This window comes from Physella acuta, unplaced genomic scaffold (genome assembly GCF_028476545.2).
Source record: "Physella acuta isolate Inbredline_101_S28 unplaced genomic scaffold, ASM2847654v3 ptg001836l, whole genome shotgun sequence".
Taxonomy (NCBI): Eukaryota; Metazoa; Mollusca; class Gastropoda; family Physidae; genus Physella; species Physella acuta.
The window spans coordinates 29,201-100,000 of NW_026733345.1; the positions used below are offsets into that span (position 1 = coordinate 29,201).

At 36.5% G+C, this 70,800-nt stretch overlaps 1 protein-coding gene and 1 long non-coding RNA gene across 2 annotated transcripts; both read right to left on the bottom strand.

Moving 5' to 3' along the window:
• Window positions 1-30,270: 30,270 nt before the first annotated feature.
• On the bottom strand, window positions 30,271-46,162 carry LOC131930750 (putative acyl--CoA ligase YdaB). Its single transcript, XM_059287353.1, has 9 exons — window positions 46,124-46,162; window positions 45,075-45,249; window positions 43,992-44,196; window positions 42,962-43,073; window positions 38,230-38,387; window positions 37,407-37,539; window positions 36,720-36,886; window positions 31,795-31,847; window positions 30,271-30,581 (listed from the first exon to the last, which is right to left on the bottom strand). Exons 1-9 carry the CDS (start codon window positions 46,160-46,162, stop codon window positions 30,271-30,273), a joined length of 1,353 nt encoding a protein of 450 aa, XP_059143336.1.
• Window positions 46,163-56,024: 9,862 nt separating this feature from the next.
• On the bottom strand, window positions 56,025-59,943 carry LOC131930749 (uncharacterized). The gene is made up of 5 exons (XR_009384166.1): window positions 59,823-59,943; window positions 59,106-59,124; window positions 58,623-58,691; window positions 57,237-57,291; window positions 56,025-56,155 (listed from the first exon to the last, which is right to left on the bottom strand). It is a non-coding gene; the product is annotated as an uncharacterized LOC131930749 (long non-coding RNA).
• Window positions 59,944-70,800: the final 10,857 nt, after the last annotated feature.

Genomic DNA, 70,800 nt, shown 5'->3' on the forward strand with positions numbered 1-70,800 from the left:
ATATATATATATATGTATATATATAAGAGAATCATTTTATTTTCTTCTTTTTAACGCATAATTAAAAGTCTGTTGTAATAAACGTTTTCTTCTAAAAATACATTTTAAATTGTTCTACAGTAAGTGCACGATCCTCTATCACCAGTAAACGGATCAGACAACATCCCACCTCTTGCTGATGAGTGTATGAGGGACCCATGTGTGGATTTTAATGCTACCGTTTTTCCCGTGTTAAGCGACGTGTATGGTGTAAGGTTGCTGAGTGTATGAGGGACCCAGGTTTTGAGTGGGTGAATTGTTGCTGAGTGTATGAGGGACCTATGTATGAGTGGGTGAATTGTTGCTGAGTGTATGAGAGATCCATGTATGAGTGGGTGAATTGTTGCTGAGTGTATGAGGGACCCATGTATGGGTTTCAGTGCTACCGTCCTTCCCGTGTTTAGTGAGGTGTATGGTGTAAGGGCCGTGTGTTGTCGTGACACTGCATGGTTGTGACATCGAAACTATCCGATGATAAGCAGTGTTTCTTTCAGACTTTTAACCAGGGGGGGGGGGCGGACACTGGTTAAAGTATATATTTTCTATATAAATTCTATTTAGTTGGGGGGAAGGGCGGTAGACTGTCTTCGGGGGTGTGGGGAAGAGATGCCTGAAAGAAACTAATGATAAGAAGCACATGTTTGCTATGCCGTAATTTACAAGCAGAAGATGTTGACTGCTAATAATTTGTCTAATGAACTCCTCTCAACGAATTCGGCACATAGGTACCAATATTAAGTGTGCCAACTCACGTCAAAATCTAGATCAGGGGTCGGCAACCTTTTGAGACAGAAGAGCCAAAAGTCACAATTTACAAAATTTCCCACCTTTTAAAGAGCCACTAACATTTAATTTCAATATTACTATTACGGCCTTTGATTAGGATAAGGTGTATATATATATATATATATATATATATATATATATATATATATATATATATATATATATATATATATATATATATATATATGTAGGTGTGTGTGTGTGTCTGATTGTCTTTTATTCATTACTACACCTTTCAATACATGGTTTGGCGCCCATAGTTCCAGAGCGGATATGTTAGCACTCGGCATCCTTTAATCGGGCGTCTTACATAGTGGGTAAGGGGTACTACTATATTCAGCGGCAAAACTGCAACAGGCGCAGCCGCCGGCACCTCGTCGATAGCGCGACCCAAAGAGCCCCAGGCTCACCTGCGAACCCTATGGCGTCTACATTCGTTAAAAAAAAAAACTATACAGTAAAGACACGATGAGCAACAATTATCGAATCAGGCTCCCCAGGTTTACCCATGAACACCATGTCGCCTAGGTTTATATTCGATACGCGTCCTCCGGCGTCTCTGCAGGCTGTAATTTGGAGCCCAGTGCTATCCCGCGATCACTACATGCTTACGTAAGTTTTAAGGAGACCCTACAATATTGATAATGCGGCACACGACATTCGATCATTAAACCGATGTAGGAGCTGAACGTGGCATCCCTGCGATTGTGTAATCGGGTTCACAAGAGCGCCACTCTCTGTCCCCGACACTTAGGCGGTGAGTGATTTAACTCAAGGCTTTCATACAGCACGCCCTATGGCGCGCTGGGCCGTAGTGAAGGTAAACCCGTGCCCCGATAAATATATCCAAGCACAGGCTATGTTTAAATTGTAATAACTCAGTTTTAGAAAAGAATGAAGTACATTGAAAAATGGAGAAAGTAAATATTCTAATAGAATAGCGAGTGTTTATTGTTTATATTTATTATTATATTGTTCATTACCGAGTGTTGCAGACTAATAATTTTATGAGTTATAAAATAAAATAATTTTTAATATTTGTGCATGGAGCTGAAGAGCCGCACCTTGACATCAAAAGAGCCGCATGCGGCTCGCTAGCCGCAGGTTGCCGACCCCTGCTGGAACCATCAAAGTTTTTTTTTTTTTTTTTTTTTTTTTTTTTTTTGCTTCTGGATCCATTTAAAAGTAATATCTGTAACACAATATTAGCAGTATTGAAGTGAGAGAAGATTAGAATGTCTCGCATGTCTTAAAAATATTGTCAAATAAACACTATTCCTTTAGTCCTTATAATACATTTAAGTTATAATAAATATTAAGTTTATAAAAAAAAATGTTCCACTTATATTAATACAATCTCTACAACGTGTTTGTGAATAATGTAAAATATTGAAATATTTCTTGTTTTTGTTTTGTTTTTATGAATATATGAATGCCTTAGACAAAAATTGGACTATGTTTTCGGTTATATCCCTTTACAATATTAAAAAATATTCAGCACAAGCAATATTACGAGGAAAACAGTAACACCATATGATATATACATTTTGGTGGTGAAAAATAAATTACAATGTAGGCTATACTAAGAGATTTTCTTCTTCTAAACTTTTACGTAGGAAGACATTAAACAATAAGCCAAAGCTTTAAAACAGATATCCCTCACAAGATTATCTTGCTTTAATGTATACAAATTAGCCATAAATGGGTATGAATCAGAGGCTTAGCAAAGGGGGGGGGGGGGTGCGGACAGCACCAAGTCAAAAAATAGCAAAACATATACAGAAAAATGATAATTCCACTTAATTAAGTGATTAATTAGTGTGTTAAATAGTGTTTTAAGAGGTGCAAATCGAAAGTTTGAGGGGAGAGGGGTGGGGGCGGAGTGGGTGCAAATCGAAAATTGAAAGGGGGGGGGGTGATTAAGTGCCGCACTGGGTGACACCCGACCTCGCTACGCCACTGGAATTAATGCTACATCATTTTTACAGTATTTGAACACAGACATTATCTCCATGGGGTGGGGGGGGGGGGTTATTTTGTTCGTCTGGAGGAAATTGTGAGTGAGGGGGGGGGGGGGGTGTGTGGCGTTGGATGTGCTTCGGGGGTTGGGGAAAGAGAGAAATGCCTGAAAGAAACTCTGTTGGAGTTCCGGTGCATATCTATACAAGTAGACCCCTATACTTTATTACTCTATGTAGCATATTTATCTTTCAAGATGTGCCTAGTAATTTCCATTTTAATGTGGCGACCAAATATATATATATACACATATATATATATATATATATATATATATATATATATATATATATATATATATATATATATATATATGTAGGCTATATATATATATATATATATATATGTATATATATATAATGTGCTTTTATTTAATTACTTGAGGAACCACATCACTATAGTTACCTAAGTAAACAACATAACTATAGTTACCTGAGGAACCACCTCACTATAGTTACCCGAGGAACCACATCACTATAGTTACCTGAGGAACAACATCACTATAGTTACCTGAGGAACCACATCACTATAGTTACCTGAGGAACCACATCACTATAGTTACCTGAGGAACCACATCACTATAGTTACCTGAGGAAATAAATCACACTATAGTTACCTGAGGAACCACATCACTATAGTTACCTGAGGAACCACATCACTATAGTTACCTGAGGAACCACATCACTATAGTGTCCTGAGGAACCACATCACACTATAGTTACCTGAGGAACCACATCACTATAGTGTCCTGAGGAACCACATCACACTATAGTTACCTGAGGAACCACATCACTTTAGTTACCTGAGGAACCACATCACTATAGTTACCTGAGGAGCCACATCACAATAGTTACCTGAGGAACCACATCACTTTTTGCTACCTGTGGAACCACATCACTATATTTACATGAGGAACCACATCACACTATAGTTACCTGAGGAACCACATCACTATAGTTACCTGAGGAACCACATCACACTATAGTTACCTGAGGAACCACATCACCATAGTTACCTGAGGAACCATATCACTATAGTTACCTGAGGAACCACATCACTATAGTTACCTGAGGAAATAAATCACACTATAGTTACCTGAGGAACCACATCACTATAGTTACCTGAGGAACCACATCACTATAGTTACCTGAGGAACCACATCACTATAGTGTCCTGAGGAACCACATCACACTATAGTTACCTGAGGAACCACATCACTAAAGTTACATGAGGAACCATATCACTATATTTACCTGAGGAACCATATCACTATAGTTATCTGGGTAACCACCCATCCAGTGACTGGTGGTGGTGGTGGGGGAAGGTGACACTAGAAAGAAAATCACTAACCTTAATAAAAAAAAACATGCTTTTTGAGTTAATTTAATTTAATAGATTCTTTAGATTATGTAAACCTTGATACAGATCTTTTATATTTCAGATGGCTAATAATCTGATGGACAACAATCACATGGCCAACAATCAGATGGCCAACAATCAGATGGCCAACAATCAGATGGCCAACAAGCCAAGTCGAACAGCGGCCAACTGGCCAAGTTTTTTCCTGGACAGTTTGGGGAGGGCCTCATCGAAGAACATCACGTGATCGACGGTGATGTAATAGGAGCCGTCTGACGTCATGCTGTCCTTGACCAGCTGCTTCACGGCCGTCTCCGTCAGAACGCTTCCGGGTTTTTTGACCACGCATGCGCAGATGTTCTCCACGTTTATGTCGTCTGGGACCGGAACCGCCATGATCTCGAGTACTTCCGGGTGAGAGCTGATTGGTTTCTCGACCCACGCTGGGTAAGTTAGTACAATGCCTAAAATATAATGGGATGTTAGTACAATGCCTAAAATATTATGGGATGCTAGTACAATGCCTAAAATATTATGGGATGTTAGTACAATGCCTAAAATATTATGGGATGTTAGTACAATGCCTAAAATATTATGGGATGTTAGTACAATTCCTAAAATATTATGGGATGTTAGTACAATGCCTAAAATATTAGGGGATGTTAGTACAATGCCTAAAATATTATGGGATGTTAGTACAATGCCTAAAATATTATGAGATGTTAGTACAATGCCTAAAATATTATGGGATATAGTACAATGCCTAAAATATTATGGGATGTTAGTACAATGCCTAAAATATTATGGGATGTTAGTACAATGCCTAAAATATTATGGGATGTTAGTACAAAGCCTAAAATATTATGGGATGTTAGTACAATGCCTAAAATATTATGGGATGTTAGTACAATGCCTAAAATATTATGGGATGGTAGTTCAATGTCTAAAATATTATGGGGTGGTAGTTCAATGTCTAAAATATTATGGGATGGTAGTACAATACCTACAGTATTATGGGATATTAGTACAATGCCTAAAATATTAGTGGATATTAGTACAATGCCTAAAATATTATGGGATGTTAGTACAATGTCTTAAATATTAGGTTAGGTTAGTTCGATGTCTAAAATGTTATGGGATGTTAGTGAAATGTCTAAAATATAAGGGTAAGTACAATTCCTAAAATATTAAGGTAAATTAGTTCATTTAGGGTAGGTTAGTCAAATGCCTAAAATATATGTCTGAGATAAATGCATCAATCTTTAGCGGGGCATAATACACACTTTTGTGGACATTCCCATTTAACATGTTTTACCTCTAGAAATGACGTCACCACTTCGACCAAACTCAAAAACACGACCCTCGGGGCTGCAAAAAAAAAAAAAAAAAAAAAAAAAAAAAAAAAAAAAACCCCATGAAATAAACCCATTGTCAGCTTACATTCATTTCCCAAAAAGTTTCATAAACCGTATACCCTATAATGGCCTATATGATTTTAATAATCAACGATCAAAATATTGCAATGTTGAAGATGAAAATGGAATCGGAGTGGTGTTACTACTGTTACTGTTTGCCTATAATATTTCTTGTGCGGAATTTTTTTTTTACTAGTGTAAAGGGATACAACCTAAAATATAGTGCAATTTTTGTCTAAGACATTCACGAATGCATAAAAACAAAATAAAAACAGGAATTATTTCAGTAATTAACATTTTTGACAAACACTTTATAAAGATTGTATTAACATATGCCTTAACAGTATTTTTATAAACTTTATATTAATTATAACTTAAATGTATTTTTTAGACAAAAACAACAGTTTTATTTGACAATATTTTTAAGAAGTGCGAGACATCCTTTCAACGATCGTTTCATCAGAGGCATTTACAATAATGCATTTTGGTTTTATATGTTTTCTGAGTACAGTTCCAATTATGAGGTCAGCACTATATGCCCAGCATGGTTGCTAAGCCGAAGAGTCCCGAGTTCAAACCCACGTGCAGGTGAAGCTCGATAGCTGGGGACAGCAACCCAGCTAGGAGAAAATTCTCCAAAATCAAACAACTTGTAGTTCTTTCCTGGATGGAAAAAAGGCTATGGAAGCAAATCCAACAAGAAAAGCTGGCTAAATTCGGAATCAATGGCCTACATGGCGCATAACAGGTTGATACGCAATACTTAATAGTGTTGGAGAAAATCTTAAAGGGAAATAATACCTATGTCCTAGTGTGACTAAAGACCTATGTCCTAGTGTGACTAAAGACCTATGTCCTAGTGTGACTAAAGACCTATGTCCTAGTGTGGCTAAAGACCTATGTCCTAGTGTGACTAAAGACCTATGTCCTAGTGTGACTAAAGACCTATGTCCTATTGTGACTAAAGACCTATGTCCTAGTGTGACTAAAGACCTATGTCCTAGTAGAACGACATACCTATGTCCTAGAGTGACTAAAGACCTATGTCAAGGCCTACTAAGACAACAGGCCTTTGTTAGAGAACATGCAGATGGATCGACAATAACCTCAGCCGATCACTAACATAGTTTTAAATGGACCTTACGCTAAGGGCAGAGAAAGATATAGACCAAGAACAACGCGGAGAGCGACACAAGATATGTTTATACTGGGACCAATTGGAGAAACTAGCCTGGAGAAACTGGGACGTTAGGATGGGATATGTCCTTGAGAGACGACAGGACTATGTCCTAGTAAGACAGCAGGACTATGTCCAAGTGAATTAGTAGGACGACAGACCTATGTTCTTGTAAGACGACAGGTCTATTTTCTAGTGAGACAGTAGGTCTATGATCGAGTGTGATAGTAGGTCTATGTACAAGTGAGAAAGTAGGTCTATGTTGTAGTGAGCAGTAGGTCTATGTTCTAGTGAGACAGTAGGTCTATGTTCTAGTGAGACAGTAGGTCTATGTTCTAGTGAGACAGTAGGTCTAACTTTTCTAGTGAGACAGTAGGTCTTTGTTCTAGTGAGACAGTAGGTCTATGTTCTAGTGAGACAGTAGGTCTATGTTCTAGTGAGACAGTAGGTCTATGTTCTAGTGAGACAGTAGGTCTATGTTCTAGTGAGACAGTAGGTCTATGTTCTAGTGAGACAGTAGGTCTAACTTTTCTAGTGAGACAGTAGGTCTTTGTTCTAGTGAGACAGTAGGTCTATGTTCTAGTGAGACAGTAGGTCTATGTTCTAGTGGGACGACAGGACTATGTCCTAGTGAATAAGTTGGACGACAGGACTATGTCCTAGTGGGACAGTAGGACTATGTGACAGCAGTCCGATTTCATCTGTTACGTCAGGTTGTGAGGTTGTGTGTGGTTGCTGTGGGTTGTTGCTGTGAGTGGTTGCTGTGGGTGATTGCTGTTGGTGGTTGCTGTGGGTGATTGCTGTGGTTGTATGGAAGGAACTGTGTTGGCGTGCTTGCTTTCTATCTGGATTGGCCATGAGGATGTTTTATTGCTGTGTCTTAACAATTTAGTGTGGGTACACCCAGCTCTAATGGGTACCTAGCTCACGTTAGTGAAAGTATAGGCTATTGGGCATAGAGTTCTGACCACACAAACTCTTCATATGCCGAGGTCACACAAACACGTGAACTCTACTTCACTAGCTCCATAGACTCTCCGGTTAAAAAATAAGATGGTTGACGTCTTGTCTGTCTAAATGATGCTGCTGCGATTGTAGGTGTGAGGGATGGTGTTGATGGTTGGCTGTTTTTTGTTTGTTAAATATTCCTCGTGCTTGTATGAGTGGGTGAATTGTTGCTGAGTGTATGAGGGACCCATGTATGGGTGTGTAAATCGTTTCTGAGTGTATGAGGGACCCATGTATGAGTGGGTGAATTGTTGCTGAGTGTATGAGGGACCCATGTGTGGGTCTCAGTGCTACCGTCCTTCCCGTGTTTAGTGAGGTGTATGGTGTAAGGACACTCTGCATGGTTGTGACATTGAAACTATCCGATGATTGATTCTTTGGGACTTTTTTTCCCGGGGGGGGGGGGGCGGACACTTGTTAAAGTATATATTATTTTCTATATAAATTCTATTTAGTGGGGGGGGGGGGATGGGGGGGGGGGAAGGGGGGGGTAGGCTGTCTTTTGGGGTGTAGGGAAGAGATGCCTGAAAGAAACTGCAATGATAAGAAGCACATGTTTGCTATGCCGTAATTTACATGCAGGAGATGTTGACTGCTAATAATTTGTCTAATGAACTCATCTCAACGGCTTTGACACACAGGTGCCAATATCAAGCGTGCAAACTCACGTCAAAATTAATGGTAGATAGACGCACCAAGGTTAAAGGAAAATTGGTAAACAGTACACGATCCACACGTTGAGAATGCATTAGTTTTGAATGTCTCGCAAATCTTAAAAGTATTGTCAAATAAAATCTATTCCTTAAGTCTTTAAAATACATTTAAGTTATAATTAATGCAAAGTTTATAAAAAAAAAATTAAGGCATATTTTAATACAATCTTTTCATAGTGTATGTTAAAAATGTTAAATATTGAAATTTTTCTTGGTTTTGTTTTGTTTTTATGAATTTATGAATGCCTTAGACAAAAATTGGACTATATTTTTGGTTATATCCCTTTACAATAGTAAAACATATTCAGCACAACCAATATTACGAGGAAAACAGTAACACCAGCGTAATGATATATACATTTTGGTGGAAAAATAAATTACAATGTAGGCTATATTAAGAGATTTTTTTTTCACTTTCACGTAGGAAGACATTAAACAATAAGCCAAATTTTTAAAACAGATAATTCGCAAAGGATTATCTTGCTTTTAGGTATAAAAATTAGCCCTCAATGCTACCCTATTTTTATTATAAACGTTTTCTTTTAAAAATACATTTTATATTGTTATACAGTAAGTGTACGCTCAGAGAACACCCCCCTTCTCCGGACAAAATATAAGAAAAATTATAAAGTATCCTTGAGAAAATACATACTTTAACCAGTTACGCCTAGTTTTACCCCCCCCCCCCCCCCTCCCCGGAAATTTTAGACCCACCCCCAAAAAATTAATTTACACAGTCCCTCCCCCGGAGAGAAAAAAGGCTAGAAGAAACACTGGTCGCCCACCCCCCTAAAGTTTCAAGCCTCCCCTCCCACCTCCGGAGATAAAAGTCTGAAAGAGACACAGATAGTGACACACCTCAAATACCCAGCATCCGCGGATATGAACCATCCGTCCTTCCACCAGACGGCGTCCGTCCGGTCCGGCTCTCCGACGTAGCGCGTGAAAAGGGTCGGTGACCTGATGACTATGGTTCCTGACACTCCGGCACCGACCTCTCGGAGTTCCTCGTCCAGGATGCGGATCTGACGTCACACATACCATGATGACAGAGATATAATTACGGGTTAATGAGTTCATTTTCTAAGGGTTGATTTCATAAAACGTATCATATGGCTTTGAAAAAAAAAACAACGTCTGCATTCGTCGAGAAAATACTACGGTTGGGTAACCATTACAATCACAATGATATTTTAAGCCCAAACAAAAACCAATAAAAAAAACTAGACCCACTCATAATATCAAATTAACCACCTCTGCTAACCCCCAACCTAGCTCGACACTATACAAATAAATCCTTCTAAAATATCCCGTAAAAATATCACCATAAAATTTAGCAAAAATGAGCGAAACTAGATGGCGTACTGAACGAAACGCAACTCACCTCAACACCTTCTACGGGAAATCCCGCATCAAATGGTGCGAAATCGTCTCCCTCGTTTATTTCATTGACAGACACACACAAAGGTTCGGAACCAAAGTACATGATGTAGAGCTTAGAACTGAAGGCTCGGATCCTTTAGGAGATTAAAAAAAACACATTTAGGAATCATTTTGGAAAAAAATAAATTTTGGGGAATTTTTAGGGGTCTTAAATTTAGTATTTTTAAAGGATACAGGAACCACATCATACTATAGCTACCTGAGATACCATTTCACTATAGTTACCTGAGGAACCACATCACTATAGTTACATGAGGAACCACATCACCATAGTTACCTGAGGAACCATATCACTATAGTTACCTGAGGAACCACATCACTATAGTTACCTGAGGAACCATATCACTATAGTTACCTGAGGAACCACATCACTAAAGTTACCTGAGGAACCACATCACTATGGTTACCAGAGTAACCACCGATCCAGTGACTGGTGGTGGCGGTGGGGGAAGGTGACACTAGAAAGAAAAACACTAACCTTAATAAAAAAAAACATGCTTTTTGAGTTAATTTAATTTAATAGTTTCTTTACATTATGTAAACCTTGATACAGATCTTTTATATTTCAGATGGCCAACAATCAACTGGCCAACAATCAGATGGCCAACAATCAGATGGCAAAACCAAGTCGAACAGCGGCCAGCTGGCCAAGTTTTTTCCTGGACAGTTTGGCTAGGGCCTCATCGAAGAACAGCACGTGATCAACGGTGATGTAATAGGAGCCGTCTGACGTCATGCTGTCCTTGACCAGCTGCTTCACGGCCGTCTCCGTCAGATCACTTCCGGGTTTTTTGACAACGCATGCGCAGATGTTATCCACGTTGATGTCGTCTGGGACCGGAACCGCCATGATCTCGAGTACTTCCGGGTGAGAGCTGATTGGTTTCTCGACCCACGCTGGGTAAGTTAGTACAATGCCTAAAATATTATGGGATGTTAGTACAATGCCTAAAATATTATGGGATGTTAGTACAATGCCTAAAATATTATGGGATGTTAGTACAATGCCTAAAATATTATGGGATGTTAGTACAATGCCTAAAATATTAAGGGATGTTAATACAATGCCTAAAATATTATGGGATGTTAGTACAATGCCTAAAATATTATGGGATGTTAGTACAATGCCTAAAATATTATGGGATGTTAGTACAATGCCTAAAATATTATGGGATGTTAGTACAATGACTAAAATATTATGGGATGTTAATACAATGCCTAAATATTATGGGATGTTAGTACAATGCCTAAAATATTATGGGATGTTAGTACAATGCCTAAAATATTATGGGATGTTAGTACAATGCCTAAAATATTATGGGATGTTAGTACAATGCCTAAAATATTATGGAATGTTAGTAGAATGCCTAAAATATTATGGGATGTTAGTATAATGCCTAAAATTTTACGGGATGTTTGTATTATGCCTAAAATATTATGGGAGGTTAGTACAATGCCTAAAATATTATGGGATGTTAGTACAATGCCTAAAATACTATGGGATGTTAGTACAATGCCTACAATATTATGGGATGTTAGTACAATGCCTAAAATATTATGGGATGTTAGTACAATGCCTTAAACATTATGAGATGTTAGTACAATGCCTAAAATATTATGGGTTGTTAGTACAATGCCTAAAATATTATGGGATGTTAGTACAATGCCTAAAATATTATGGGATGTTAGTACAATGCCTAAAATATTATGGGATAGTACAATGCCTATAATATTATGGGATGTTAGTACAATGCCTAAAATATTATGGGATGTTAGTACAATGCCTAAAATATTATGGGATGTTAGTACAATGCCTAAAATATTATGGGATATTAGAACAATGCCTAAAATATTATGGGATAGTACAATGCCTAAAATATTATGGGATGTTAGTACAATGCCTAAAATATTATGGGATGTTAGTACAATGCCTAAAATATTATGGGATGTTAGTACAATGCCTAAAATATTTTGGGATGTTAGTACAATGCCTAAAATATTATGGGATGTTAGTACAATGCCTAAAATATTATGGGATGTTAGTACAATGCCTAAAATATTATGGGATGTTAGTACAATGCCTAAAATATTATGGGATGTCAGTACAATGCCTAAAATATTATGGAATGTTAGTACAATGCCTAAAATATTATGGGATGTTAGTACAATGCCTAAAATATTATGGGATGGTAGTACAATGCCTAAAATATTATGGGATGTTAGTACAATGCCTACAATATTATGGGATGTTAGTACAATGCCTATAACAATTATGGGATGTTAGTACAATGTCTAAAATATTATGGGATGTTAGTACAATGCCTAAAATAATATGGGATGTTAGTACAATGCCTAAAATATTATGGGATGTTAGTACAATGCCTAAAATATTATGGGATATAAGTACAATGCCTAAAATATTATGAGATGTTAGTTCAATGCCTAAAATATTAGGTTAGTACAATGCCTAAAATATTAGGTTAGTACAATGCCTAAACTATTATGGGATGTTAGTACAATGCCTAGAATATTATGGGATGTTAGTACAATGCCTAAAATATTATGGGATGTTAGTACAATGCCTAAAATATTATGGAATGTTAGTACAATGCCTAAAATATTATGGGATGTCAGTACAATGCCTAAAATATTATGGGATGGTAGTACAATGTCTAAAATATTATGGGATGTTAGTACAATCCCTAAAATATTATGGGATGTTAGTACAATACCTAAAATATTATGGGATGTTAGTACAATACCTAAAATATTATGGGATGTTAGTACAATGCTTAAAATATTATGGGATGTTAGTACAATGTCTAAAATATTATGGGGTGGTAGTGCAATGCCTAAAATATTATGGGATGTTAGTACAATGCCTAAATATTAGGTTAGTACAATGCCTAAAATATTATGGGATGTTAGTACAATGCCTAAAATATTATGGGGTGGTAGTGCAATGCCTAAAATATTATGGGATGTTAGTACAATGCCTAAAATATTATGGGATGGTAGTACAATGCCTAAAATATTTTGCGATATTAGTACAATGCCTAAAATATTGTGTGATGTTAGTGAAATGTCTAAAATATAAGGGTAAGTACAATTCCTAAAATATTAAGGTAAATTAGTACATTTAAGGTAGGTTTGTCAAATGCCTATAATATATGTCTAAGATAAATGCATCAATCTCTAACGGTGCATAATACACACTTTTGTGGACATTCCCATTTAACATGTTTTTACCTCTAGAAATGACGTCACCACTTCGACCAAACACAAAGACACGACCCTCGGGGCTGCAAAACAAAAAAAAAAAATTCAATAAACCCATTGTCAGCTTACTTAGTTACAATACATTCATTTTTTTTTCGAAAAGTTTCATAAACCGTATACCCGATATGATTTTAATAATCAACGATCAAAATATTGCAATGTTGAGAATAAAAATAGAATCAAAGTGATGTTACTAACTGTTTTCCTCGTTATATTGCTTGTGCTGATTTTTTTTACTAGTGTAAAGGGATATAACTTAAAATATAGCCCAATTTTTGTCTAAGGCATACACGAATGCATAAAAACAAAAAAAAAAACAGGAAATATTTCAATAATTAACATTTTTAACAAACTTTTTATAGAGATTGTATTAATATATGCCTTAACAAGTTTTTTATAAAGTTAATATTAATTATAACTTAAATGTATTTTGATGACAAAACTGATAGTTTTTATTTGACAATATTTTCAAGACGTGCGAGACATCCATTTAATGATTTGTTGCTATGGTCTCGTTTTAAGCTTTCAGTTTTTAAAAAAAATAAAAATAGATGTCTTCTGAGTAAAGTTCCCTTTGAGAGGTCAGCACAATATGCCCAGCATGGTTGTCAAACCGAAAAGTCCCGAGTTCGAACCCACGGGCAGGTGAAGCTCGATAGCTGGGGACAGAAACCCAGCTAGGAGAAAATTCTCCAAAATCAAGCAACTTGTAGTATTTCTTACAGATGCCAAATCAGTCCTGCAATCCCTACAAAATCCGGAGTCCTATATTCAAACACTTATGACAGCCCTAGAGAGGCTAAAAAATACCTGCAGCAGAATTGTGCTGCAGTGGATCCCGGGCCACTGCCAGATCCAGGGTAACGAGATCGCAGACCAGCTGGCAAAAATTGGGGGAAAGAAACCACAACCGGAAATTTCGCTACACCCAAAAGAAATAAAAAGAATAATTAAAAACAAACAAACGCAAATGTGGTCTGTCACACACCCTCACTACATTAAAGACGACGGCTATTACAATTTAACACGAAAACAACAATACATAATCTTTCGACTCAGAACAGGCCACAACAGACTAAATCAACACATGCACAAAAAACTGAAGGTTGGGTGTAGCGAAATGTGCCCTTGTGGCAAGGCCCCGGAAAACACAGAGCACGTACTCCAGGAATGTTCTCTGTATAGCCAGGCAAGAGGCAGACACTGGCCCCAGCCCACCCCACTCAGGGAAAAATTATATGGGACACCTGACAAACTGGAAACCACAGTCCGGTTTGTCCACGAAGTTGGACTTGTTGTCTGAATCCTCCACCATATTCAAAAATTAAGAACGAAGAAGAAGAAGAAGAAGAAGCAACTTGTAGTTCTTTCCTGGATGGAAAAAAGGCTATGGAAGCAAATCCAACAAGAAAAGCTGGCTAAATTCGGAATCAATGGCCTACATGGCGCATAACAGGTTGACACGCAATACTTAATAGTGTTGGAGAAAGTCTTAAAGGGAAATAATCTCTGTTTATGCAAACAAAAAACTGAAAAATTAAATAGTAATGTAACAGAAATTGAGATTGATTGCATTTAATTTTAAAAATAAATACTAAAATAAAATAGGGTCCTTAGTTAGTTTAGGCAAAGTTTATAGTGAATCATCATTTAATTACACATTTGCATTTTCAGGTTTTTGAAAATAAAACAAAATTCTAAAGACGTTTTGTATTAGATCTATATATAAGTAAAATATCTTAATTGAATGAAAGTAGGCTACATGTTAGAAAGAAGTATTACTATTGAAATCTGTATCAGTCCTCAGAAGCCGATGATGAAAACTGTAATACTAAGCGAACATGCATGGCAAACTGACGCTGTAAATTACATGTCTGAGGCGAAAAAACAAAACAAAAGACGACCCAATGGCAATGGGAACAGGGCATTACCCCCCCCCCCGTCATTACGCAGATCAATTACCTCCCGCCCAGTATTATATTACCCCGCCCCCCCCCCCCCCCCTAGGGTGAGGGTTAGGGCTAGTTAGGGTTAGGGCTAGGGTAAGGGCTTGATATAGTGTTATGCTCAAGGTTAGGCTAAAACCAATGTCTAGAGTTGGTTTTGGTTTTGTGTTAAGTTTTAGGCTGTGGTGAATGCTTAGCTTTTGGTAATTTTTTGTATGGTTAGGATTGAGGAAATATATAGGTATAGAGTTTGAGTTAGAATTAGGATCATAACTTGAGGGGAAGGGGGGGGGGGGTAAATCCCTAGGGGGGTAATTGACATGGGGTAATTGTTCCGGGGGTGGGGGGTGTCTGGGGGTAATTGAGGGGGGGGGGGGTAATGTCCTGTAGCCATCCCCATGGCAATAGGGGAAAAAATTCTGGAGAGCGACACTAGAAAGATGGGTTACCGCTCGGTACAGTTGGAGAAATTAACGGGGCCAGGAAAGCTCTTATCGGTAGCCTATGGTCGATTTTGATGACATGCATATATCATAGTGTGATTCGATGCACGTCGTAATGGGATGCTGTGACTTTGTCCTTGTAGGTCCCCAGGCTAATGAGACTAAAGACCTAAGTCCTAGTAGAACGACATACCTATGTCCTAGTGTGACTAAAGACCTATGTCCTAGTACAGGGGTCTCCAAACTTTTCAGTCCGAGGGCCGCATTAACTATTAAAGTTCAGTTCGGGGGCCAGTTTCTTCCGGGCATGTCTTTGATTTTTCTGGGCAAAGTTCCTCAGCCATCACCAACAAACGTTTTTACCGTGGACAAAAAGATCTCCGCGGGCCGGATTAGAGGACCTCGCGGGTCCGTAGTTTGGAGACCCTGCTCTAAGCTAACTACTCAAACTACCTTCACGATTAGCTGTCAAATCCAGACTTTGGGCACACGTAACTGTCTAATCTAGACTTTGTGCACATGTAACTGTAAGTGTTAGTCCCGAGAGTGCACCAAGGTGTAACACAGTTTACAGCGGTTTGCTCTCGTCTTTTGTTTGTTGGAAAGTATCTCGCGCGTGGGATTTTTTTGTCAGGGGAAAAAACAAATAATGTTTTTTTCCAAGGGAGGTAATTATAAAAATTAAAAGAGAAAAGAGAAAAAAAAAGTATTAATAAATTTTTAAACAAAAGCAAGTAAACAGACATTAGTATTAATTATAGAAAAATAAATTTTAAAAATATCTTTAAAACATTTGGTGACTTATCACACAATGTTAATTACAACTCCCAGTAATTGTTTTTGCTAATCCAACAATCAAATGCAACCTATTTGCATTCAGCTGTAATATTTATACCAAGAAGATATATTTAACTGTTAATCGAGAATCTCATTACTCCAGTGATCTTATGTAGGCGTATTTTTTTAAAGGATCATTTCTATAGTTGTTCTTGCCGGGTTGAGCAAAACCTAAATGCATAGAGTCCTCATTTCCATGCACTAGAAATGGACTATGCAAGCATAACGAAAGTCAACAATGGGGTTGCGCCCATTTTCGTTCCCTCTAGGTCAGAGGTCTCCAAACTTTTCAGTCCGAGGGCCACATTAACTATCAAATTTCAGTTCGGGGGCCAGTTTCTTCCAGAAATGTCTTTGAATTCTCTGGGCAAAGTTCCTCCGCCATCACCAACAAACGTTTTTTCCGTGGACAAAATGATCTCCGCGGGCCGGATGAGAGGACATCGCGGGCCGCATTCGGCCCGCGGGCCGTAGTTTGGAGACCCCTGTCCTAGTAGAACGACATACCTATGTCCTAGTGTGATTAAAGACCTATGTCCTAGTGTGACTAAAGACCTATGTCCTAGTGAGACTTTAAGCCTATGTTTTAGTAGGACGTCAGAGGTCTATGTCCTACTGGACTGTACTATGTCCGAGGGGACGAAAGGACTATGTCCTAGTGAGACAGCAGTCCGATGTCACGTGCTATATGCTTTAAATAGCTGATGAGTGTTTACGTTCACAGTTTCTGTAGATGTTTAGGGTTTCCCCTGAGGTTGGTGTAGAGCCTGTGGTGTCTGTTGGTTTATTTTCTGCTGTGTTTTAGTCTCGTTTAGTTGTCTTTCTTTTTCTATGGTAGGACTGAACTCTTTTTTAATGGTTGCTGTTTCTGTTTCCATTGCTGTCTGTGGTAGTGTGGTTTTGGTTGTCGCTGTGGTTGTTAGCGTTGCTATACCAGTGGTGACATTAAGGCTGGAGGTGTATGACTGTGTTGTATTTACGTTCGAAACAGCGGATGTAAGTGTTGTGGTGGTGGTGGTTGTGAGGTTGTATCAGGTGTGGGTGGTTGCTGTGGTTGTCTGGAGGAACTGTGTTTGCGTGCTTGTTTTCTGTATGGATTGGCTACCAGGATGTTTTATTGCTTTGTCTTAACAATTTATGTGAGTCCACCCAGTTCTAATGGGTACCTAGCTCACGTTGGGGAAAGTAAAGGCTGTTGGGCGTATAGTTCTGACCACAAAAACTCTTCATATGTGCTAGTGGGTGAATTGTTGCTGAGTGTATGAGAGACCCATGTATGAGTGGGTGAATTGTTGCTGAGTGTATGAGGGACCCATGTATGGGTGGGTGAATTGTTGCTGATTGTATGAGGGACCCATGTATGAGTGGGTGAATTGTTGGTGAGTGTATGAGGGACCCATGTATGAGTGGGTAAATTGTTGCTGAGTGTATGAGGGACCCATGTATGGGTTTCAGTGCTACCGTCCTTCCCGTGTTTAGTGAGGTGTATGGTGTAAGGGCCGTGTGTTGTCGTGACACTGCATGGTAGTGACATTGAAACTATCCGATGATAAGCAGTGTTTCTTTCAGACTTTTTTCTGGCGGTGGGGGGAGGTTGACACTGGTTAAAGTATATATTTTCTATATAAATTCTATTTAGTTTGGGGGGGGGGGGGCGGTATGCTGTCTTCGGGGGTGTGGGGAAGAGATGCCTTAAAGAAACTCTAATGATAATAAACACATGTTTGCTATGCCGTAATTTACATGCAGGAGATGTTGACTGCTAATAATTTGTCTAATGAACTCCTCTCAACGGCTTTGGCACACAGGTGCCTTTATCATGCGTGCAAACTCACGTCAAAACTTATGGTAGATAGATCCACTTTTTTTTTTGGTAGATAGATTCACCAAGGCTAAAGTAATAATGGTAAACACACAAATAGCTTCAGTTCAATGCTTAAGACAAGTATAATTCGCAAGTCTTAAAAATATTGTCAAATAAAAACTATTCCTTTAGTCTTTAAAATAAATTTAAGTTATAATTAATACAAAGTTTATAAAAATTTTTTAAGGCATATGCTAATACAATCTCTGTATGGTGTATGTTAAAAATGAAATATTGAAATATTTCTTGTTTTTGTTTTGTTTTTATGACTTTTAGACAAAAATTGGACTATATTTTAGGTTACATCCCTTTACAATACTAAAAAAAATCCTCACAAGCAATATTACGAGGAAAACAAAGTAACATCAGCGTAATGATATATACATTTTAGTAGTGACAAATAAAATACAATGTAGGCTATATTAAGAGACATTTTTTTTCTAAACTTTCACGTAGGAAGAAATTAAACAATAAGCCAAAGTTTTAAAACAGATAATTTGCACATGATTATCTTGCTTAAAGGTATAAAAATTACCCCTAAATGGGTATTAATGCTACCTCATTTTTACAGTATTTCAACACAAACATTTTTCTCCATGGGGGTGGGGGTTCGTCTGGAGGAAAAGGTGAGGGGGCTGTTGCGTTTGACGAGCTTCGGGGGTTGGGGAAAGAGAGAAATGCCTGAAAGAAACTCTGTTGCAGTTCCGGTGTAGACCCCTATACTTTATTACACTATGTAACATATTTATCTTTGAAGATGTGCCTAGTAATTTTCATTTAATATATATATATATATATATATATATATATATATATATATATATATATATGTATATATATATATATATATGAGTGGGTGAATTGTTGCTGAATGTATGAGGGACCCATGTATGAGTGTGTGAATTGTTGCTGAGTGTATGAGGAACCCATGTATGAGTGGGTGAATTGTTGCTGAATGTATGAGGGACCCATGTATGAGTGGGTGAATTGTTGCTGAGTGTATGAGGGATCCATGTATGAGTGGGTGAATTGTTGCTGAGTGTATGAGGGACCCATGTATGAGTGTGTGAATTGTCGCTGAGTGTATGAGGGACCCATTGTGGGTTTCCTTACTACCGTCCTTCCCTTGTTTAGTGAGGTGTATGGTGTAAGGGCCGTATGTTGTCGTGACACTGCATGGTTGTGACATCGAAACTATCCGATGATAAGCAGCGTTTCTTTCAGACTTTTTTTTCGTGGGGCAAAAAAGGGGGCGGGGTGGATACTGTAAAAAATATATATTTTCTGTATAAATTCTATTTAGTTGAGGGGAAGGGCGGTAGGCTGTCTTCGGGGATGTGGGGAAGAGATGCCTGAAAGAAACTGCAATGATAAGAAGCACATGATTGCTATGCTGTAATCTACATGCAGAAGATGTTGACTGCTATTAATATGTCTAACCCTGCTCTGGTACCATGGGGTCAATATGACCCCAAGCCCTTTTTGGACCGATTTATTTTAAAAACTACCACGATTAATGACCTCGCCTGCCATGTATTTTTGTGTAAGGCCTTCCTAAGTACGTTACACATGTTTGATAATTTTAAAGTATTACCAATTATTTGTTATGTTGTTTTTTTTTTTCGCTTGGGGTCATATTGACCCCATGGTACCGACAATGTGACGAAGGTATTTCCCACTTATTGACATATTCTACAATGGGCGCAGCTTAACAACATGGTCACATGAAAAATATGTTATGATAATGCTTGTCTTAAATGATTTAAGTGACATCAATAGTGAAAACGAGGACATTGTAACTGATGTGAGCTTGGGATGAAAGTGACAATGAACCAAGTAGAGAAGACCCGGGCGGCACTTGTAAAGTTACTGCTAATGAATCATATTTGGAAGATGATTCAGAAGACGAAGGCGCAGCGAAGAGCCAATTGCAACTTGGTGTCTGTTCGCGACATATTCGACAAATTTGTAACAACATGTGAAGTAAGCTACACCCCAGCAACTGGGTGCGCAATGAATGAATCTCTTCTTGTATTCAGAGAAAGATGTAGCTTCACGTTCTATAAACCAAAGAAATATGGCATCAAGATATGCGTATTTGCTGGTAGCAAAACATTCTACCCGGCTTCTTCAAAAAATTATGTGGGAGCTGGTACTCATGCACCTGGGCTGCAAGTTCCAACCCAAACATTTTTAGATTTGGTCCCAACAATTTCTGGAAGAAACCGAACCATTACCACCGATAGCTATTACGCATCAATTGGTTTGGCCAAGGAAATAAAATACAGGAATACAGGTACGATGAAAAGGAAACAAAGCCCGCATTCCGCTGTAGATTAAAAAATGTTCAATACGCCTTTGATCTTGCAAATGATTACATTCTCTTCTCCATTTTTCCAAACAAGAACACAAGTGTCGTATATCTGTCCACCATGCATTACCAAAAAAAAGATTGATGCAGGTACTGGGAAATAAAAATTAATCAATGTATTTTACAACCAAGAAAAAGGTGGCGTAGACAGCCATGATCAAATGTGCAGCGTTTATACCACGGCAAGAAAAGCAAATCGTTGGCCAATGAGTGTATTTTATGGAAATATTGAAAGTGATGCCTTGAGCGCTTGTGTTATATTTACTCTAAAGATGTCCAACGTTGGGGAACGTAAGAAACACAAAAGACACACGTTCTTGAAGAAACTGATCCTTGCTTTGGTTACTCCACATGCATATCAAAGATTGGAAATGAATCAGACGCCAAACGATGTCAAATAGAACATCGTACCTGCGGCATTGTGGATGCACTAACACAAACAGCAAGCACCACACAAACTCATTCAGGACAACGCAAAAGATGTTGTATTTTGTCCCAGATCATGTGACAAGCAAACCTAATTAGTCTGTAATGAGTACAATCAGTTTGTCAGCGAAGTGTGCAACCAATGCCAGCAATGACATTTGGGTCTACTTCTGCTTGAAATATCCTAAATATAGCCTACAAAACATGAATACATAATTAACCCAGGATGTATTAACACATTGTAATCTCATATTATGCCAAATACACAGATAAATTATAATTTTTTGTCATTATTCTGATTATACAGTTTATTTTTTGCCATGGGGTCAAATTGACCCCATGGTACCAAACAAGTGATTTTTTCTAAGGTACCAGAGCAGGGCTAATGAACTCCTCTCAACGGCTTTGGCACACAGGTGCCAATATCAAGCGAGCAAACTCACGTCAGAATTTATGGTAGATAGATCCACCAAGGTTAAAGCAATATTGGTAAACATCCTTATTAGAAGCAATGGAAAACCTAGATTAGTAGATTTCGCAAGTCTTAAAAATATTGTCAAATAAAAACTATTCCTTTAGTCTTTAAAATACATTGAAGTTATAATTAATACAAAGTTTATAAAAAAAAAATTAAGGCATATTTTAATACAATCTCTTCTAAGTGTATGTTAAAAATGTTAAATATTGAAATATTTCTTGCTTTTGTTTTGTTTTTATGAATTTATGAATGCCTTAGACAAAAATTGGACTATATTTTCGGTTATATCCCTTTACAATATTAAAAAATATTCAGCACAAGCAATATTACGAGGAAAACAGTAACACCAGCGTAATGATATATACATTTTTGTGGAAAAATAAATTACAATGTAGGCTATATTGAGAGATTTTTTTTTTAACTTTCACGTAGGAAGACATTAAACAATAAGCCACATTTTTAAAACAGATAATTCGCAAAAGATTATCTTGCTTTTAGGTATAAAAATTAGCCCTAAATGGGTATTAATGCTACCTCATTTATATTATAAACATTTTCTTTGAGAAATACATTTTATAATGTTATACAGTAAGTGCACGATCATCTATCACCAGTTAACGGATCAGAGATCACCCCCCCCCCCCCCGAAAATTAATTTACACAGTCCATCCCCCGGAGAAAAAAAAGGCTAGAAGAAACACTGGTCGCCCACCCACTTAAAGTTTCAAGCCCCCCCCCCCCCCACCTCCGGAGATAAAAGTCTGAAAGAAGCACTGATAGTGACACACACCTAAAATACCCAGCATCCGCGGATATGAACCATCCGTCCTTCCACCAGACGGCGTCCGTCCGGTCCGGCTCTCCGACGTAGCGCGTGAAAAGGGTCGGTGACCTGATGACTATGGTTCCTGACACTCCGGCACCGACCTCTCGGAGTTCCTCGTCCAGGATGCGGATCTGACGTCACACATGCCATGATGACAGAGATATAATTACGGGTTAATGAGTTCATTTTCTTAGGGTTGGTTATATAAAACGTATCATCTGGCTTTGAAAAAAAAGTCTCCGTGCTATGAGAAAATAAAACGGTTGTGTAAGCAGAGTTTCTTTCAGGCATTTATATTGAAAATGTATACTTTAACCAGTGACAACCCTACCACATCCCCTGAAATTTTAATTACTACTCCCCCCCCTCCCCTCGATGGGTAAAAATGACTGAAAAAAACCTGCGGGTAGCAACGTGCAGAGGTTGACTTGAAGTATGGGGGTTCGAGCACAGGCTAGACCGGATATACGCCCACTAAATCATACTCAGTGTTACTTTCAGGCATTTATTTCACTTCAAATATCCAGGGGAAGGGAGTGGGGGTGGACTTTGGAAAAGGTAGGTTAGTATAGGCAACAGCTAAGTTTGAATTAGGGTAGGTTAATACCATACTACTAAAGGCAACAGTTAAGTTTGGATTAGGGTAGGTTAGCACAATAACGAAAGGAAGGAGTTAAGTTCGAATTTTTCACTACTAGATGGGTTGCAGTCACCAGCTAACAAGCCTCATAATTATGCCCGGGGTTCGAACTCTGAACGTCTGGAATAATCAACCACACGCTCTCCTGTCCGACCACGAAACATTTGTGGAGCGGTAAGTTCACAGATCTCAAGAGCAAGTTAGATGATTTGGAGATCCAGTAAAACATGCACGTTTCACTGTACAACTTGACATCTCTAACAGAAATGCCGCGACTTGAGGCCCTACCATGTGAAGCATGTAATAGTCTTCCAGGATGCTACAGTAAAGTAAAAAAGTTGGCATTTGGAGTCCTGACGATCTTCGGGTCAGCATAATCATGCGAGCAGAGTTTCTTCCAGGCATCTCTTCGGGGGGGCGAGGACCCCCCCGAAAAATTTTTACCGCCCCCCCCCCCCCCCCCGATAAATGAAATTTATAAAATTTATATAGAAAATATATACTTTTAACAGTGTCCGCCCCCCCCCCCCGAAGAAAGTCTACCGCCCCCCCCCGAAAATTTCAAGTGCCCCCCCCCCCCCCCCCCGGAGAAAAAAGTCTGGAAGAAACACTGCATGCGAGCAAGCGTTTTCTTGCATGAATATAATACAAAGTATAGAAGCCAAATAACAAATAAAATCTAAAAGCCTGCTTTTAATATGATAATATTGAAGTTAAAATGTTAGTGGCTCTTTAAACACTGGGATATTTGGTAAATTGTAACTTTTGGCTCTTCCGTCACAAAAAGTTGCCGACCCCTGACCTAGGTTAAATTTTTTTTTTTTTGAAATAAGTTTTTAATTACTTTTTTTTTTTTCAAATAGAAATAATTACATCAGCATATACACATGTGTGTGAGTGTTAGTCTGTAACATAATTCAAACATTTACAAAAATTATCATTACACGAAGAAAATGGTGAACATTACTTTTTTTTTTTTTTTCTAAAGTATTTATAAATTTTTAAAAGAATTTATAATCACCCCTTTTTTTTTTTTTTGCCTCAGACATGTAATTTACAGCGTCAGTTGTGTGTTCGTTTTAGTATTACAGTTTTCATCACCTGCTTGTGAGGACTGATACAGATTTACGATAGTAATATTTCTTTCTTACTTGTAGCCTGCTTTCATTCATTTAAGATGGTTTACTTATACATAGATCTAATACAAAACGTCTAAATATAAAGAAAAAAATTTAAAAAGTTATAAAAAAAAAAAACAACCTGAAACTGAAAATGCAAATGTGTAATTAAATGATGATTCAATCGATTTTTTTCTCGGCATGGTGGGCTGAGGGTACGGGGGAAGGGGGGGGGGGGGGAGGAAGGGGGGTTTAGGTAGAGCTGAAAAAATTGGGATTACCGAGAAATAAATGATACAAATTAGTAAAATTCCCAAAACTTCTTCAGAAAGCAACGGATATTTTTATTTAATGACTCGCAAGTCTAAAAATCATTGTCAAATAAAAACTACTATTTTTTTCTTTAAAATACATTTAAGTTATAATTAACACAAAGTTTATAAAAAATTTGTTAAGATACATTTTAATACAATCTTTACAATATGTTTGTTAAAATTTTTAAATATTGCAATATTTTATGTTTTTATTTTGTTTTTATGAACTTATGAATGCCTTAGACAAAAATTGGACTATATTTTCGGTTATATCCCTTTAAAATAGTAAAAAAAAATTCAGCACAAGCAATGTTACGAGGAAAACAAAGTAACACCAGCGTAATGATATATACATTTTAGTTGTGAAAAATAAATTACAATGTAGGCTATACTAAGATATTTTTTTCTTCTAAACTTTTACGTAGGAAGACATTAAACAATAAGCCAAAGCTTTAAAACAGAAAATTCTCACAAGATTATCTTGCTTTAAGGTATACAAATTAGCCCTAAATGGGTATGAATCAGAGGCTTAGCGAGGGTGGGGGGGGGGGGTGCGGACAGCACCAAGTCAAAAAATAGCAAAACATAAACAGAAAAATGATAATTCCACTTAATTAAGTGATTAATTAGTGTGTTAAATAGTGTTTTAAGAGGTGCAAATCAAAAGTTTGAGTGGAGAGTGGTGGGGGGGGGGGGGGGGGGGGGGGGAGTGGGTTCAAATCGAATTTGAACACAGACATTATCTCCATGGGGGTGGGGGAGGGGGTTATTTTGTTCGTCTGGAGGAAATGGTGAGTGAGGGTGGGGGTGTGGCGTTGGATGTGCTTCGGGGGTTGGGGAAAGAGAGAAATGCCTGAAAGAAACTCTGTTGGAGTTCCGGTGCATATCTATACAAGTAGACCCCTTTACTTTATTACTCTATGTAAGATATTTGTCTTTGATGTGCCTAGTAATTTCAATTTTAATGTGGCGAACAAATATATATATATATATATATATATATATAAGATATATATATATATATATATATATATATATATATATATATATATATAATGTGCTTTTATTTAATTACTTGAGGAACCACATCACTATAGTTACCTGAGGAACCACATCACACTATAGTCACCTGAGGAACCTATTCACTGTAGTTACCTGAGGAACCACATCACTATAGTTACCGGAGGAACCACATCACTATAGTTACCTGAGGAACCTAATCACTTTAGTTACCCGAGGAACCTATTCACTGTAGTTACCTGAGGAACCACATCACTATTGTTACCTGAGGAACCACATCACTATAGTTAACTGAGGAACCACATCACTATAGTTACCTGAGGAACCACATCACTATAGTTACCTGAGGAACCACATCACTATAGTTACCTGAGGAACCACATCACTGTAGTTACCTGAGGAACCACATCACTATAGTTACCTGAGGAACCTAATCACTTTAGTTACCCGAGGAACCTATTCACTATAGTTACCTGAGGAACCACATCACTATAGTTACCTGAGGAACCACATCACTATAGTTACCTGAGGAACCACATCACTATAGTTACCTGAGGAACCACATCACTATAGTTACCTGAGGAACCACATCACTATAGTTACATGAGGAACCACATCACTATAGTTACCTGAGGAACCTAATCACTTTAGTTACCCGAGGAACCTATTCACTATAGTTACCTGAGGAACCACATCACTATAGTTACCTGAGGAACCACATCACTATAGTTACCTGAGGAACCACATCACTATAGTTACCTGAGGAACCACATCACTATAGTTACATGAGGAACCACATCACTATAGTTACCTGAGGAACCACATCGCTATATTTACCTGAGGAGCCACATCACTATAGTTACCTGAGGAACCACATCACACTATAGTTACCTGAGGAACCACATCACTATAGTTACCTGAGGAACCACATCACTATAGTTACATGAGGAACCACATCACTATAGTTACCTGAGGAACCACATCGCTATATTTACCTGAGGAGCCACATCACTATAGTTACCTGAGGAACCACATCACACTATAGTTACCTGAGGAACCACATCACTATAGTTACCTGAGGAACCACATCACACTATAGTCACCTGAGGAACCTATTCACTGTAGTTACCTGAGGAACCACATCACTATAGTTACCGGAGGAACCACATCACTATAGTTACCTGAGGAACCTAATCACTTTAGTTACCCGAAAAACCTATTCACTGTAGTTACCTGAGGAACCACATCACTATTGTTACCTGATGAACCACATCACTAAAGTTACCTGAGGAACCACATCACTATATTTACCTGAAGAACCACATCACTGTAGTTACCTGAGGAACCACATCACTATAGTTACCTGAGGAACCACATCACTATAGTTACCTGAGGAACCACATCACTATAGTTACCTGAGGAACCTAATCACTTTAGTTACCCGAGGAACATATTCACTGTAGTTACCTGAGGAACCACATCACTATTGTTACCTGAGGAACCATATCACTATAGTTAACTGAGGAACCACATCACTATAGTTACCTGAGGAACCACATCACTATAGTTACCTGAGGAACCACATCACTATAGTTACCTGAGGAACCACATCACTGTAGTTACCTGAGGAACCACATCACTATAGTTACCTGAGGAACCTAATCACTTTAGTTACCCGAGGAACCTATTCACTATAGTTACCTGAGGAACCACATCACTATAGTTACCTGAGGAACCACATCACTATAGTTACCTGAGGAACCACATCACTATAGTTACCTGAGGAACCACATCACTATAAATACCTGAGGAACCACATCACTATAGTTACATGAGGAACCACATCACTATAGTTACCTGAGGAACCTAATCACTTTAGTTACCCGAGGAACCTATTCACTATAGTTACCTGAGGAACCACATCACTATAGTTACCTGAGGAACCACATCACTATAGTTACCTGAGGAACCACATCACTATAGTTACCTGAGGAACCACATCACTATAGTTACATGAGGAACCACATCACTATAGTTACCTGAGGAACCACATCGCTATATTTACCTGAGGAGCCACATCACTATAGTTACCTGAGGAACCACATCACACTATAGTTACCTGAGGAACCACATCACTATAGTTACCTGAGGAACCACATCACACTATAGTCACCTGAGGAACCTATTCACTGTAGTTACCTGAGGAACCACATCACTATAGTTACCGGAGGAACCACATCACTATAGTTACCTGAGGAACCTAATCACTTTAGTTACCCGAAAAACCTATTCACTGTAGTTAACTGAGGAACCACATCACTATTGTTACCTGATGAACCACATCACTATAGTTACCTGAGGAACCACATCACTATATTTACCTGAAGAACCACATCACTGTAGTTACCTGAGGAACCACATCACTATAGTTACCTGAGGAACCACATCACTATAGTTACCTGAGGAACCACATCACTATAGTTACCTGAGGAACCTAATCACTTTAGTTACCCGAGGAACCTATTCACTATAGTTACCTGAGGAACCACATCACTATTGTTACCTGAGGAACCATATCACTATAGTTAACTGAGGAACCACATCACTATAGTTACCTGAGGAACCACATCACTATAGTTACCTGAGGAACCACATCACTATAGTTACCTGAGGAACCACATCACTGTAGTTACCTGAGGAACCACATCACTATAGTTACCTGAGGAACCTAATCACTTTAGTTACCCGAGGAACCTATTCACTATAGTTACCTGAGGAACCACATCACTATAGTTACCTGAGGAACCACATCACTATAGTTACCTGAGGAACCACATCACTATAGTTACCTGAGGAACCACATCACTATAGTTACATGAGGAACAACATCACTATAGTTACCTGAGGAACCACATCGCTATATTTACCTGAGGAGCCACATCACTATAGTTACCTGAGGAACCACATCACACTATAATTACCTGAGGAACCACATCACTATAGTTACCTGAGGAACCACATCACTATAGCTACCAGAGGAACCACATCACTATATTTACCTGAGGAACCACATCACTATAGTTACTTGAGGAACCACATCACTATAGCTACCAGAGGAACCACATCACTATATTTACCTGAGGAACCACATCACACTATAGTTACCTGAGGAACCACATCACTATAGTTACCTGAGGAACCACATCACTATAGTTACCTGAGGAACCACACCCACACTATAGTTACCTGAGGAACCACATCACACAATAGTTACCTGAGGAACCACATCACACTTTTGTTACCTAAGGAACCACATCAGTTACCTGAGGAACCACATCACTATAGTTACCTGAGGAACCACATCACTATAGTTACCTGAGGAGCCACATCACTATAGTTACCTGAGGAACCACATCACTATAGTTACCTGAGGAAACACATCGCTATATTTACCTGAGGAGCCACATCACTATAGTTACCTGAGGAACCACATCACACTATAGTTACCTGAGGAACCACATCACTATAGCTACCAGAGGAACCACATCACTATATTTACCTGAGGAACCACATCACTATAGTTACCCTTGGAACCACATCGCTATATTTACCTGAAGAACCACATCACTATAGTTACCTGAGGAACCACATCACTATAGTTACCTGAGGAACCACATCACTATAGTTACCTGAGGAACCACATCACTATAGTTACCTGAGGAACCTAATCACTTTAGTTACCCGAGGAACCTATTCACTGTAGTTACCTGAGGAACCACATCACTATTGTTACCTGAGGAACCACATCACTATATTTACCTGAGGAACCACATCACTATAGTTACCTGAGGAACCGCATCGCTATATTTACCTGAGGAACCACATCACTATAGTTACCTGAGGAACCTAATCACTTTAGTTACCCGAGGAACCTATTCACTATAGTTACCTGAGGAACCACATCACTATAGTTACCTGAGGAACCTAATCACTTTAGTTACCCGAGGAACCTATTCACTGTAGTTACCTGAGGAACCACATCACTATAGTTACCTGAGGAACCACATCACTATAGTTACCTGATGAACCACATCACTATAGTTACCTGAGGAACCACATCACTATAGTGTCCTGAGGAACCACATCACTATAGTTACCTGAGGAACCACATCACTATAGTGTCCTGAGGAACCATATCTCTTTTGTTACCTGAGGAACCACATCACTATAGTTACCTGAGGAACCACATCACTATAGTTACCTGAGGAACCGCATCACACTATAGTAACCGAAAGAGCCACATCACTATAGTTACCTGAGGAACCACATCACACTATAGTTACCTTAGGAACCATATCACTATAGTTACCTGAAGAACCACATCACTATAGTTACCCGAGGAACCACATCACTATAGTTACCTGAGGAACCACATCACTATAGTTAACTGAGAAACCACATCACTATAGTTACCCGAGGAACCACATCACTATAGTTACCTGAGGAACCACCCATCCAGTGACTGGTGGTGGTGGTGTGGGAAGGTGACACTAGAAAGAAAAACACTAACCTTAATTTAAAAAAAAACATGCTTTTTGAGTTAATTTAGTTTAATAGCTTCTTAACATTATGTGAACCTTGATACAGATCTTTTATATTTCAGATGGCCAACAATCAGATGGCCAACAATCAGATGGCCAACAATCAGATGGCCAACAATCAGATGGCCAACAATCAGATGGCCATCAATCAGATGGCCAACAAGCCAAGTCGAACAGCGGCCAACTGGCCAAGTTTTTTCCTGGACAGTTTGGGGAGGACCTCATCGAAGAACATCACGTGATCGACGGTGATGTAATAGGAGCCATCTGACGTCATGCTGTCCTTGACCAGCTGCTTCACGGCCGTCTCCGTCAGATCACTTCCGGGTTTTTTGACCACGCATGCGCAGATGTTCTCCACGTTGATGTCGTCTGGGACCGGAACCGCCATGATCTCGAGTACTTCCGGGTGAGAGCTGATTGGTTTCTCGACCCACGCTGGGTAAGTTAGTACAATGCCTAAAATATTATGGGATGTTAGTACAATGCCTAAAATATTATGGGATGTTAGTACAATGCCTAAAATATTATAGGATGTTAGTACAATGCCTAAAATATTATGGGATGTTAGTACAATGCCTAAAATATTATCTGATGTTAGTACAATGCCTAAAATATTATGGGATGTTAGTACAATGTCTGAAATATTATGGGATGTTAGTACAATGCCTAAAATATTATGGGATGTTAGTACAATGCCTAAAATATTATGAGATGTTAGTACAATGCCTAAAATATTATGAGATGTTAGTACAATGCCTAAAATATTATGGGATGTTAGTACAATGCCTAAAATATTATGGGATGTTAGTACAATGCCTAAAATATTATCTGATGTTAGTACAATGCCTAAAATATTATGGGATGTTAGTACAATGTCTGAAATATTATGGGATGTTAGTACAATGCCTAAAATATTATGGGATGTTAGTACAATGCCTAAAATATTATGAGATGTTAGTACAATGCCTAAAATATTATGAGATGTTAGTACAATGCCTAAAATATTATGGGATGTTAGTACAATGCCTAAAATATTATTGGATGTTAGTACAATGCCTAAAATATTATTGGATGTTAGTACAATGCCTAAAATATTATGGGATGTTAGTACAATGCCTAAAATATTATGGGATGTTAGTACAATGCCTAAAATATTGTGTGATGTTAGTGAAATGTCTAAAATATTATAGGATATTAGTACAATGCCTAAAATATTATGGGATGTTAGTACAATGCCTAAAATATTATGGGATGGTAGTACAATGTCTAAAATATTATGGGATGTTAGTACAATGCCTAAAATATTATGGGATATTAGTACAATGCCTAAAATATTATGGGATGTTAGTACAATGTCTAAAATATTATGGGATGTTAGTGCAATGCCTAAAATACTATGGGATATTAGTGCAATGCCAAAAATACTATGGGATATTAGTGCAATGCCTAAAATATTATGGGATATTAGTACAATGCCAAAAATATTATGTGATGTTAGTGAAATGTCTAAAATATAAGGGTAAGTACAATTCCTAAAATATAAGGCTGAATTGGTACACTTAGGATAGGTTACTCAAATGCCTAAAATATATGTCTCAGATAAATGCATCTATCTATAACGTGACGTAAGACACACTTTTGTGTACATTCCTATTTAACATGTTTTTACCTCTAGAAATGACGTCACCACTTCGACCAAACACAAAAACACGACCCTCGGGGCTGCAAAACAAAACAAAAAACAAAATTTCAATAAACCCATTGTCAGCTTACTTAGGTACAATACATTCATTTTTTTTTTCAAAAAGTTTCATAAACCGTATACCCTATATGATTTTAATAATCAACGATCAAAATATTGCAATGTTGAAAATGGAATCGGAGTGGTGTTACTGTTTCCTTGTAATATTAGTTGTGCGGAATTATTTTTTTTTACTAGTGTAAAGGGATATAACCTAAAATTTAATCCAATTTGTATCTAAGGCATTCACGAATGCATAAAAACAAAATAAAAACAGGAAATATTTCAATAATTAACATTTTTAACAAATATTTTATAAAGTTTGTATCACAATATGACGTAAACATTTTTTTATAAATCTAATATTAATTATAACTTAAATGTATTTTAAAGACAAAAGGAATAGTTTTTGACAATATTTTCAAGAGGTGCGAGACATTCTTATTAATGATTGATCTGTTTGACGTTTGACACTTTTGTGTGTAAAGTTCCCTTTTTTTACATTGATTCTGCCAGTTTACAATTTCCGCTTATATACTCATCACTCTTTATGAATATGTACCCAATATTTTTATTATGTGAGACTGGAAGAGTCATCTCCCCTTATAGGTAACCCAAAACTAAAAACTGTAAGCCCATACTGTTTTGTTTGAAACATGGAATATTTTCAAACTTTAATATTATTGATGATACTTGTGCATAACATTACTGCTTTCTGTAACTGCATTTTTACATTGAGGCTGACAGTAGTGACAATCCTATTTAATTGTACACATCCTTTTTATATATACTCATCATCCTTTATGAATGCTAGGTATCTAAGATGTAAATCAATAAGCATGGTGTCCTAGTGAATTAGTAGGACGACAGACCTATGTTCTAGTGAGACAGTAGGTCTATGTTCTAGTGAGACAGTAGGTCTATGTCCTAGTGAGACAGTAGGTTTATGTTCTAGTGAGACAGTAGGTCTATGTTCTAGTGAGACAGTAGGTCTATGTTCTAGTGAGACAGTAGGTTTATGTCCTAGTGAGACAGTAGGTCTATGTTCTAGTGAGACAGTAGGTCTATGTTCTAGTGAGACGGTAGGTCTATGTCCTAGTGGGACATTAGGTCTAGGTTGCAGTGAGACAGTAGGTCTATGTTCTAGTGAGACAGTAGGTCTATGTTCTAGTAAGACAGTAGGTCTATGTTCTAGTAAGACAGTAGGTCTATGTTCTAGTGAGACAGTAGGTCTATGTTCTAGTGAGACAGTAGGTCTATGTTCTAGTGAGACAGTAGGTCTATGTTCTAGTGAGACAGTAGGTTTATGTTCTAGTGAGACAGTAGGTCTATGTTCTAGTGAGACAGTAGGTCTATGTTCTAGTGAGACAGTAGGTCTATGTTCTAGTGAGACAGTAGGTCTATGTTCTAGTGGGACGACAGGACTATGTCCTAGTGAATTAGTTGGACGACAGGACTATGTCCTAGTGAATTAGTTGGACGACAGGACTATGTCCTAGTGAATTAGTTGGACGACAGGACTATGTCCTAGTGAATTAGTTGGACGACAGGACTATGTCCTAGTGAATTAGTTGGACGACAGGACTATGTCCTAGTGAATTAGTTGGACGACAGGACTATGTCCTAGTGGGACGGTAGGACTATGTGACAGCAGTCCGATATCATCTGTTACGTGAGGTTGTGGGTGGTTGCTGTGGGTGTTTGCTGTGGGTGGTTGCTGTGGGTGGTTGCTGTGGTTGTGTGAAGGAACTGTGTTGGCGTGCTTGCTTTCTATCTGGAATCACACAATCACGTGAACTCTACTTCACTAGCTCCATTGACTATCCGGTTAAAAAATGAGGTGGTTGACGGCTTGCCTGTCTAAATGATGCTGCTGAGATTGTTGGTGTGAGGGATGGTGTTGATGGTTGGGTGTTTTTTTTTTGTGTGTTAAATATTCCTCGTGTATGAGTGGTTGTATTGTCGCTGAGTGTATGAGGGACCCATGTATGAGTGGGTGAACTGTTTCTGAGTGTATAAGGGACCCATGTATGAGTGGGTGAACTGTTGCTGAGTGTATGAGGGATCCATGTATGAGTGGGTGAATTGTTGCTGAGTGTATGAGGGACTCATGTATGAGTGGGTGAATTGTTGTTGAGTGTATGAGGGACCCATGAATGAGTGGGTGAATTGTTGCTGAGTGTATGAGGGACCCATGTATGAGTGGGTGAATTGTTGCTGATTGTATGAGGGACCCATGTATGAGTGGGTAAATTGTTGCTGATTGTATGAGGGACCCATGTATGAGTGGGTGAATTGTTGCTGAGTGTATGAGGGACCCATGGATGAGTGGGTGAATTGTTGCTGAATGTATGAGGGACCCATGTATGAGTGGGTGAATTGTTGCTGAGTGTATGAGGGACCCATGTATGAGTGGGTGAATTGTGACATTGAAACTATCAGATAATTAGAAGTGATTCTTTCGGACTTTTTTCCGCGTGGGGGGGGGGGGGAGGACACTGGTTAAAGTATATATTTTCTATATAAATTCTATTTAGTTGGGGCGGGGGGGGGGGAGTGCCGTAAGGCTGTCTTCGGGGGTGTGAGGAGGAGATGCCTGAAAGAAACTAATGATAAGAAGCACATGTTTGCTATGCCGTAATTTACATGCAGGAGATGTTGATTGCTAATAATTTGACAAGAGAACTACTCTCAGCAGCTTTGGCACATAGGTACCAATACCAGGTGTGCAAACTCACGTCAAAATTAATAGTAGGTAGACGCACCAAGGTTAAAGTAAAATTGGTAATCAGTATACATCGGATATCACAAACGCATTAAAATCGAATGTCTCGCAAGTCTTAAAAATAATGTCAAATAAAAACTATTCCTTTAGTCTTTAAAATACATTTAAGTTATAATTAATGCAAAGTATAAAAAAAAATTTTAAGGCATATTTTAATACAATCTCTCTATAGTGTATGTTAAGAAGGATAAATATTGAAATATTTCTTGATTTTGTTTTGTTTTTATGAATTTATGTAGGCCTTAGAAAAAAATTGGACTATATTTTAAGTTATATCCCTTTACAATAGTAAAAAAAAATCAGCACAAGCAATATTACAAGGAAAACAGTAACACCAGCGTAATGATATATACATTTTGGTGGAAAAATAAATTACAATGTAGGCTATATTAAGAGATTTTTTTTTCACTTTCACGTAGGAAGACATTAAACAATAAGCCAAAGTTTTAAAACAGATAATTCGCAAAAGATTATCTTGCTTTTAGGTATAAAAATTAGACCTAAATGGGTATTAATGCTACCTCATATGTACAGTATTTGAACTCAGACATTTTTCTCCATGGGGGTGGGGGAGGGGGTTATTTCGTTCGTCTGGAGGAAAAGGTGAAGGGGGGGGGGGGTGGCGTTGGACGTGCTTCGATGTTTGGGGAAAGAGAGAAATGCCTGAAAGAAACTCTGTTGGAGTTCCGGTGCATATCTAAACAAGTAGACCCCTAAACTTTATTACTCTATGTAACATATTTATCTTTCAAGATGTGCCTTGTAATTTTCATTTTAAAAAAATACCTAATGTGCCGACCAAACGCAAAGATATATATATATATATATATATATATATATATATATATATATATATATATATATATATATATATATATATATATATATATATATATATATATATATATAATGTGCTTTATTTAATTTTAAAGAGAATCATTTTCTTTTCTTCTTTTAATGCATAATTAAAATCCTGTTATTATAAAACGTTTTGTTTTTAAAATACATTTTATATTTTTATACAGTAAGTTCACGATCCTCTATCACCAGTTAACGGATCAGAAAACATCCCCCCCCCCCTTCCCCGGACAAAATAGAAGAAAAATTATAAAGTATCTTAAGGAAAATACATACTTTAACCAGTTACGACTAGTTTCAGCCCCCCCCCCCCCCGCCTCCCCGGAAATTTTAGACCCACCCCCCGAAAATTAATTTACACAACCCCCCCCCCCCTCCCTTCTCTGGACAAAATAGAAGAAAAAAAAATTCATAAAAAAAGTTTTAATAACAAGCTTTTATGTAATGATGCACTAAAAAGTAGAAAATAAATTATACACTACTATTTAAATTGCTATAAAGAAAAGCGTGGGTCACTTTAGTACTTTAGTACCTATTGGATACCTTTACTAATATTTGAGAAGAGACCCACGCTTTTCTTTATAGTAAAACGTTTTTTTATGAATTTTTTTTCAGTACTTTACATGTTTTATTTACAATAGAGTGACATGACTAAAAACCATTGCGCGTCTATTGAACGTGATGGCGCGCCTACTGAAGGTGATGGCGCAGCTATTGAACGTGATGACGCGTGTGGTGTGGTTGGATAGACATGCCTATTGATTCGGTCCAAATTTTAATTAATTCATAAAAAATTAATTAGGCATCCAATTAAGTCAAATTTAGTTTCAGATTGCATTGTCTTCATGTCTTGACCCACGTGCCAAGTGTGAATCGTATCGGTCAAGTAGAAGTTTCCGAATTTTCACTCCTACGTTTCTATCTAGACTGACGACAGACTGACGACTTACGACAGAGGAAGTGAGTTAAATAAAAGCTTGTAAAAATTAGAAAGTATCATATTTTAACCAGTTACCCCTAGTTTCTGCCCCCCCCCCTCCCCCGTAAATTTTAGACCCAATCCCGAAAATTAATTTACAGAGTCCCTCCCCCGGAGAAAAAAGACTGAAAGAAACACTAGTCGCCCCCCCCCCTAAAGTTTCAAGCCCCCCCCCCCCCCCCCCGCCTCCGGAGATAAAAGTCTGAAAGAAGCACTGATAGTGACACACACCTCAAATACCCAGCATCCGCGGATATGAACCATCCGTCCTTCCACCAGACGGCATCCGTCCGGTCCGGCTCTCCGACGTAGCGCGTGAAAAGGGTCGGTGACCTGATGACTATGGTTCCTGACACTCCGGCACCGACCTCTCGGAGTTCCTCGTCCAGGATGCGGATCTGACGTCACACATACCATGATGACAGAGATATAATTACGGGTTAATGAGTTCATTTTCTAAGGGTTGATTTCATAAAACGTATCATCTGGCTTTGAAAAAAAAACGTCTGCATGAGTCGAGAAAATAAAACAGTTGGGTAACCATAGTTTCTTTCAGGCATTTATATTGGAAATGTATACTTTAACCAGTGTCAACCCCACCCCCTGAAATTTTAAGCCTCCTCTCCGAGGACTATAGCACTGCTGTCAGCAACCTCCCCCAATAAAATACCGTATTATCTATGCTAAGTTTACGAAAGAACCATTACAATCACAATGATATTTTAAGCCCAAACAAAAACCAATAAAAAAAAAAAAATTAGCCCCACTCATAAAATTTAAATAAACCGCCTCTGCTAACCCCTAACCTAGCTCGACACTATACGAATAAATCCGTCTAAACTATCCCGTACAAAATCACCATTAAATTTAGCAAAAAGGAGCGAAACTAGATGACGTACTGAATGAAACGCAACTCACCTCAACACCTTCTACGGGAAATCCCGCATCAAATGGTGCGAAATCGTCTCCCTCGTTTATTTCATTGACAGACACACACAAAGGTTCGGAGCCAAAGTACATGATGTAGAGCTTAGAACTGAAGGCTCGGATCCTGTAGAGGATTAGAAAAAACATTTAGGAAAAATTTTGGAATAAATAAAAAACAAAAATACAAAACAAAAATGAAAAATTGTTTTACGGGAAGAGACTCCGGTAATAAAAAAAAAAAAAAACTTTTTAAATACTCGTTAGGAAACAATTATTTCTTTGTAGCTTTTTTAAAGTTACATCCGCAATTGACTTTCCATTTTAAAAAAATCTTGGGAAAATCGTGGTAACTATGACAACTGCGGCCATCTTGAAAAATTAACCTCTTCGTTAGACTTCCACCATTCATAAAGTATTATATTTTAAGCCAAATAAACAATGAATTCATAATCTTCTACGATATTTTGGGATACTCCGCTAAAATTTTTAACCATAGTTACCTGTCGCTAAAATTTTTAACCATAGTTACCTGTCGTAAACATTCCTAGTGATTGGCTGAACCCAGGAACCACATCACCATAGTTACCTGTCGTAAAGAGCCCTTGTGATTGACTTAACCCAGGAATTACATCACCATAGTTACCTGTCGTAAACAGCCCTGGTGATTGGCTGAACCCAGGAACACAATCACCATAGTTACCTGTAGTAAACAGCCCTTGCGATTGGCTGAACCCAGGAATTACATCACCATAGTTACCTGTCGTAAACAGCCCTTGTGATTGGCTGAACCCAGGAATTATATCACCATAGTTACCTGTCGTAAACAGCCCTTGTGATTGGCTGACCACCCGTGCAAGCCGTGTCCACGTATTTGCCGGTCGCGCTTTTTCTTGTCTCGACCACGTGACTCATCTCGGCCACCGTGGCCAGCGCGTGGGTCAACCTCTCAGCGTCCTTGACCTTCATGTTAAACTGGGAAAGAGAAAAAAAACGAACTGTTATGCGAGGAACATTTTTTATTAATAAAATTCTTTGTTTCAGATATTCAAAACAATACTAAAACATAGATTTTGCAGACAGTGAGCGTACATTGTAAGAAATAAAAAGCTGTAGAAATAAAATATATTCAGGTGCTTATGATGAATACAAAAGTAAAAAAAAAAAAAAAAAGATCTATATTAATCATGTACGTAGTAGATAAATATATACCACCTACAAAATAAACCTCAAACTTATTACACCAATAAAAGGGAGCAGGGAGAGAGGGGGAGGGGGTAACATTCGAATTCCCAATATAAAAAAAGATTAATGGTGAAGAATCGATCGTTCTATTTGTATGAGAAAAGAAATGCAACAAAACCAACGCCTCAAATCTGATAGTAACGGATAAATATCAAGTCACATTAATTACCATAGACAGTCATCAGACCAACACACTTACACTCTACTTCATCTGCCTAACATAAAAAAACTGTCTATATCTCCCCATCAAAACATAGGGTATTTATCAGAACCACATTGACACAGTCTGGAACTGTAACATACAGTTCCAGTAATACAGAAAAATACAGTAATACAGAAAAATACAGTAATACAGAAAAATACAGTAATACAGAAAAATACAGTAATACAGAAAAATACAGTAATACAGAAAAATACAGTAATACAGAAAAATACAGTAATACAGAAAAATACAGTAATACAGAAAAATACAGTAATACAGAAAAATACAGTAATACAGAAAAATACAGTAATACAGAAAAATACAGTAATACAGAACAATACAATAATACAGAAAAATACAGTAATAAAGAAATACTGTAGAAGACAATGTAGCATGAGATAACGTTGTAACAAGTTCCTTAGAGTTCCTTGACGTAGATAATAATCTAACAAGTTCCTTAGAGTTTACTGACTAATGTAGATAACATTGTAACAAGTTCCTTAGAGTTTACTGACTAATGTAGATAACATTGTAGCAAGTTCCTTAGAGTTTACTGACTAATGTAGATAACATTGTAGCAAGTTCCTTAGAGTTTACTGACTAATGTAGATAACATTGTAACAAGTTCCTTAGAGTTTACTGACTAATGTAGATAACATTGTAGCAAGTTCCTTAGAGTTTACTGACTAATGTAGGTAACATTGTAGCAAGTTCCTAAGAGTTTACTGACTAATGTAGATAACATTGTAGCAAGTTCCTTAGAGTTTACTGACTAATGCAGATAACATTGTAGCAAGTTCCTTAGAGTTTACTGACTAATATAGATAACAATTTAGCAAATATATTTTACTAATTTACTACTTAACTGTATGTTTTGTTTGATAGTGTAAACACGTTAGCTTTATTATAACATATTTCTAGTCAATAATGATGACATACATGTAATTGATACTCGAATGAAGCCAATGATCTATACGTATTATTCTCTTATTTGAGACGATAGAAAACACCAAACCTCCAAGTAGCCCCCTCTCTTCCCCCCTAGGCACATCGCTACCACACCCACCTCTACATGGTCTGTTGAGCAGTGGTTCACGTAATAAATGTTTACAATCGTAGATTTGGGTTAAGTGACGGCTATTAGGGGCAGATAATTAAGCTTGAAACGATTTTAAACTTAGGGGAGGTAACTAAAAGGAGGCTGCTTTCATGGGGGGGGGGGGTTATCGTCCTTAACGATCTACTTATAGTGTTTTAAAGCATACGAGCCGACCCGCGGCGTATTATACGCCGCTACTTAGTTTTATTTTCTACTTTTCAATAATTCAGTAATTCATAATTCATCCCCTCCCCCTAGGTATGGCGCCTTAGGCGACCGACTAGTTCGCCTTATAGGTAGCGCCGGCCCCTGCGTAGATGATAAGTTCCTTAGAGTTCCTTGACTAATGTAGTTGTCAATCTAAAACGTTCCTTATTGTTCCCTGTCTCATCTAAATGACGATGGAACAAGTTCCTCACCTCACAGAAATCTCTCTCTAACGTACACAACAGGTTGTATTTATATTGCAGGAATCCTCTAGGCATTCACAAGAGAACTGTATCGACCCCCGGTAATATTCCGTGTATCAACCTCCCAAATAATACTTACCTTATAGAGTTCCATGTCTAATGTAGATATCAGGTTCCTTACCTCATAGAGTTCCATGTCCAATGTAGATGACAAGTTCCTTACCTCATAGAGTTCCATGTCCAATGTAGATGACAAGTTCCTTACCTCATAGAGTTCCATGTCCAATGTAGATGACAAGTTCCTTACCTCATAGAGTTCCATGTCCAATGTAGATGACAAGTTCCTTACCTTATAAAGTTCCATGTCCAATGTAGATGACAAGTTCCTTACCTCATAGAGTTCCATGTCTAATGTAGATGACAAGTTCCTTACCTCATAGAGTTCCTTGTCCAATGTAGATGACATACAAGTGACTTACCTCATAGAGTTCCATGTCCAATGTAGATGACAAGTTCCTTACCTCATAGAGTTCCATGTCCAATGTAGATGACATACAAGTTCCTTACCTCATAGAGTTCCATGTCCAATGTAGATGACAAGTTCCTTACCTCATAGAGTTCCATGTCTAATGTAAATGACATGTTCCTTACCTCATAGAGTTCCATGTCCAATGTAGATGACATACAAGTTCCTTACCTCATAGAGTTCCATGTCCAATGTAGATGACAAGTTCCTTACCTCATAGAGTTCCATGTCCAATGTAGATGACATACAAGTTCCTTACCTCATAGAGTTCCATGTCCAATGTAGATGACAAGTTCCTTACCTCATAGAGTTCCATGTCCAATGTAGATGACATACAAGTTCCTTACCTCATAGAGTTCCATGTCCAATGTAGATGACAAGTTCCTTACCTCATAGTTCCATGTCCAATGTAGATGACAAGTTCCTTACCTCATAGAGTTCCATGTCCAATGTAGATGACAAGTTCCTTACCTCATAGAGTTCCATGTCCAATGTAGATGACAAGTTCCTTACCTCATAGTTCCATGTCCAATGTAGATGACAAGTTCCTTACCTCATAGAGTTCCATGTCCAATGTAGATGACAAGTTCCTTACCTCATAGAGTTCCATGTCCAATGTAGATGACAAGTTCCTTACCTCATAGAGTTCCATGTCCAATGTAGATGACATACAAGACCCTTACCTCATAGAGTTCCATGTCCAATGTAGATGACAAGTTCCTTACCTCATAGAGTTCCATGTCCAATGTAGATGACATACAAGTTCCTTACCTCATAGAGTTCCATGTCCAATGTAGATGACATACAAGACCCTTACCTCATAGAGTTCCATGTCCAATGTAGATGACAAGTTCCTTACCTCATAGAGTTCCTTGTCCAATGTAGATGACAAGTTCCTTACCTCATAGAGTTCTATGTCCAATGTAGATGACAAGTTCCTTACCTCATAGAGTTCCATGCCCAATGTAGATGACACGTTTCTTACCTCATAGAGTTCCATGTCCAATGTAGATGACAAGTTCCTTACCTCATAGAGTTCCATGTCCAATGTAGATGACAAGTTCCTTACCTCATAGAGTTCCATGCCCAATGTAGATGACACGTTTCTTACCTCATAGAGTTCCATGTCCAATGTAGATGACAAGTTCCTTACCTCATAGAGTTCCATGTCCAATGTAGATGACACGTTCCTTACCTCATAGAGTTCCATGTCCAATGTAGATGACATACAAGTTCCTTACCTCATAGAGTTCCATGTCCAATGTAGATGACAAGTTCCTTACCTCATAGAGTTTCATGTCCAATGTAGATGACATACAAGTTCCTTACCTCATAGAGTTCCATTTCCAATGTAGATGACATACAAGTTCCTTACCTCATAGAGTTCCATGCCCAATGTAGATGACACGTTCCTTACCTCATAGAGTTCCATGTCCAATGTAGATGACAAGTTCCTTACCTCATAGAGTTCCATGTCTAATGTAGATGACAAGTTCCTTACCTCATAGAGTTCCATGTCCAATGTAGATGACAAGTTCCTTACCTCATAGAGTTCCATGTCCAATGTAGATGACAAGTTCCTTACCTCATAGAGTTCCATGTCCAATGTAGATGACAAGTTCCTTACCTCATAGAGTTCCATGTCCAATGTAGATGACAAGTTACTTACCTCATAGAGTTCCATGTCCAATGTAGATGACATACAAGTTCCTTACCTCATAGAGTTCCATGTCCAATGTAGATGACAAGTTCCTTACCTCATAGAGTTCCATGTCCAATGTAGATGACAAATGACTTACCTCATAGAGTTCCATGTCCAATGTAGATGACAAGTTTCTTACCTCATAGAGTTCCATGTCCAATGTAGATGACATACAAATTCCTTACCTCATAGAGTTCCATGTCCAATGTAGATGACAAGTTCCTTACCTCATAGAGTTCCATGTCCAATGTAGATGACATACAAGTTCCTTACCTCATAGTGTTCCATGTCCAATGTAGATGACATACAAGTTCCTTACCTCATAGAGTTCCATGTCCAATGTAGATGACATACAAGTTCGTTACCTCATAGAGTTCCATGTCCAATGGCACCCACATGTCTGGCAATATTCTCGTGGTGCCAACCAGGTTGTCAAAGGGAAACGACCCAGCGATGTACCACGGGAACGGGTTGTAGCTGCCGGGTTGACATGGTTGGGATGAAATAAAAGATGAAGTCATGGTGTTTTATCAGAGTTTTGTGTAGTGTTTGTTTACGTTCCTGTGTTTAGACTTACCTTTGGTTATAAATAAACAGATTCCGTCTGTTAATATCTGTCTCAAACGTTATTTATACCACGAATTTTAATTACACATTTTAAAATTATTTTTTTGTTAAGTATTACACCTATTATACTACTTTGACATAAATTGGCTTGACAGTTCTTACGCTGATTTTCTAACAATAAATAAAGTTATTATTAAAACAAAGAAAAAAAACAAAACAAAACATAACTCCACCAACTTATTACAGCCGATTAAAATAAAATCAGCAAAAAAACTCCACCAAATTATTAAAGCCGATTAAAATAAAATCAGCAACAAAACTCCACCAACTTATTAAAGCCGATTAAAATAAAATCAGCAACAAAACTCCACCAACTTATTAAAGCCGATTAAAATAAAATCAGCAACAAAACTCCACCAACTTATTAAAGCCGATTAAAATAAAATCAGCAACAAAACTCCACCAACTTATTAAAGCCGATTAAAATAAAATCAGCAACAAAACTCCACCAACTTATTAAAGCCGAATAAAATAAAATCAGCAACAAAACTCCACCAACTTATTACAGCCAATTAAAATAAAATCAGCAACAAAACTCCACCAACTTATTAAAGCCGATTAAAATAAAATCAGCAACAAAACTCCACCAACTTATTACAGTCGATTATAAACAGCAGTCAAGCAAACAAAACAACAACAGCAACAAACAAAAAAAAAAAAAAGGAAAAAGGAAAATAAAAGGAAAAAAAAAACCCACAGCCCCCCCCCCCCCCCCTCGCAAAAAAAAAAAAAAAAAGAAAACCCTAACAGCAAAAGCAAGCCACCCACTCTTTCTCGCCACACGGCACAGGTTTATCCAGGGCGCGAGCCTGGGCTGTAAGGGCGCCGTGGGACACCTCACACAGCTTGGGGCGCGCCACGGTGTCGGGGTGCATGGAGGTGCCGACCACCGCCCCGTCTGCCGGTCCCACAGATCGGTCTTGGTATTCCATAGGGTAGTTGGCGAGTCTGTCCAGGAACGTGACGTCATATGCTGGGAAAATATAGCGCTGAGCAGTGGTTGTTCAAGTTAGAGGAAGGGAGGAGGGTGTTGGAGGAGGGTAGAAACTGTGGGGAATGGAGGTGGGAGTTATTGTCTAAGTAATAATAATGACTTCTAACAACACAACTGAGCTGAAATAAATACTGTGAAATTACTATATACTAGAACAGGGGTCTCCAAACTACGGCCCGCGGTGATGGCTAAGGAACTTTGCCCAGAAAAATCAAAGACATGCCTGAAACAACCTGGCCCCCGAACTGAAATGTGATAGTTAATGCGGCCCTCAGACGGAAAAGTGGAGACCCCTGTACTAGAACAAAAAAAAAAAGCGTTGCTTTACTTAGTGAAGCCTCTTATTTTCTATATATTTATGCGTAGATATTTTCAGTGACATTTATATTATAACACTTACGTATGTCATTACAACACTCCAATTACACCAGCCCTAATTACAACAGCCCTAAATATGATTACACCAGCCCTAACTATGATTACACCAGCCCCAAATATGATTACACCAGCTCTAAATATGATTACACCAGCCCCAAATATGATTACAGACGCCCTAAATATGATTACAGAAGCCCTAAATATGATTACACCAGCCCCAAATATGATTACAGGAGCACCAGGCTATATATAATATAATGGTTATGGTTAGTTTTCTTTACAGGATTAAGTCCAGGGACATTGCATCGTTAGTATGGGGGCTGTGTGAACGGGGGTCGGGTGGGGGAGAGGAATTGTAAAGGGTAATGTTTTACTCCCACACAACTGTAGCGACGCTCAGCATAATGTCATAATGAGTTTGACGTCACCATCAAGCAACAGACTGACACACGTCTAGTCGAGGTATCAGACGGACCAACCTGCGTGTCTGTTGGTCAACAACAGCGTCGTCAAGCTCGGCATGCTCCGCATCCGGACACTGGCGATGTACCTGTTCGCCGGATCCAACTTCGCCGCGCGTTTGAAGATCTCCCACATTTCGCTGCCCTCGTCGTTTGAGAGTATGAGGAATTTTGCCTGAGACAAATTTACGGTCTGAAAATAATTTGAGAGTATGAGGAATTTTGCCTGGGACAAATTCACGGTCTGAAAATAAGTTGAGAGTATAAGGAATCTTGAGATGAATACACGGCCTAATTTGAAATCATGAGGCAAATACACAGTGTAAAAATAATTTGAGAGTATGAGAAGTCTTTCTTGAGATGAATCCATCTAATTTGAAATCATGCGCCAATACACAGTCTCTGGATGCAATCAAATGTTTTTTTTAAACTAACCTCTCAAATTCATTTCAAATTACAATTGTATAGATGTATTTTAATACACAATGCCCCCACATGAAAATTTTTAAACACACACAAATATCAGTAAAATATTATAAGCCATGTATGTTGGGTCGCATCTACTCTTCTAATTTTAATGCACGCTAGACGACCAGTTTCTCGTTGGAAAACGGTCTGTTGATTGCACCATCAACTGGATGATAACGTCAAAATTGTAGATACTTGTAGGGTTAAAACATACGATGTACAGATAATTACATAGCTAATAAGTAAAACGGATTGGTCGAAAGGTAGAGCGTTTGACTGCTTGCTCAAAGGTTTTCAATTGGGATCCTAGTTTGGACTTGTGACTGTAGGATGTCCCCGAGTCCACTCAGCTATGATGGGTACCTGACTAACGTTGAGGAAAGTAAAGGCGGCTGGGCATAGTGCTAAACACACCATCCCTTCATTAGACAAGGTCATAAACAGATTAAGTCTTTTTCATATGCTCAACGAGTTGCTGTCTAAAGAGGAATCTTTTTGTTTTTAACTTTTACATAAAAAATAATACATTTACATATAAAATAACATCTAAATTGATGCTGATTCTACAGGAGATTGATTAATAATTGCAAGTAGATTACCTGGACAATTATGTCAGAAGTGCTAAACAATTTCTCCATCGAGATGTGGACGCCCCCCGCAAGTAACACGCCAAAACTGGCCACCCAGAATTCCAGGCTTAGAGGGGTGGACACGACAACGTAGTCACCTTTCTTCACACCTGCCTGTCTTAACACGTGCGTGTACCTGTGTGTGTGTTTAAAGACAGGTTGTGTGACCTCAGGAATATTTTCAAAACCTTGAGTGGGAATTATTTTTAAAAATATCTTTTAAAAAGTTGCACACTTTTGATTTAAATAAGATACTGTAATCTAAACATCACAATTACTCTGAATAATATTTCGAAAGACTACACAGAATAACTATAGATGAACAAAAAGCAAATATGCATGAGATTTATAAATGGCTAATCATATTTTAGTCTACAAGAGCAACCATTTTACATCAATAATTTATTGTTAACTTAAAAAGTTACACTAGTATAAAACCACGCCCCTCCCAAAATAAATGTTAGCCTTTTTTTGTAACTTAAGATTTAAAAAAAAATTTGAAGTTATTACTTTGATGCCAAACTCCAGAGCTCTGTAAAGGTCAAGGATTTTCTGGACATTTTCCCGTCATACGTCACGACAGCCTCTCTGTCTGGATACCGTCGACAGACCTCATCCAGCATGGATACAAACGTGGATGGATGGCCCTCCATAATCTCGCGGTACTAGAATACAACGTTAAAAAAGCTTGTTTTACACTTAACTGGGTAAAGTATTTTTTTTTATTACTAGCTCTAAGTCGGAATATCCGTTTATTTGACTGTGATTATCGCTCTAGAAATATGTCCATACAGTTTTTTCGTGACCAACGCTTTTACTTTTACTATTATAGTTAATAAAAATGCGTGTTTTATTATTTATTTTTGGTGCATTTAAACGCTTTTTATTTTTTAAAAATCTTATTTCACTGTTAAGGTAGATGAATGAAAATAAACTAAAAAATCTACAGAAATTCTGTTTGTTTTTGAAGTAAAAATGCATTCATTTTATAACAGTTTATTTTGACAAAATTTCAATTTATAAACTTGATATGCAAAAAAATGCTTCATATAAATGTAAAATTTAAAAAAAAGAAATAATTTCACCGAACTTACTAAAGCGAGAATTTTAACTTCGTTGGTTAGTTCAACGAGACAGCAATTTTATTTTATTTCCCCCACGAAACTGGCATTAAACAAGCGTTTTATATGAGCACGTTAATGGACACACGATACACCTGCTCATGTGTCCTATTCCAGTCACAACGAAGCTCAGGTGACCGACACAGTACTCACTCACGAAACACGACACGTGAGGGATGTTAGAGGTCGTTTAGTGTTCGACTGTGTGAAGTGTGAGTAATACGTTTTTTTGCCAACTTTGTTTTTAAAACGTCTACATTGAACTGTATTATTTTAATTATTATATGTCATTGTTTTATTTATAATTTGAGTTATCCATGAACACGCCTAAACGAAAGGGTTGAATTGTGCCGCCTCTGCTCTGTTGATCATATGGTACGAAATGATAACATTAAGTTTACTTAAATCATAAAGTGTGGAGGTTGGCGTGGTCGGATGGGAAGGTGTTTGAATACTAGCTCCTAAAGTTCCGAGTTCGGAACCCTTGGGTAGATAAGGCTTTATAGCTAAAGACAGAAACCCATATGGTAGAGTCAACACCATAATTAAACAAATTCTGCCTGGCTGATTATAGTTGAATTGACAAAGGCCATGAAGGCAATTTCAGATAGAAAAGCAAACTGAATTCTTAGTAGATCTAGTACTTATTCTTTATTGTATGACAACCCATTCCAAAACGAAGAAGAAGAAAATAGCTATACTTATTTATCAAACTAAAAACCAAATACTGAATTGTTAATAATGAGTGGCTAAACATTCGCTAGGTGTAAACGGATCTCTCAAGCCTATGAGAATAGACTTTGGCACTATAGAAATAACCATTATAATTTCCAATAAACACGGGCTACAAATATAAACTACTTTTAGTGAATAATAGATGTTACTGTAAACTTGTAAATGGATTATACTGTATCTTAATTAGCTTTGTGGCGCGTGCCAATATTGGACGTGGTAACAATATGGTGATAATTAATCAGGATAAGTGGCTTCTATTACAATTAGCACAGTATTCAGTGTTATCCACAAAAGGCGAATACAGGTCAACTCTTCTTCACCTACGAAAACCGATAAACCCCACCATGCTGGTGTATCTTGTACTGTAAATAATCCTCTTTAGACCTAGCCTTTCACTGGGCAGATGAAGAAGAGTTCTCATGGTTCTTGACCATGGCATATGAAGATAAGGTGTGGTCAGCACTTTGCCCAGACGCCTTTACTTAAGTGTTAAGTACCAATCAGAGACGCTCTACTGCCTGTGAACTCGAGACATTAACAGCCTAGCGATCTTGTATACGATACTCTAATTTAGTACACTACGCATTTGTGTGTGTTTATAAACATCACATATTTATTAGAATAAGTGGTTAGAAATATGGTTTAGGGTAAGAGTTTTAAGGATAGGGTTAGGTTTAAAATCAATATTTGATTTTTTAAAACACGCACAAAAAAAAGTTTTTTACAGATGTCCAAAGTTTCAGTACTTTTGTGAGTTATTTCTATTAATAGTGTTTTTTTTTTAATTAAAGGGAGATTACCTACATCGATTATATCAAAGCAATGAGACATTACATTTAAACAAAAGAAACAATGGGATGCATGGCTTATTAAATTACTCCAAATAATTATTATAAATAGTATCAGATGTTTAATCTACTGTGTAAGCATATTAGATTTCAAATTTAATTCATTTATAATTTAATCGGAAAACTATGAAACGTACTAAATACATTATTTGTTCAGATGCAAATTTTATTTTTAATCAATGTGTTATACACAGTAGGAAGCTACATATAATTTTATTTTCTCTTTACATTATCTACATATTAAACAGTAGTATAAACAATGAAAAAAAAACATTTAATAACAAGCTTTTATGTAATAATGTACTAAAAAGTAGAAAATAAATTATACACTACTATTTAAATTACTATAAAGAAAAGCATGGGTCACTTTAGTATCTATTGGATGCGTTTACTAATATTTCGGAAGAGACCCACGCTTTTCTTTATAGTAATTTAAATAGTAGTGTATAATTTATTTTCTACTTTTTAGTGAATTATTACATAAAAGCTTGTTATTAAAACGTTTTTATGAATTTTGTTTAGTACTTTACATGTTTTTATTTACAATAGAGTTACATGACTAAAACCATTGCGCGTCTATTGAACGTGATGACGCGTGTGGAGTAGTTGGATTGAACTGCCTACTAATGTGGTCAAAATTTTTATTAATTCATAAAAAATTAATCAGGCGAGTAAATATACGTTCTGATTCATGGGTAACTCTCCTATTGTGTTGCGCAGATTTACTACAGAGAGTGTGTTGTTTATGGTATAGTTTGTTATCATGGACTGTCAGCTTTTTATGACAGTAAAATACCATTCCGAACCTTAAGCTCCATGGAGAGGGTGATATAGAGGTCACTTGTATTGGTGATCTCGGCATATGAAGAGATAGTGTGGTCAGCATTATTTCCGATCGACTTTATTTTCCCTAACGTGTCAGGTATCTATCAGAGCTCGGTGGGTGGAATCGAGCCCGGGATCCGAACCCTAGACTTCCGTGTCCGCAGTCAAACGCTCTACAGTTTGACCACGCCGTCCTATCTTTTTATAAATTTAAACACAAAGGTGTTGGTAAATGAAAATAATAGTAAAATAATAATAGATAAGGATATATCTTAGCAGACTCCTAGGAATCTCTTACAGATACAACATTCCTAAGTCCATAAAAGAATCACTCATGCGACGTGTCCCTTTGGCAGTCAATTGAACACAACCAAAACAAGAAAGCTGTGAGATTATAGACATGTCACATGAACCAAACGGCCTGTCCGAATACAACAATGCAAGGTAGTTTTTCTGGAGGGAGAAGAAGGGGAAAAGCAAAGACATTACTGGAGGGATGACGTCAGGGATTACTCTGGGTTGTGCGTGTTTCAGACATTTATATATATATATATATATATATATATATATATATATATATATATATATATATATATATATATATTTATATATATATATATATATATATATATATATATATATATATATATATATTTATATATATATATATATATATATATATATATATATATATATATATATATATATATATATATATATATATATATATATATATATATATATATATAATATCAGTGGCGGAACTAGAAAAAAAGGGCCACCCCGCAAAAGCAATTTTTAGGCCCCCCCCCCCGTATGTAATATATATATATATATATATATATATATATATATATATATATACAAAAACAAAGAGCACAGGATACTCATTGCTGACCTGTTCGGGTTATGAAATTACGTTGTTTTTTTTCAATTAAAACAAATTTCAACATCATGCCATGTGTGTAACTCACTGTAAGTGCATTTTTCCTTTTTTTTTTTTTTTTTTTTTTTTTTTAGGAAAAGTAAGTGCATTAGAGAGAATCAGTTTCATTTTTTTGCTACGGGTAAACCTAACGTCTATCTGGCCAAAAGAATATAAAACATGAACTCTTTGTAGAAGTAATGGTGTCTCGTGTTATGATTATTTTTATGTTTTTTTTTGTATTTATATTATTAATTTAAATACATTTCTTTTTATACCAGGTCATTCTTTAGTAAGTACTTTATGAAAAAATATTTAGTAAGAGAAGTAATTGCTTTTAAATTTGTTTAGTACAAATCTATTAAAAGGAGCTTATGAGCACCCCAATTTGACTATTTAAAAAAGGGAAATAAGTCATGGAAGTGGTTTGAACGTTTGTTTATCTTTGTTAATTTTAATTAATTGTAGAAAAACAAAAGGTAAAAAGAATATACAAGAGCGTGGGGATGGTGTCTATAGAATAAAGATAATCTAACCGCAGCTATGGTAATCGTTTTACAAAACAAACATTAAGTAAAAAATTGCAAGAAAATTAGATTTTTTAAACTAATAAAAATTATCAGTGTCGGCCTTGGGCCCCTAAATGGCGTGGGCCCCCCCGCAGTGCGGGGTCTGGCGGCACTGTAGTTCCGCCCCTGTATAATATATATATATATATAATATATATATATATATATATATATATATATATAATATATATATATATAATATATATATATAATATATATACATATATATATATATATATATATATATAAATATATATATATATATATATATATATATATATATATATATATATATATATATGTATATATATATATATATATATATATATATATATATATATATATATATATATATATATATATATATATATATATATATATTATTGAACGATCAAATTATTGCAATTTGAAAAAGAGGAGGGCATAGGAAATAATTTCCATTTAAATTAGTTTATTTCTTTTACAAGGGAAATAGCCCACGTCCATGTAACGAAGATGCGGAGAAATTGAATGTGGAGAAAAGACAAACTGAAATTAATTATTTTTTATTTCAATAAAATAAATATTAAAGTTGCAATACGAATACTAGTCAAGTTATTTATGGTTGATAGATTTTGAATTAACTTTTGACAGTAGTTTAATAAATCAAAAGCATTAGAAGTGTTAAGATTATTTTTGTATAACTTAATAAGTTCAATTTAAACTATGTTGCATCTACATCGTCGTTTCTTGCGTGAGCAAATAGCTATATTATTGCTTAAAATTTGTATAATTTTAATTCTCGGTAATCCCAATTTTTTTTTCAGCTCTACTTAAAAACCCAAATTCCACCCCCCCCCCCCTTCCCCTCAGCCCACCACGCACGCCGAGAAAATAAAATCCCGTGAATCATCATTTAATTACACATTTGCATTTTCAGTTTCAGCTTGGTTTTTAATTTTAATTTTTTCTTTATATTTAGACGTTTTGTATTATATCTATCTATAAGTAAACCATCTTAAATTAATGAAAGTAGGCTACAAGTGAGAAAGAAATATTACTATTGTAAATCTGTATCAGTCCTCACAAGCCGATGATGAAAACTGTAATACTAAAGCGAACACACAACTGACGCTATAAATTACGTGTCTGAGGCAAAAAAAAAAAAAAAAAAAAAAAAGCTACGGTCATGCGAGCGGAACTAAAATCAACCTAGATCAGGGGTCGGCAACCTTTGAGACGGAAGAGCCAAAAGTTACAATTTACCAAATTTCCAAGTTTTTAAAGAGCCACTAACATTTTTATTTCAATGTTATTATTTTGATAAGGAATATATATATATATATATATATATATATATATATATATATATATATATATATATATATATATATATATATATATAATTTAAAATAAATAGATTTAAATATGAAAAAAAAAAAACTACATTGTAAATTAAGGCACTATTTCAGGGGTCGGCAACCTGTGGCTCGCGAGCCGCATGCGGCTCCTTAGATGTCAATACGCGGCTACCCAGTTACATAATAATTATATGTATTTTTTTCAAGAGTCAAAAAATATAATACTGTAAAATCAAGTTCAACTTTAAACAAAATAAAAATGCGAATATAAGGAGGAGAGGGTGTATAGACAGCTGACAAATGCTGGGCATTAGCAGTGTTTCTCCAGACCCCTTTCTCCCCTTTCCCCCCCTGGAAATTTTAGTACACCCCCCCCCCCCCGGAAAGTGTTGGCAGTTGTAATTTTTCGGAGTACTAAAATTTCCGTTGGAAAGAGGGGTGGGGTGGGGTGGACACTGTTAAAAGTATATATTTTTTATATAAATTCCATTTCGTTCGGAGGGTGGGGGTGGTAGACCTTCTCCGAGGGGGGGGGGGGGCTCCTGGAAGATGCCCCACAACTGTGCTGTGGCCAGTCCCGTGGCATTGGTTCCATGCTTTCCACTACCGAAGTGCATAAAAGTGTAAGTGGCTCTTTAAAAATGCCCCACAACTGTGCTGTGGCCAGCCCCGTGGCAATGGTTCCATGCTTTCCACTACCGAAGTGCATAAAAGTGTTAGTGGCTCTTTAAAAATCGGGAAATTTTGTAGATTGTAACTCATAAAGTTGCCGACCCCTGCGTCACTATTTGAATGGTAGAAAGAGATACACACTTCTAAACCCACCCCCTCTCCTCCACGCCACCGAACTGGCGGATAAATCAAGGGCAGCTTCCATTCATAGCCAGGGGTCAATTTTGTGTCATGGAAAATGTTGGAATGATGGATCAGTATGCGTATTACAGAGACCCCTTTTCCCACGGTCGTTTCTGTTTCTGGCCATGGGTGGCTATAATGTCAACCCTTGACTTCGCAGTAAAAAGAAACCGAGTTGCACACCATATTTTAGTCTAGTTCTTATGCCATTTTATTTCTCCATTCAATTACTATATAAATGTTCACGTCTTTGAAGCTGTGTAAAACTACCAAATTAATTATTATTACTATTTTAAATGTTTAAAATAAATAAATTTAAAAAAACAAAACAAAAAAACAACCAAAACCAACTGTGGGAGGATTGCTATAGATGTTTGAAAGGGAAGTATGTTTGATTTGGTGTGTCTCATTGTAATCAACATAACATTGCGGCTGCTTAAGACTTTTATAATTATAGTTTTCTGTAATCCTAAATTTATTTCAGCTCTACTTAAAAGCCATAACCCCCGTCAGCCCACCAGGCAGATGAAAAAAAAAATCTCTTGAATCATCATTTAATTACATATTTGCATTTTCAGGTTGTTTTTTTTTTTTTAATAAAATTGTAATTAGACATTTTGTATTAGATCTATGTACAAGTAATCATCTTAATGAAAGTAGGTTACAAGTAAAAAAGAAATATTAACATCCTAAGGATCATTATGAATTAATTTAAGCCAATATTCCTATACTACCTCTGACGAACTTAAATTCTGACTCTAGAAATGCTACAATTTTTTACATTGTACCTTTAATTTTCAAGATTGTGCATACAATTTTCCCTTTGTTACAAAATACTATTGCTGTACCTTCAACGTATGAAGCGCCATCCAGTAGTTTAGAATTAAAGAGAGCTATTAAAAATCAAAAAAAGGTTTACTAGCAGAGGCGTAGCGACCCTTCCAGGGGGGTAAGGGTTAGGGTTAGGGGAATGTATGGATGGATGTGTGTCCGCAGCTTTAAGTCGTCTTTAAGTCGTATCAAGTCGCTAAGTGGTCTGGTTGCCGAGATATGGGCCAAAAACTGCATTTTTTTTCAAAGTTTTTTGGCTTTTCCGGGAAATCCATGAAAGAAACTCGGAATTTTTTTGGCCTATGTTCATTCTCGTAACTTGCTTAACATATTAGCTTTTGGAACTAGTCCTCGATATTGCTTCGTTGAGGAGGAGATACGACTTAAAGCTGCGGACACACATCCATCCATCCATCCATTCATCCATTCCCAGAAAAGACGAGTTAATAAACGCAATTCTCCAGAATGGAAATTGCGCTAAAAATAATAAAAAGTATTTTTTCCACTCATGTAATGGTTTTATTTGGTCATCTATCGAGGAAAGCGGTACCAAGGGAAGTAATTAATAAACGTTTTTAGACACTTTTAGGATTTTAGTGAAGGGTGATACTACAGTTAATTTGATTTTGTTCTATTCAAGTCACGTCATGTAAAATGATACATTAGAAAAATTAAATCTTAAAAAAACAACACATAAATATTGATATTGTTAGACATCAAATTTAGATTTTCGTAGAAAAATAATAATTTTATAATAGTTAAGAATTTTACACAATAAGGATCGAGTTTTTTAAAATTATATTTATATTTGTCACAAACATACATGTTACATACAATATAGAGCAGAGGCGTAGCGACCCGGGGACAAACTTTCAATTTGCCCCCCCCCCCCCTCGGAAGCAAATTTTTAATTTGCAGTCCCCCCCCCCCTCAACTTTTCGATTAGCACCCACCCTCAAACTTTGGATTTGCACCCCTCAAACTGCAAAAATGACATTTTAATTTCTTTTTACAACCCATTTTGGCGCCCCCTAAGGTCGGCGCCCGGGGACATATGTCCCGCCCTGCCCCCCCCCCCCCATCGCTACTCCTCTGATATAGAGCCACATAGTTTATTTCACACATACACTCTCTCCGTGCCTCGTCAGACACATCTACCCCCCCCCCCCCCACCTACGAATATCATCCTCAGGCATGATAACCCCACATCCCTTTTAGCTGTTCCAACGACCTCACCACCCGCCCCACCATCAGTTTCGAATAATTATTCATTTACTTATTTGTCAGTTTTGCAATTCACTATTGTACAATTGTAAATGAAATCCTTGTAAAACAACAAATGTGTGTTTGTGACTACTCTACTGGTTATTCATTGTACAGAATGGGATGAAATCCATGCAAACCAGCTCTGTTTTCGACTATTTTTCCATACGTTATACTCTTTCACCACTTTTGTTAGCAAAAATGTTCCAAACCAGCCTCTGTCCAATTTTTGAACCAACAAGCTTTAAATTCTATGTATCTTTTGTATTCATTTGCTTATTTCGCTATTAATTTACTATACTCTGTACATCAATGTAACTACCTTGTAAATATCCTCCCAACGGTGTAGAATGTTACTGTATTTGTTTTAAATTGGAAAATAAAAAAATTTAAAAAAAAGTTTATTTCATTTTTATATATTAGATATAGACGTGACACAATCATATAAAAGACAATGTGACATGATCATGGTAAAGATAAGATTACATGATCACTTTATTCTCTAACATCAAAGCCAAGTTCTAATCAAAATATAACACACATTAATTGTTTTACAATATTTTATTAAGCCCAATAAAAAGCCTAAAACGTTTTTTTTCTCTCCTTAAATCATGAAAGAAATAAAATAAACTGCAACACACAGAAATTACTCGCGCTTGTGTTTGATGCAAAAAATCAGACAACTGCAACCTAGAAAAGCAAGGTTATTTTTTTTAATATTATAATATTAAATCATAGTTATCATCAGTGGCGTAGCGAAGTCGGGTGTCACCCGGTGCGGCACTTAATGGTGTCATCCCCCAGAGGCGTAGCGACCCTTCCCGGGCACAAACTTTAAATTTTAGATTTGAACATCCCCTCCCCCTCAAACGTTCGATTTGCACCCCCCCCCCCCCCTCAAACTTTCGATTAGCACCTCTTAAAAGACTATTTAACACTAGGATTAATCACTTAATTAAGTGGAATTATCATTTTTCTGTATATATTTTACCTTTGCCTTGGTGTCACCCCCCTAAATGGTGTCACCCGGTGCGGTCCGCACCCCCGCCCTCTCCCCCCCCCCCATCCTCGCTACGCCCCTGGTTAACATAGTACTTAATTCGCTGAAATGAACTTCGTTAACAATCGATATTTAAGCCTGAAAACAGCTGTTTCCCGATTGATTACTTCTAAGCAACGTCAGCAATGTATGTGCTATATATATATATATATATATATATATATATATATATATATATATATATATATATATATATATATATATATCCAGCTTGTTCCATTGTGTCCACTGTATAACGTTTTATTTTTTCATAATCCAGTCTATGGCCAGGAGGAACAGGAATGGTGAAAGTAGGCAACCCTGCCTTATCCGGTCCGTTTAGGGAAGGCTTCATTAGTCTTTTGGCCATGCAATACTCTACATTTTAGACTTTCATATAAGGAAAAAAAATAATGTTGACTATTTTTGGGGCACCCTATAGTGCCTCAACAATTTCCACATTTTGTGTGACCTACCCTGTGCAGATCATCCTAGCTTGGCTGAACCTGCCATTGGTGTAGATCTGACAGTCATTAGGACAGAGGCGTAGCGACCTAGGGCGGACTATAAGTTTTGCGCCCCCCCCCCCCCCCCGCCCCCCAGTTTCTGTTTCGTTGTAACAAAATCGATATAGAAAACAATTACGTCAGTGTGTAGTTGTTTCATTTCGTAACTTTGACTGTGAATAATTAAAAACTTAAAATTCAAATGACATTTTAAATGAATTTTTACCACACTTGGCAGCCACTTTTATCAACCACACCAGGCCATATTCCGAAAGACGAGACTAGCAAAAAAAATTATATATATATATATATATATATATATATATATATATATATATATATATATATATATATATATAATTTTAGAATTTCATATTTGCTGTGTGAAAGTTACCATAAAGTTAAGGGAACTATCTTCCGATTTTTTACTTTCTCGTATATGCGAAGTATAGAGAAAGTCTTGTAATCGTGCAAAAAAAAAATCGAGATTTTTGCAAATCTCGACGTTTTACACCTCACTGATACGGAAAAACATAATTTTTGCAATCTTGTCCGTATGTCTGTGTGTATGTCTGTCTGTCTGTCTGTGTGTGTGTCTGTGTGTAAACACGATAACTTGAGTACCGTTACAGCTAGGTTGATGAAATTTCATATATAAGTATTTTATCAAAATCGTAGATCCGTATCAACTTTTTAGCGATTTTCAATAATCGGAAGTAGTACTTTTTCTACTTTGAATTTTTCAAAAGCCTATAACTTGAGTACTATTTCAGATAGATAAATGAAATTTCACATGTAAGTAATAGATTTAATTTTCAACCTTCTATCAAATTTTGAGTAATTTTCGTTGACCTAAAGTACTAATTTACGCTATTTCCGATTTCTCAAAAAACGCAAGTAAATTTATAAAGTACTAATAATATTGCGCACTATTATGCACATTTTGTTTCGGCGTTTGTTTGGTGCGCAATGTTTTTTTCTATGAGATTCTTTTCTATTTTTAAAAGTTTAAGTAATTAAAAATCATGTCTACATTCCAAGTTATATAAGAATATTCGAGAAAGTTTAGGGGAGATCACTCCCGGTTTATTAAAATTATATATTTTTCTCTTCCGTGTAAATCTCTATTTTCCTTGTATAATATGTTTGTCGCTTGAGCTACAATATGATTAAGAACAACATTTTTGGGCTAGATTTTTAAATTTATACTTAACTTTCAATTAATATGTTACAAAAATTAACAAACATTTCTAGTCGGAGTATAATTTCACACTAGGGTACAATTATAGCTCCTTAAACATAGTACCAAATTTTGTAATGCCCGAAAGATTTTATAAATAATAAACACTTAATTTTACATTATCTACAGTTGCAATATACTACAAACAACACGTTTTACTAAAACAATACTGAGCACACAGTATAGTATTCAGATAACAGTCGTTGCACAGTTTGCTAAGCATATATTGTTTGAATGAACAAGAAATAAGTTTCAAAAACACGAATAAAAAAACAACTTGGTAATTTTTTTTCCGCGAACTTGTTTAACATTGTGACAGGGCACGAAGTAGACAAAAGAAACTGTTACAGAGACACAAATTCATTTAATTACCTGCATGTATATCCCTGGCAACATTTTAATTTGGTATGAGCACAACTATCCAAATATCTCAGGCAGTTGCTGGTGGTTCAAACACACAATAGAAGGAGAACAAATAGGATATAAAATCAAACTGTATATACAGCAATAGGAAAGTTTTTAGTAGTGTAGTCAAAATATTATAAGAAGACGGGGCAACAATAAGTAGTTAAAGATAGGGGAGGACTGGACCGCCGTGCCACATGAAAAAAATCTGTGGGTCTCTGCTTTAGAGATCAGGGGGAGGGGGGAATGAACGAAGCTGTGCTGGTAAATTTATTGCTTGATCTTTTAAAATTTGAATTGCCGGGTAAATTTTTATCTAGATTAAGATGATAATCAGGCGCTGGTGGGCAAAAAAATGCACAATACAAATTTGAATCTGGGGTTGGGGTCAATTTTGTAAACTACCCTGGCCCAACCATGGTTGAATATGTGGAAAAAGTAACAACATACCGTTTCTCTAGCTGTTCCGCTATAAAACGTTAAAAAAAGAACCGACAGTTAAGATATCAAAGAAATTGATGTTTTGTATAATACGAGACTTATAATAGTAAACACATGAATGTTTAAAACAGTAAACCTTTAAACGTATTGTTTTTTGAAAACGATTTCTTAGCATAAAACAGTATTAAAATCCTTACAATCTTACACACACGTACCTAGACACACATTTTTTATATATATATATATATATATATATATATATATATATATATATATATATATATATATATGTATATATATATATATATATATATATATATATATATATATATATATATATATATATATATATATATATATATATATATATATATATATATATATACATACATATATATATATATATATATATATATATATATATATATATATATATATATATAGGGCCTATATATATATATATCATTCGTATATATAAACTATCAAACATTCCCAATACAACAACTTTTAATCAAATACTATATCAAGATATCAAGGACTATTATGTCCTCCTTCCAAGCTAGAAATAAAAGGTAAATAAAGAACAAGATATGGACAAAGCAGCCGGCCTAGAGTATTTACTCAACTAGTAGTGAAGTATAATTCCAGCACTTTGCTCCTAAGGGGCTCCAGAACATTATAGTTACACAAGTCAACGTATACTAATACAACATGTTATCATACTACCTCTGTTGGTCAACATGAACGAAGTGGCTGTTGCAAGCATTACCATCAGGAACACAACACCTTTAATGTTCAACATGTTCGTGTTTTAACTTCGACAGCTTCGCACTGAATGCTAAGGTAGTGTGGTGTGATGGCAGTCGATATGCAATTTATAATGTAAGAAGAAACGGTGTTGTAATGAAACAAATAAATAGATGGATTACCATTGACATAAATCTAATGTATAGTGATTGTTAATCTAAGTAGGCTTTAGGGGCAATTCGTGTCTTTAAGTTTAATATATAGACCTATATACATATATATATATATATATATATATATATATATATATATATATATATATATATATATATATATATATATATATATATATATATATATATATACTATATATATATATATATATATACATATATATATATATATATATATATATATATATATATATATATATATATATGTGTGTGTGTGTGTGTGTGTGTGTATGTGTGTGTGTGTGTGTGTGTTTCGACCAGCGCACTAGGAGCTGGTCAAGACGGGTCTACGACAAATTCCCGAAAGACACTTGCCCGAATGCCGTTTGCCCGAAGGCCGATTTCCCGAATTGACAGTTGCCCGAATGCGACAAATGCCCGAATGGACACTTGCCCGAATGCGACAAACGCCCGAATGGACACTTGCCCGAATGCGACACATGCCCGAATGGACACTTGCCCGAATGCGACAAATGCCCGAATGGACACTTGCCCGAATGCGACAAATGCCCGAATGGACACTTGTCCGAATGCGACAAATGCCCGAATGCCACTTGCCCGAAGGCCGTTTGCCCGAAAAATTTTAACATTATATATTACCAAATAATCATTCGTTATCAATTTAAATTTGAAATGTTGATAAACAAAACCTATCTACGCAAAAAGAAAGGAAAAAATAATATTATATATTACCATGAAGACATTTTAAATTAATTTGTATTTGCTATATAAAAGTTGTAGAAACATACTTTCTCCTCCATCTTTAAACAAGACAAAAAATACAATTTTCGTTTTTCACAAGTTTTTAAAATAAATTTTGCTTTCTTTATTAAGTAATCGCTTTAACTAGTTTAACACATTGTCTAAACAAGGTGCATTAAATGGAGAGCAACCGTATTTGACTATATTTAGTTTTTAAATTCGCCGCCTAGACCACGTCTCGTTCTGTTGTGAAATTATCACCATACAAGTTAAGCATAACAAGATAAATTAAACAATCGCGCCTCTGTTCAATGTTGCGAGACGCCGCGCCGCCTACGCCGTGTCATAAGCGCTATATAACCACCGCAATACGGTCGGCTATACAAGGTGTTCAAAACTTACATCAAAAGAATGTTAGGACATCGCCGCCAACATCACCTTACATTTATGAAAGAATAAAGTTGTTTTTTTACAGTAATTTCTCAATTTTGAAAAAAAAAATAAAAGCTAAATTTTAAAATTACAAAGACATTTTTAATGCTTAGAATTGTGTTTATTATCAAAATATCAATATTAAACTGATAAAGAATCTCCAATTTGGTAATATTTTTTTATTATCTAATATTAACATTTTTCGGGCAATGGGCCTTCGGGCAAGTGGCATTCGGGCATTTGTCGCGGGCAAGTGTCCATTCGGGCATTTGTCGCATTCGGGCAAGTGTCCATTCGGGCATTTGTCGCATTCGGGCAAGTGTCCATTCGGGCATTTGTCGCATTCGGCAAGTGTCCATTAGGGCGTTTGTCGCATTCGGGAAAGTGTCCATTCGGGCATTTGTCGCATTCGGGCAAGTGTCCATTCGGGAAATCGGCCTTCGGGCAAACGGCATTCGGGCAAGTGTCTTTCGGGAAAACGTCCGGCTCCCGGTCAAGACAGAATTTGCTATTTTGTATCCTATTTGCTTTCCTTCTATTGTGTGCTGGAACCATCAGTAAATGCCTGGGACAATTGGAAAGTTGTGGTGGTACCAGCTTAAAATGTTGCGAGGAATATAGATGCAAGTAATTGAATTTGTGACTCTGTTACAGTTTCTTTTGTCTATTTCATGGACAAATGTTAAATACCTGGGCTTTTTTTTTCGTGTAGACTATGTTCAACTTAATTATTATTCATTTAAACATATATTCTAAACAAACTCTGCAACGACTCTTATAGTGAAAAGTGTTTTTGTAGTATATTGGAGCTGTAGATAGAGTAAAATTATAGACCGAATTTGTCGGCCACTTTAATTTAAAGTGGCCGACAAATTCGGTAAAAATTAATTTAAAATCTCATTTTAATCTGAAGTTTTGAATTATTCACAGTCAAAGTTACGAAATGAAACAACTACTGTAATAAATCATTACACCAGGCCAAACCCTCAATGATGGTTCTAGCAAAAAAAAATACACAAAACACACACACACACACACACATATATATATATATATATATATATATATATATATATATATATATATATATATATATATATATATATATATATATATATATATATATCTTTATATAAAATGTAATTTGCGTTACATGAATGTGTTACATTTCATTTTCCTTCTTTGTAACTCAAGGGAGGTAATTTGTTTATCAGTAAACAAAACAAAAAATTATTACATATAAGAAAATGGAAAATGTTATCTAAAAATGATTACTATGGAACATTCATATTTTGAAAGTAGTGTGGAACTTAAGTCTATTCTTTTTAATGCGAATTTTTAAAAAAATTAATAATCAATAATAGTTTAAGTAGTGAAGTATTAGCCATCCTACACTTATTATATGTTAAGTTGTAAAAAGGTAGATTTAACAATATTCCATCAGCTATGAAATTTTGAAATATTTATTTTCTTTTATCAAAACAGTAGTTTTTACTACAGTTTTCACCAAACTGGACTGGCGGTTGATAGATCAAAGGCAGCGTACGCTCAACGCCATGGGTCAATTTAGTGTGAAGAAAACTTTTGGAATGATAGATCAGTATGAGTATTACAGAGACCCTTTTGGTTTCTGGCCATGGGTAGCTAGAACGTCAACTTTTGACTTGGCAGCTTGTGATGGAGCACAGTAAACAAAGCAGTCAAAAGAAACTCTTATGCCATTTTATTTTCTCCATTTAAAATACTATATATACAATTGATGTTCATGACTTTGAAACTGTGTAAAACTATCCAATACATTATTATTACTATTTTAAATGTTTAACATTTTTTTTATTAAAAAAACAACAACTGTGGGAGGACTGCTGAAGATATAGATGTTTGTAAGGGAAGTATGTTTGATTTTATGTGTATCATTGTAATCAACTTAACATTCCAGTTGCTTATTATATGTATAATATTATTTTTCTTTAATTCTAAATTTATTTCAGCTCTACTTAAAAGCCCAAACTACCTTAACCCACCACTCACATGGGGAAACTTTCTTCTTCTTCTTCTTCGTTCTTAATTATTAGTGATGAAGGGGATAGAGATTTATCTGCCAGTGGATTTGAACTCGAGACTTTGTTCGAATTTATCAACCATGAGCTTTTTGCCGACTCGACCACGCCTCCAACACAATTAAGCGTTACGTGTCAACTGGTTATGCGCCATTGAGGCCATTGACTCCGATTTCAGCCTGCTTTTCTTTTTGGATTTGCTTCCATAGCCTTTGTCCATCCAAGAACAAACTACAAGGCAGCAGTTGTTTAATTTTGGAGTTGTCTCTCCTAGAAGAGTGGCTGCCCCCAACCCGAGGGTTCGAACTCGAGACTTTTCGGTTGAGCAACCATGAGCTATACCGACTCGACCACGCCGACTCCCTACATGGGGAAACAAATCCATTGAATTACCATTTAATTACACATTTGCATTTTCAGGATTTTAGAATAATATTGTAATTAGATGTTTTGTATTAGATCTATGTATAAGTAACCCATCTTGAATGAATGAAAGTAGGCTACAAGTAAAAAAGAAGTATTACTATTGTGCAGACCTTTGACCACAGGTGCTTTGACCATAGGGGTTTGACCATAGGTGGTTTGACCACAGCAGGGCTTTGACCACAGGGGGTTTGACCATAGGGGCTTTGACCATAGGGGGTTTGACCATAACGGAGCTTTGACCATAGGGGGTTTGACCATAGGTGGTTTGACCACAGGTGTTTTTTCAGCAGTGGGTCTTTGATCACAGGTGGTTTGTGAACGGGTGTTTGATCACAAGAGTTGTTTTCGGCTTTGACTATAGGTGTATTGTCCACATAGGTTCTTTGACCTGCCTCTGTAGTCTGCCACTTATTTTGTTTGTAGTTTGCCTATTGGTTTGCCTGTAGCCTGCCACTTAATTTGCCTGTAGTCTGCCTATTGTTTTGTCTGTAGTCTGCCACTTATTTTGTCTGTAGTTTGCCTATTGTTTTGTCTGTAGTCTGCCACTTATTTTGTCTGTAGTTTGCCTATTGTTTTGTCTGTAATCTGCCACTTATTTTGTCTGTAGTTTGCCTATTGGTTTGCCTGTAGTCTGCGACTTAATTTGCCTGTAGTCTGCCAATTGTTTTGTCTGTAGTCTGCCACTTAATTTGTCTGTAGTCTGTCTATTGTTTTGTCTGTAGTCTGCCACTTATTTTGTCTGTAGTTTGCCTATTGGTTTGCCTGTAGTCTGCCACTTAATTTGCCTGTAGTCTGCCTATTGTTTTGTCTGTAGTCTGCCACTTATTTTGTCTGTAGTTTGCCTATTGGTTTGTCTGTAGTCTGCCACTTATTTTGTCTGTAGTTTGCCTATTGTTTTGTCTGTAGTCTGCCACTTATTTTGTCTGTAGTTTGCCTATTGTTTTGTCTGTAGTCTGCCACTTATTTTGTCTGTAGTTTGCCTATTGTTTTGTCTGTAGTCTGCCTCTTATTTTGTCTGTAGTCTGCCACTTATTTTGTCTGTAGTTTGCCTATTGGTTTGCCTGTAGTCTGCCACTTAATTTGCCTGTAGTCTGCCTATTGTTTTGTCTGTAGTCTGCCACTTATTTTGTCTGTAGTTTGCCTATTGTTTTGTCTGTAGTCTGCCACTTATTTTGTCTGTAGTTTGCCTATTGGTTTGCCTGTAGTCTGCCACTTAATTTGCCTGTAGTCTGCCTATTGTTTTGTCTGTAGTCTGCCACCTATTTTGTCTGTAGTCTGCCTATTGTTTTGTCTGTAGTCTGCCACTTATTTTGTCTGTAGTTTGCCTATTGTTTTGTCTGTAGTCTGCCTCTTATTTTGTCTGTAGTCTGCCACTTATTTTGTCTGTAGTTTGCCTATTGTTTTGTCTGTAGTCTGCCTCTTATTTTGTCTGTAGTCTGCCACTTATTTTGTCTGTAGTTTGCCTATTGGTTTGCCTGTAGTCTGCCACTTAATTTGCCTGTAGTCTGCCTATTGTTTTGTCTGTAGTCTGCCACTTATTTTGTCTGTAGTTTGCCTATTGGTTTGCCTGTAGTCTGCCACTTAATTTGCCTGTAGTCTGCCTATTGTTTTGTCTGTAGTCTGCCACTTATTTTGTCTGTAGTTTGCCTATTGTTTTGTCTGTAGTCTGCCACTTATTTTGTCTGTAGTTTGCCTATTGTTTTGTCTGTAGTCTGCCACTTATTTTGTCTGTAGTTTGCCTATTGTTTTGTCTGTAGTCTGCCACTTATTTTGTCTGTAGTTTGCCTATTGGTTTGCCTGTAGTCTGCCACTTAATTTGCCTGTAGTCTGCCTATTGTTTTGTCTGTAGTCTGCCACTTAATTAGTCTGCAGTTTGCCTATTGTTTTGTCTGTAGTCTGCCACTTATTTTGTCTGTAGTTTGCATATTGTTTTGTCTGTAGTCTGCCTCTTATTTTGTCTGTAGTCTGCCACTTATTTTGTCTGTAGTCTGCCTCTTGTTTTGTCACTAATTTGCGTCATCAGCCAGCTAATTACTAGGTTAACTTAAAGTGGAATAGTACGCGTCCTTGTTTGGCTCCTGTATGAACCATAGATTGATATGTGATATGGACAGAGGCGTAGCGAGGGGGGGTGGGATGCGGACCACACCGGGTGAGACCATTTAGAATATAATCTCGTAGAAAAAAGAATTGCGCACCAAGCGAACGCCAAAATAAAATGTGCATAATAGTGCGCAATATTATTAGTACTTTTTAAATTTACATGCGTTTTTTTAGAAATCGGAAATAGCGTAAATTACTACTTCCGGTCAATAGAAATTACTCAAAATTTGATAGAAGGTAGAGAATTAGATCTTTTACTTACATGTGAAATTTCATTTATCTATCTGATATAGTACTCAAGTTATAGGCTTTTTAAAAATTCAAAATAGAAAAAGTACCACTTCCGGTTATCGGAAATCGCTCAAAAGTTGATACGGATCTACGATTTTGATAAAATACATATATACGAGCCGACCCGCAGCGTATCATACGCCGCTATTTAGTTGTTTTATTTTCTACTTTTCAGTAATTCATAATTTGTGAATTCGACAGTACCAATGCTGCCACTGAAAATTTTTACTTTAAAACACTAACCCCCCCCCCCCCTCCCTTTCCCCCAACCCCTACCCTACACCCCCCCCCCCCCCCCGCCGTGAAAGCAGCCTCCTCTTAGTTACCTCCTGTAAGTTTAAAATCGTTTCAAACGAAATTATCTACCCCTAATAGCCGTCAACAACCCGGCTCTACGATTTGTAAACATTTAGAGTGAACCACAGCTCACCAGATCATGTGGGGGTGGGGTGGGGGTGGTAGTGATAGTGATAGAGAGGAAGAGAGGGGACTGCAAAGGCGAGCTTGCAGCTTGTTTTCTAACGGCTACCAGAAGAGAATTATATATATAGATAAAATTTCATCAACCTAGCTGTAACGGTACTCAAGTAATCGTGTTTACACACAGACACACAGAGACATACGGACAAGATTGCAAAATTATGTTTTTCCGTATCAGTGAGGCGTAAAACGTCGAGATTTGTAATAATCTCGATTTTTTTTGCACGATTACAATACTTTCTCTATACTTTGTATATACGAGAAAGTAAAAAGGGAAGAGACCAAATCGAATTTTTAACCCAAAAAAATAAAAAAAAACTTTTCTTTTTCTTTCTTATTTTCAATGCATTAAGAAGCTTATTTACTTATATAAAATAGGATTTTTTAAAATTTGTTAACCGTATTCAAGTGAGTTACCTGTTACATGTGAGTTACATGTATCGACTAAATAAATGGGAATAGTTACTTTTTATTTCACGTTAAATAACTATCAAGATATGATAAATACTTTTAATCTGGTGTTTAAATATCTTAAACTCGTTGTATTAATTTTCATTATAGTCTCATTAAAACACTATTACCTTAATTAAATACATAATTCCTATTAAGGTGGAAGTTTACATGTATCAACGGTGAACAGTTTACAAGTTAATGATTCATTTATGTTATGAAATAACTAAAAAATTCATAAAAAACTTTTTATTAGGCAAGCTTTTAGATAATGCGCTAAAAAAAGACAAAAGAAATTATTTTCGTTAAATATATAATAATGCTCTACGATTAAGAAAACGTCACTATATTATCTATTGAATACCTTTACGAATATTTAGGAAGAGGCACTCGCTTTTCTGCATCTATAAATATTAAAAGCAATGTATGTCTGTTTGTCTGTTTTTTTATGCATCACTACACCTTTCATCCGCTCTCCATGAAACTTTGGGATGTTGTTGTGAGTACTACTAGGGAGGTTTCTGCGAAAAATAATAATAATTTCAAATTCACATCGGTATCGCCATGAGAAACGTGTACTCCTGGCTGGTGTGTGTATATATTATATAAATATATATATATACATACATACATGTATATATATATATATATATATATATATATATATATATATATATATATATACATATATATATGTATATATTTATATATCTATATATAATACTCGTTGCTCAGTTTATGGCATTGTGGAAAATTACTGCTGTTTACATATATTTATATATATATATATATATATATATATATATATAGATATATATATATATATATATATATATATATACATCTATATATATATATATATATATATATATATATATATATATATATATATATATATACATCTATATATAATGTATATTTATATATCAATGAACGAATTACATTTCATTTTCATTTACTAAATCAAGGGAGGTAATCTATTTGTTAGTAAGCGAAACACAGAAAAATTTAATTTAATAAAAGGGAAAATGATATTTAAAATTTATTACTATGAACGAAATATGTTTTTATAGTAGTATAGAACTTAAGTCTATCCTTTATATTGTTAAAGTGTTTAATTTAATATTTAACAATAGTTTATTTAGTGAAGTATTAGCTATCCTACACACTTTGCATATGAATAGGTAATGATGAAATTTAAACAATGTTGAGAACGTGTCATTTTATCAGTCAAAACATTATAGTTAAAAATTTTAGATCATTCCCCTAGTGCAGGGGTCGGCAATCTTTTGAAGCGGAAGAGCCAAAAGTTACAATTTTCAAAATTTCCCTGGTTTTAAAGAGCCACTAACATTTTTTTTATTTCAAATATTTTATTTTTTTATTAAGATTATTAGTATTTGTTCAAGGAGCTGGAGAGCCGCATCTTGATATCAAAAGAGCCGCATGCGGCTCGCGAGCCGCAGGTTGCCGACCCCTGCCCTAGTGCAGGGAAATTTTGAAAATTGTAACTTTTGGCTCTTCAGCTTCAAAAGGTTGCCGACCCCTGCGCAACCTTTTGCGACGGAAGAGCCAAAAATTACTATTTTCAAAATTTCCCAGTTTTTAAAGAGCCACTAAAATTTTTATATCAATATTATGATATTTAATAAGGATTAGGTAAATAGATTTAATGTTTGATTTAAATGAATAGCGTTAAATATGAACTAATATTGATTCATATAAAAACATATAAATGTTTCACACAAAAAGTGTTTTAGCTAGCTCTGCTATGATAAAATTAGTAATCAATTAATAATATAACTATAGGACTATCTCAATCCACTTTAGAAGCCAATGACTTTGTTTTTGTTTTCTTTCTTTACGGACATCACTGGCCGAGGACGTGTCTCCCAAAGCCAGGCAGACCTCGACACGATCAACTCCGACTAACTGGTTTGGGTATCGGTTTGATTACCGTGCATCGGTCGCTTCTGTCCTTCGGTTCTCACAGGGCTTATCTTTCATCCTACTCGAACGCAGAGTCAAGTTCCTGGCTCAACCGTTGGAGGCTAGCAACCAAAATACTTGTTCTAAAAAGTCGGAACTTGGGCAGTGGCAAGCATGGGTTTCTTACCACGGCTGTGGGGCTGGTCCTGGTGCCTAAGCGGCTGTCAGCTGTCTGTATACTTTCTACTCCACCAATTCTCACTGTTCTCTGATGAGTGTTTTTATCCTGATTAAAGTTTAAGTTGCTTTTCTTTACAGTATAATTCTTTTTAATGAGTTTGGAAAATAAAATAATATAATCAATATTTTTACATGGAATTGGAGAGCCGCATCTTGACATCAAAAGAGCAGCATGCGGCTCGCGAGCCGCAGGTTGCCGACCCCTGCCCTAGTGACCTATCACTGCAATGATATTGCTGCCTGCTCCATCAACTTCCTTGCTCATTAGCTAAGCAGATTGGTATTGTTTGTCAGTCTGATTTTAATTATTGTAATTAATTATTCACAGAACCTGTGAACTATACCTGAAGTAACCCATGAACTATTGTTCTCTTAATAAACTGAGTCACAATCCAAACAGGATTTAGCTAATTTATTTATGCTGCATCCTTGGATGAGAATCTCTTGTGTGAAGATGTAATAAATACAGAAGGCAGCCTATATAAAGATGTAATTTTCAGTTGAGAATAAAACATAATCAAAACAAAAAATATAGTTACAATTTTTAGTAAGTGGGGACGGAGTGGTTTGGCGGTAGAGAGCTGGGCTGCTAACCCGTAAGTTTCGAGTTCGAATCCGAGTTCAAGTCAGTAGACCGTCCCTGAGTCCACCCAACTCTGATGGGTACCTAACGCACGTTAGGGAAAACAAATTACAACATATTGTACAGAATCAAAATTTACATATCAGCGATAGATTAACAATGGTTTAGATCTAGATCTACATATTGGCAAAAAAAAAAGTTTAATAAGTGAGAGTGATTTCACTGAAATCTTTCCTACAATCTATACCTATACAAATATAATAAAAGAAATATAAAAACCTTTTAAATAACAAGCTTTTAAATGCACTGAAAATTAAACAACACAAACTTATTAACAAAAAAAAATAATTAAATTGTTAAGCGACCTAAGCTTTTATTAGTATAGTTTGTTTTATTATCTTATTTTCGGTGCATTTAAAAGTTTGTTATTATATAAAGGTTTTTATAATGATTTTATTTTCCACAATTTAGTCATTAGTTCGAAATACAGTTGACACCACAGCTGAGATTAAACATATTTTCGTTCAAATCGGCACCGTTCATCCGAGTCCACTTTCAACGAACCTCCCACCCCCCCCCCCCCCCCCTTGGGACGTCCACAAAAATTTTGTAGACCTTTTAAAACTTGCTGCAAAATTATTAATACATTAACATGTAATGTGTAGCTGGCTACATTACTAATGTAATATAGGATTTGATATTTTCGGTAACATCTATTACTAAGGCCTAAATAATAGTGTGGTGGGGGGATAGTGTAGGAAACATTGAACAGTAGGTGTAGACAAGCAGTATATATTGTGTTAAGCCTATTATATTCAAGCATCGGATGTGTAATAATTAAATGTGAATCAAACTGATCTTCGAGTTGTCTTATTTAATGCACGGAATTGAGAGTATTCGCGTCCTCGTCACAGTATTAAATATATGTTCGTTTGTAAGAAGGAAATTAATAGAATAATAAGAAGAGCAGTCAATTCCCCCCACCACAAATAGTATTACAAGTTGAGCATAGAAAGTGTTGCAAAAAA

Bases quoted from the DNA above. Each gene is read 5' to 3' on its own strand.
- LOC131930750 (XM_059287353.1), bottom strand. From the start codon at position 46,162: ATGGAGAAATTGTTTAGCACTTCTGACATAATTGTCCAG. The intron at 36,887-37,406 runs GTGAGTTGCGTT...GTGTGACGTCAG, and splicing joins TTCCCGTAGAAGGTGTTGAG to ATCCGCATCCTGGACGAGGA. The intron at 30,582-31,794 runs GTAAAAACATGT...ATAATATTTTAG, and splicing joins TGGTGACGTCATTTCTAGAG to GCATTGTACTAACTTACCCA.